At 40.3% G+C, this 72,089-nt stretch overlaps 3 protein-coding genes and 1 pseudogene across 4 annotated transcripts in view; 3 read left to right on the forward strand and 1 right to left on the reverse strand.

Moving 5' to 3' along the window:
* LOC137255887 (uncharacterized) overlaps window positions 1-3,051 on the reverse strand; it is a 3,107-nt gene extending 56 nt beyond the window's left edge. Inside the window, exons 1-4 of one of the 2 annotated variants that reach the window (XM_067793467.1) lie at window positions 3,030-3,051; window positions 1,853-1,935; window positions 1,158-1,305; window positions 1-50 (exon numbers count right to left, since the gene is read on the reverse strand). The exon at window positions 1-50 is cut by the window's left edge and continues 56 nt beyond it. In XM_067793467.1, the coding sequence (XP_067649568.1) occupies window positions 1-50; window positions 1,158-1,305; window positions 1,853-1,925 (271 nt within the window). In that variant the 5' untranslated portion in view covers window positions 1,926-1,935; window positions 3,030-3,051. Of the gene's footprint in view, window positions 51-1,157; window positions 1,306-1,852; window positions 1,939-3,029 lie in introns of both variants that reach the window. The other variant, XM_067793468.1, reaches the window with a different exon arrangement.
* Window positions 3,052-26,897: 23,846 nt separating this feature from the next.
* On the forward strand, window positions 26,898-28,369 carry LOC137256213 (uncharacterized; annotated as a pseudogene).
* Window positions 28,370-32,397: 4,028 nt separating this feature from the next.
* Window positions 32,398-38,731, forward strand: LOC137256511 (uncharacterized). The gene is made up of 2 exons (XM_067794352.1): window positions 32,398-32,555; window positions 37,735-38,731. The coding sequence occupies exons 1-2, from the start codon at window positions 32,398-32,400 to the stop codon at window positions 38,729-38,731; spliced, it is 1,155 nt and encodes a 384-aa protein (XP_067650453.1).
* On the forward strand, window positions 38,642-55,260 carry LOC137256317 (carbohydrate sulfotransferase 1-like). Its single transcript, XM_067794078.1, has 4 exons — window positions 38,642-38,931; window positions 51,719-51,847; window positions 52,550-52,742; window positions 53,335-55,260. Exons 1-4 carry the CDS (start codon window positions 38,919-38,921, stop codon window positions 54,206-54,208), a joined length of 1,209 nt encoding a protein of 402 aa, XP_067650179.1. The 5' UTR covers window positions 38,642-38,918; the 3' UTR covers window positions 54,209-55,260.
* Window positions 55,261-72,089: the final 16,829 nt, after the last annotated feature.

The raw sequence follows: 72,089 nt of genomic DNA on the forward strand, positions 1-72,089 counted from the left end.
CGGCGGTAGTGGGGTTGTCAAAGTGAATTTTTTGAATAAGGCTCTGGATTCTGCAACAAGACACAGTATGTGAAGTACATATTCATATTATGAGTGAGTTCAGGGTACAATTAGAACATGAGTGAGAAAAAATATGTCAGTGTGATATTCATGGTACAAAGCGTTATCAACAATCCCAACATGTGACATCACTTGCTGTTGTGGGGCGTTACGTACTATCACAACATGTGACATCACTTGCTGTTGTGGGGCGTTACGTACTATTACAGCATGTGACATCACTTGCTGTTGTGGGGCGTTACGTACTATTACAACATGTGACATCACTTGCTGTTGTGGGGCGTTACGTACTTATACAACATGTGACATCACTTGCTGTTGTGGGGCGTTACGTACTATTACAGCATGTGACATCACTTGCTGTTGTGGGGCGTTACGTACTATTACAGCATGTGACACCACTTGCTGTTGTGGGGCATTACGTACTATTACAACATGTGACATCACTTGCTGTTGTGGGGCATTACGTACTATTACAACATGTGACATCACTTGCTGTTGTGGGGCATTACGTACTATTACAACATGTGACATCACTTGCTGTTGTGGGGCATTACGTACTATTACAACATGTGACATCACTTGCTGTTGTGGGGCATTACGTACTATTACAACATGTGACATCACTTGCTGTTGTGGGGCGTTACGTACTATTACAACATGTGACATCACTTGCTGTTGTGGGGCGTTACGTACTATTACAGCATGTGACACCACTTGCTGTTGTGGGGCATTACGTACTATTACAACATGTGACATCACTTGCTGTTGTGGGGCGTTACGTACTATTACAACATGTGACATCACTTGCTGTTGTGGGGCGTTACGTACTATTACAACATGTGACATCACTTACTGTTGTGGGGCGCTCTGTACCGTTACAACATGTGACATCACATAAATGTTGCAGGGCGTTATTTACTTACAACATGTGATATTAGTTACATGTTGTAGGGCGTTATTTACCATTCCAACATGTGTCATCACTCTGATGCTGAATGTAGTTTCGGCACAACAGTTCAAAGTTTTACGACATGGAGAATCATGCTCCATTATGTTGAATCATTTATTCACAGTCTTCACAACCTCTGACTTACCCTTTGCAAGCAAAGTCGCAGCCGAGGTCAAGGATGTCGTTGGTGAAGAGGACGGTACATTCCTGTTCACACTGCTGCTCGGTAGCGCTACTGCCAAACTTATTCACTACAGCGTTAACCAGCTTGTGAATTTCCCCGTTGTCGAGAACTGAAACACATGAGTCAATCATGTAGCGTCACTGCCAAACTTATTCACTACAGCGTGAACCAGCTTGTGAATTTCCCCGTTGTCGAGAACTAAAACACATGAGTCAATCATGTAGCGTCACTGCCAAACTTATTCACTACAGCGTGAACCAGCTTGTGAATTTCCCCGTTGTCGAGAACTACAACAGGCGAGTCAGTCAGTCAGTCAGTCAGTGTTTTCAAATCAGCTTTATTCAGGTTAATCTTTCAAGTCAGGAACCATATTTTCCACGTGTAAATGAACTCGCATTGAAAATTCAGTGTCAGTTGCCCCGAACAACCATATGTACATTCCATCTGCACATTAAAAACAGCCTGCGTCACTTCCGGGAAAGTCTCTCTTTCGAAAGTAAAAGAAAGTGCTGTGTTCGTCGAAGTCCATATCAGGCTTAGTCTGGTATATTGTCAAGAGCTTGTTGGTTTTTTAACGCCAGTGTTTTTTTCTCGTACATACACATATTTCAGTGATAGATTTTGAGGTTATTTGTTTACGTGAGAATTTTACTTACTGTTACCCAACACAAATCTCTTCTCGCAGAAGGCCAGAGGCAGGAGACAGATGAGGAAGATGGCGACCTTCATGGTTTAGATCCTGCTTTAGACAAGAGGATAAAGAATGATAATCCACGACGAACGTCTTGTAAATCACCATAAGGTAATGTATTATGTGGAGAATGTATAGGCACATTTATAAACAATAAATTCTCCGAGTGTACTATAAAATGAAGATTGTTCTCTTGGTATTATAGTGGCACAAAATACGCCACAAACTCATGATTCAATACCATGAATCATTCAGGAATCTGAAGCTTGAAAGATTGTATTTTTCTGTTGTTTTCAACAATTCTCCATCCATTTGAATACGATATCCATTGTTTCCTGATATCATCGACAAGCCACAAGCCGTCTCCGAACTGTTATGCGCTTGTTTAACGCCGCACTCAGTCATAGTCCAGCGACGGTTTGCAAATAATCGAATCTGGACCAGACAATCAAGTACTGATCATCATGAACATCGATCTACATCGATCGATGACAACACACGCAGCAAACCTCACCGCCTGATCCCCTTAGTCACATTTCTCGACAATCATAGGTTACTGAAGATCAAAATTAATCCGATCTTCACGTATTTCCTTGCCATCCAAATATGAGCATGATCATATAAGTAGCTTATGGCGTTACATAAACTCATTCACACATAATTTCACAATCTAGTTGTTTGGTAGCTGATTGCTGAAAGGTCGCGCGGAAGGGCGAGATCTGTTCCTCGGCGGATGAAACGCCTGATGACATCCCAAGCTGGAATTGTTTCAAACGGAATTGTTACAATACCAGGCTGGGCGGTTAAATGTGAAAGTGGCACAACATTTGATCATTCAAGTGAGTGAATGAGTAAGTGAGTTTAGTTTTACACTCAGCAATATTCCAGGTATATGGCGGCGGGCTGTAAATAATCGAGTCTGGACCAGACAATCCAGTGATCAACAACATGAGCATCGATCTGCGCAATTGGGAGCAGATTACATGTGTCAACGAAGTCAGCGAGCCTGAGCGCCCGTTAGTCGCCTCTTACGACAAGCATAGTCGCATTTTAGGGCAAGCGTGGGTTGCTGAAGGCCTATTGTACCCCGAGACCTTCACGGGTCTTGATCATTCAAACACCACACCATATACTGCACTTACCGCTAACTTCAAGGAGACAGACGCTGACACTGCAAACGTTTAGTATTTAAATCATTTTAGAATTTACATCACGTGTTTTTAAACCAATCAACGCCTATACTTTTTTGTTCTAAATCTGTGTTATCTTAGAAAAAAAAGAATACCTTTTGCGATTGTAGGATAATATTGCCACTAACGTCACTGCGCATGTGGGAAATATCCCACATAATATTTGATAGACATTTCTTGGAAGTTGAAGCGGGAAAAATGCATGGCTAAGAATTCCTTTTTCATACTCTAACAGCGACGTTTAAGTATAGAGCCTTATATCGTTGTTAAACATCAACAAACATGATGCACATGACCATTAATTAAGCACCACCAAACATAATTGTCGATTGTAAGAAAAAGTGATCAAAACAAAGAAAAGAACCAGTCATATCTAAATACACATGCAGTTAGCATGAAATTCACGTGCTGACTCAAATGCATGCTTTTCATGCTAAAGTTCTCTTATGGTACAAGCGACTGAGGGGTATGAAAAGGTGAAATGAAGTATTCTCATTGCTTTCTTATCGGCGTATCAATAAATGAACAGTGCTGAAATTGAACGGTTTTGGACATGCCGAGGCGTAGGCTTTCTGAAAATACCAGATGGCAGAATATTGGAATGCATGAAGCTGGTTTGTCCTGTCACAGCATTGGGTCCAGATTGATTATCAATCACACTGTGCCCTGATTCGCCTAGTGAGGCTCAGGCCCATGCCAAAGATCTCACAGAACAATGGAGAGTGGGTGTTCGTCTCTCAACCTGCACCATCCGATGGAGGCACAGGTCCAATCAAAGTCAAAGGAGTTTATTTGTAACGAGGCCAAGGGCCCATATACAAGATATACCATATATATAGTTGATAAGAGGATACACTTGAAGACTAGAGTGTTTCTAAATACAAATATATTTTATATATGCATGGTAAATATGATACTGTACACGTTTGATTATGTTCTCCTGAGATGTCCATCACAAATTTATGGATAGAAGGGAATTTTCAAAAGTGTTCCAGTAAGAAAAGTTACTCTGATTTCATTGTACAGGTGGCATAAAATTGTGAAATGATAGTCGTCGTCTACAGCGGTGTTACAAATGGGACATAGAGGTAAACGTGGTTCGATTGATTGCCACCTACCTTCGTTATAACGTAATGACAAGACATCGCATCTGAATTTGATGTAAGTAGAGCGCACCTCTTTTTCTGATAGGATATGCAGGTATGTTTCTGATCTATCACATATCTAGAGCTGTTATTCAAAGTGGAAGTCCAGCTTTGAGAAAATTCATTTATCAGTGCAATTTTAAACAACAGTACAAATGAATATTCATCACCATCAGTTTGGATAATACAGATATACCCAAAACCATGAGAAAACAGAGTATATCTTACGAACGATACCCAACTCTCTTTTCCAATATCATCAAAATATCTGAACAAATTATACGCTTTCCTGTGCAGTCTAAAATAGCTCATTCTGAGCAATTTTAGCCAATAGCGTAAAAGCCGTATGGAAGCATTTATATATATTGGATAGCGACCACATTCGCCACATACAATTGCATTGGGTGTTTGTTTTCCTACCCTTAAAAATCGTTAGCAGGCTAGAAGGCGTACCCTTTCCAATAATTGGTATTGCTTTACTCCCCAAACTTCATAGCCATATAATGATACCGGCATTGCCTGAGAATCAAAGATTTTATAATATGTCTTCGGGTCAATTACTCCAATCTTGTTTAGTTTGACAATGGTTTCCAATGATTGCTCTCGTAACCTGAAGCACACAACTACAGACTGTCAAACAGTGACACTGAGAAGGCTAACAAGAAGACGTGGTACTGCGTGGTCAGATGACGAAACTAGAAGTCTATTGGGAATTTGGCAGGAACTTAGCATTAGAGAACTACTGGAAAATCCAAAAAGAAACAATGGCCTTATTTACAAATCAGTGGCTACAGAAATGGCTGACAAGGGACATTCAAGGTCTTCGGACCAGTGCAAAGTCCGCATTCATACGTTGAAAAGATCATACAGAGGATGCATGTCAAACCTAAGAAATAGTGGACAGGGTCGAAAAACCTGCAAATTTTATGAAGAGCTTGACTCGATTCTGGGACACCACCCAGCAACGTCACCGTTGAGAGTTATTGAATGTCTGAAAAGGAAAATCTCCGACAGCAACAGTGATGATGAATCTACCACCCAACATTCTTGTGACAATGATGAATTTGGGGATATTATACCAGTCGAAAATGAAGATGATGAAAGTTATCAAAAGAATGACGCAATTGACGAAGAAACACAACAGAAACAGGTAAAAACAGATGCCTCCAATCTGAAAAGAAAACAAGAAGGTGGACTAAATGACGGGAAAACAAAAGAAAAAGAACTTGAAAAGAAAAATGGTACTGTAACAAGAATACAGAAAGAGCTGAAAAGGACAAGCCAAGTGAAAAAAAGGCGGAAATCAAAAGTAGAAGTTGTATTGAAATCAGTAATGGAAGGATTTCGTGAATCAAATGAAAAAGCAAGGGATAAGGTCTTTGATCTTGAGAGGGAAAAGCTGGAGTTGGAAAAGCAAAGGCTAGATATGGAAAGAGCAACGATGGAATCTGAAGAAAGACAAATGCACGAAGAAAGGGACCATCGAATAAATATGATGAAGATGATACTGGGCGTTGTCAACAATCAACCGACGAGACAGGTTCAACCGATGTCATCACATCATTTTAATACAGGTCAAATGTCATATGGAGATGAAGGTCAGATGTGCAGACATGAAAGATTATATACCTCCTCAGGAAGCTCCCAGTCATCTCTATCCGGGTCATCATGGGCAAATGCAGATGACCGTTCATTCTTTAGTCTCTGACGATCTGTACATAAATGTATAGAGATTATAAAACCCGTTTCAGTTTTGGTTCCAGAGAGGACATTTCTTTATTAATTATACTGAATGTTTATTCGTTTGGCAGTGGAAGTTATACTTAAGTGTTTCTGACGATTTATGCGTAGAATGACATAAGAAAACGGTCTTTACTGAGTTAACCCCTGCAGATGTGGTGTACTTCAATGTATAGAGATACCAAAAAGCATTCATTTTGTTCCAGAGAGGACACTTCTTTTTCAATTTTACTGAATGTGTGTTCGTGTGACATTGGTAGTTATATTGTAATGTTTCTGAAGACTGATCAAGAAAACATGTACAGATCCTTGGAAAATAGAACTTTCTTTTTATTCCTACAGCTTATAGTTTGTCAAGTAAAGCTTCATGAACGTCTCTTCAGAGATATATTCCACACACATGAGGCGACTGATGTCTCACTACAATACATATAATTATGATAAAAATGTTACGATTCTTGTCCGAACTGTTGTTTATTGTTATAAGAAATAAAACTTTTGAATTTGATTTATTTTTTTTTATTTTTTTACAAATAGCACATACATGTTGTTCAGTCGATAGTAACACAAGAGATATCTTTAATGATGATGAAAATGGCATTTTAAAATCAAGTGATACACCATTCTGTAATTCAAATAATTCAAAGTTCTTTATTCAGATAAACATTCTGTGAATCTGCTTCCAGGGGTCCCCGTACTTATTGAATAGGCTCGCCTACATCTCTCTCTATATTATCATCACTGAGTGCATTAGTCAAAGTTCATTGCACAGAAAAGCCTCTGCAAGTCTGTTTCGAAGGCTGTTCACACATCTGATAGACTCTCCTACACCATCCTGTATGTCATCGTCTTCATCATCCATATCAGCTGCTTCATTCTGATGCCACTCATCTCTGTAGACTTCATTGACATTTTCACAAATGTTGTGGAGTACCACACAAGACCCGATCACTGAACAAACAAATCTATATTTATGTCAATTTTTTGCAAGCATCGCCAGCGCCCCTTTAGTCGGCCAAATGAATTTTCAATAGTCATCTTAGCCCTACTAAGGCGGTAGTTAAATATCTTCTGAGCAGGAGTCAGGTTGGCTCTGTTGGTGTATGGTTTTAATAGCGATGTTTTCAAGGGATAAGCTTCATCAGCTAACTGAACAACTGTCATGGAGAAATCGCCAACCTTCTTGGTCCATGGTGGGAGAATAGTTCCTGTGTCACCATGAATGTATCTGAATTGGCAAACACACGTGCGTCATGAACGCGACCTGGCCAACCAATGTTACTGTCTGTAAACATGTATTTGTGGTCGCACACACCCTGCAAAATCAAGGAATGAAAATCCTTTTCTGTTCAAGTAGTCTCCATGCGAATGTTCTGGGGCAGTTATAGGAATATGACTGCCGTCTACAGATCCCGCACACTTTGGAATTCCTCATCTTTCTTCATAGCCATGAATAATATTTTTCAGTGGTTCTCCTTCAGGGAATTTGACATACTCGGCAAAAAGATTCTTCATGATTGCTTCACACATTTGATGAAAGCAAAGACATACCGTTGATTTTCCTACACCAAAGAGTTTTCCAACTGCCCTGTGTTCAGCCGATGATGCCATCCAGTAGATTGTATCCGTAACTTTCTTGGGGACGTCTTCTGCTGTATTTGGCAAGGGAGACAGATCATCTTTCAGTCTATTACATATGAGATGAAACGTTTCCTTCCATATTCTGAAGTTTTCAAACCAATCTGTTTCATTAAATCCATGTGAAATGACGCTATCATACCACTGTGTAGATGTAGGTTTTCTTCTCATGCTCCCGTCAGTGGTACATCCAAGAATCAAACCGACACAAGGGTAAAATGGCAGCTCTCTTTTTCTGCGATGCATTTGCAGCCTTACCCTGTCCATTGTTATGGGAGAATGTTGTATAGTGATTTTTTTCTGTTTGCTTATAGGTCATCCTAACCTCGTATGAACGCGTAGCAAATATACTTTTACTCATGTGTGTAAATTTATGAGCAAATTTGCATATGTGCAAATCTTCGTCATATGAATGGGGCTAAGTACTTGAAAACCTGACACCTAAATATTTGTAACTATTTACAGTGGTAATTTGGCTTCTTTTATAACACCATTGTTCCTTATTCGAAAGAGTGCCCCTTTTTCTAAGCACAATAATTTGTGTTTTTTCAAGATTAACAGTTAACCCCCAGTTTCAAGAATATTTAATTGAGTATGAAGGCCGATAATTGATACGGATACAACGATGACATCATCTGCAAACAAAAGTAGAAATAGTTCATATAAATCAGGGAATAATTGCACGCCGTGTCTGCCACATCCGTTTACAGCGTTTGACAGTTCACCAATGAATAATGAAAATAATAAAGGACTGAGGATACATCCTTGGCGCACTCCATTTGGACAATTAAATATGTCGGTAGTGACTGAAGAATGGCATTTGACGCAAGCTTGTACAGACCTGTAGATTGCTTTGAGTGCTGACAGCATTTGCCCCCTAGCCCCTAGTTTATTTCTTTTCATATAGTCAAACTCCTTTCTGAAGTCAATGAAAGCGACATAAAGCTTTTTCGGGGTTTTTTTTCATAAAGCATTTTTAGACAATAGAATATAGAATGAATATGCTATCTGTGGTTGAACAACCAGATCGGAAGGCCACCTGTGTTTCTGGAACTTTGTCTTTTAGCTCATTTGAGACTTTCAGTCTATTATTGAGCACAGTAGTGTAGATTTTGCTCAAGACGCTGAACAACTATATGCCCCTGTAGTTGTCGGGGTTGTTTCGATCACCTTTTTTGTGTATTGGGACAACGATAGACTTTGTCCAGCTTATAGGAAATTCTCCTGAATCATATAGTTTATTGAAAAGAGATTCGAGAAAAGACATGAAGTATGAGGAAGTGGTTTTGATCATTTCAATCAGTATGTTGTCTGTACCAGGTGCCTTACCATTAGCTTTATGTTTGATAGCATCACAAATTTCAGTCGAAGTAATGTGCGAGTCTAGGATAAGTGAATCAACTTCGTCTAAGTCTGATTCTACCATAGAGCTGAAGTGGCCAATCAATGATACATCATATGTTGTAAACAGACAATTGAAGTGGTTAAAACATGCATCATTGCTAACATTCGGACGAGGTCGATGCAAAAGAGATATACTTCTAAGGATACGCCAGAATGCCTTAGGGTTATTGGTTGCTTGCCTTAATGCATCAGCTTTATTGCGTTCATACGAGAGTTTTGTGCGCCAAATAGACACCGTTATATAAATTCCTGTTTGCAATAATTACTTCGGTTTTCCTCAGATATATTTCTTTGGAATAGACGCAAGGCTTTGCGAGGGTAGCACTTGTTACTTGTACAATACCTATCAAGAAAAACATTAAAAGTACGCTGTGTGTTACTTTCTTCATACAAACCGCTGTATCAAGTACTGTTTTTCACAAACAAATCAAGAGCTTGGTCAACATCTTTCAACAAAAGAGTCAGCAGCTTGTTTTATATTGTCGGTGTACACATCTGACTTAGTATGGTTCCGTACAATTCTGTCGGAGCAGTTTATGTCTGTGTTATAATTATTTTTGATATTATTTACTAGCTGTTGGCTTTGCTCATGGACTTTGAGTTTTGCCGTTAATGGCATGTGATCTGAATCTACTCGGGACTCTACATGTAACGATTCAATCAGTTCAAACACATCAACATTGGCAATGCAATAATCAATTACCGATGAGCCCTGGCGAGATATATATGTAAACTCACCAGCTTTATCTCCTTGCACACGACCATTAGGACTATACAACTTGTACGTATGACACAACCCCTATTTCCTGTAGGAATTCTACCAAATCTACCGTTAGATTTATCACAAGATTGTCTCTTGTCAAGAGGTACTACCTCTTCGTCAGGGAACACATCTCCCAGAAAGTTCCGTTCTGGTTCAGGTGGTTCATTGCCTGTCCCAACCCTGGAGTTCAAGTCACCGGTGATAACTATACGACAGTTTTGCTTTCTCACACGATGTGCAGTATGTCGACCCCTCGGGTGGTATGTAGAGACCTATCAAAACAACATCTTTTTCACTTTGCAATATCTGTTTAGAAATACGGAAGGCAATTAGATTATCGATATCCAGCTTCAGTAAAGTGCACATGTTGTTATGTACGAAAGCAGATACACCTCCCGACAATCTCCCATGTCGGGCAGTTGTTAATGCTTTGCTATATAGTGTGTGTAGTCAGATGATTCAGGGACAACAATGATGCTGTCACTTAACGTCTCATATAGAAAAAATATTTGAAACCTAATCAAGTAGGAAATGAAATCTGTATTCTCAGATTTAGAGGCTATGCCTTTAATGTTCCAAGAAAGAATCTCTAAAAATAAGTCAGTGAGTACTCATCTGATATGTTATAAGCTGTTGGTGCAGCATGCTTAGGGCCTTGGCCACACCCCTATTCCTCAGGAGTCCCAGTAGGAGTCTGTGCTTCAGCCTCCCGACTGCTGCCATGTGTGGGTTCAGACTCTTGTCTTGTAGCCCGTGACCTTGGCCGTGCAGCCGTTTTCCTGCGGACCGGGGCACTGGTTCTGGTGCTTGTGGTTTCTTTTTCGTTCATCGGTCTTGTGATCAGTTTACCATTTAGAAGGCAATCAAACCATGACTTCGCTTTTCAGTGATAATTGATCTCTGATTTTGTGTAAGGTCATTTCATATTGTTGCTTGTCCTGACATTGGTTCTCAGTTGATTATTGAGGGGTGGAATTGATGAAAGAGGTTGCAATGCCGACGTGCTAGTGAAGGAGGTCTATAGGAAAGTGTCCAATTTGTGTAATGATACATACAAGACGTTGGAGGTCTTTCGTACCGTGCATTCCGAAAACCCCACAACAAGCCATTGTCATACAGAACAGAACAGTGCAGAACAGAACAGAAGAGAATTTTAAGGCCCATGATACAGTTGACAAATGCAATACAAATTACACGTGATCACAAGTGTTGTGTTTCATGTAGATCTTATTTTGAATAATTCATTGAGATAGATAGCGGTTAGATGCTCACATTACTGTGTCGTGACATGAAAATTGCCTGGATGGTTATTGGGTCTCTGAAGACTGTAGACTGGTACCCTGTGGACTGATTGTAGTTTCTGTAGATATAGTATTCTGGCTTGACTATACTTATCGCAAACAAAAACATTATAGCTCTCGTCTTCAAAGGGGTTGACCACCGTTGTATCTGTATTAGATCTTAGCTTGTATATGTTGAAGTTTGTTAGCGATGCTCTTAATTTGAAGTAAACCCATATTAGTTGTTTGTTGTTGATGTGCGTGAAGCATGATTCTCTTTCCATTGGAAATTTGAATGAAGTGTAGTAGGTATGGAAAATTGAACTGGTCACCGCGTGATGCCAGTTTTGGAGTGGTATATCTTTGAGGCGCTGTTTTAAAGATGATAAGAACATATTTACATCTCCGACATCCTGTGCCATCCATACATGTGAAAATCCTATGTTGAACAATGTTTCTCTAACATCAGAAGTTCAGTTTCTATTTCCTATATCATCAAGAGATTTAAGCATTCGAGAACACTGGTGTGCGTGGCGATCGGTTGTCATTCGTGAAACTTCTATTGATGCAAATATCAAATGTTTTCCAGTGTCACCAAGAATTGCTTTGTTTGAAGCAAATTTTCGAACTTTGAGAAGGTGTTTAATGTAGTTTGTCTGAACTTTTACAATTGAATCCGATACTTGCAATCCCACACTTCTTCTTATCGGTACAACTTTAGTGTCGAAAGCCATACATGCAGTGGAAAATGTTATTTCTCTATTTTTCTGTAGGAATCTATATATTGTGAGGCTTGCCTTGCTAGTTTGCTGTACGAGAGTGTCACATGCTTTTGTCCATACCAGTCGTGAAGAGAAGATAAGTCAAAGGAATACTCTGAAAAAAGTATGGAAACTGTACATTCAATGTACGATTGTCGAAATTGGGAGATATATGGGACTAAATCAGTGTTGATACAATAATAATGGATGTTTTGAGAATGCATCACCACATGGATTTCATTCAAAGCAAAGCTGTTCGTTCAGTTATCCCCTTCGTTAGGTGACTGGAGTATGACATGACAATTTCAGGTTTACCATTTTCAGTCTGTAGTGTGTGATTTTACCTTGAAAACCCTGACCATGCACAGATGCAAGGAAATTATCGGAAACAATGGTCTACAATGATTTTTCGACCAGCCTGGAAAACGTCAAGATTCATAATAACACCCCATGCGCGTGTAAGAGGTTCCCACGTGCACGTGCTTCCCAAGCATTGTGTTTCCGAGTGGTGATAACGTGAAATGATGCTGCATACATAAGAAGAATGTCATTGTAACATTCCTTAGTGGGTTTTCCTTCTACCAGACTTCTGTTCAGGTTTCAATACCTTTTTGAAGGGTATATTTGTAATGGGTGATGGTTTCAATAGGCAGTTCTTAAGTCCATTTTTCATGGTAGCTTTCCACAATTTCTGAAAAATATAATCTTGGATTCTGAGCAGTAGGATTCTAGTACGTCAAGCTGTCTCTTTAAGTGGATTGTGGTAAACGAAAACAACACAACGTCATCCGCAAAAAGGAGAAGCATCAAGTCTTCAATATCTTGGGTGACGAATATTCCACTTGTACGTGATCTATACATGACTGCTACAAGTTCATTATATATAACATAAATGATATTGTTAACACAATTACATTGTGGTTCTCAAACAAAGAGTCGTATCGCAATCCTGCAGACGGCTCTGTTTTCGTTTCGTGGATATATTAGTGGATGTATAGCTGGAATATTGGTAAAACTAAACTCACTCAACTTCACCCACTTCGCCTGGCGTAATGCCAGATATATGATCACTCTCATGCTTCAACACTCGTTGATTAAAAGAAAAATATCTTCTTCAAGTCTCGGATATTTGAAATTTTAATCGGCTTTCATTGTTAGATGTGATATCAAAAAACACTTGGGTGAGATTTCCTATATATGCCCAACATGCCACATGTACCTAACACGTCATATACCCCTAAAATGTTATATGTCTCGATCACGCCATATATCCCTATCGTGAATGTCTTAATATGTCACATGTGCTTTAAACACCATATGTCTATTGCATGCCACGTGTCACTGACATGCCATCCTCAAACGTCCCTAACATCTTACATGTTCTTGGTATGTCACGCGTCCTTATTAATCCATATATCCCATGACATATGATATGACCCCAAAACTTAATATGTCCTTAACGTGCCACGTATTCATAACAGACACACGTCATACTGGTTATACACACGTCATACTGGACATTCATATTATGTCCATTCGTTTTTACTGATCTTTTGTTGGAATGTGTGGATATATGCTCATTCGATAACGTTTTCTTAACGCGGCTATGAGCATTTAATCTTACCATATCTGAAGAAAATGGATCAAAATTCATGTGATACGTTGTAGATGTTAAATTCTTATTTGTCATTTGTTTACTGTTTAATGTGATTATGATTCTAGAGATTTCGCAACTTCTGTGTTCGTTTCTAAATGAAAATATGAATGATTATCTGGCCGCGAATAGATGCAATACTGATGATTGACTGGGTTCCACCATATGTTCGTTACGCCACGTTCCATAACTATAGTGACGCCATCGAGGTCATTGAGACACATGGTTTCTCCCAGTCTATCCCAGCACGACAAGAGGTTGGGTGACCGAATTTTACTTCACAGTCGATGACCTTTTTCAACTGGAGTGACACGTACGCCATGATCCCATTAAGGTACGTGTCCTCGGATTACTGTCTTATTAGGATACAGTTCAAATTAGCTACTCTTCAAGTTCTTGATATTTGGATTGTATACTTGAAGGTACTTTTACCCCGCTTTCCTCACTATTCGCCACACCGTGTTGGTTGGATGACTGGCAGGCTGGCTGGCTGGCTGGCTGACTGGCTGGTTGGTTGGTTGGTTGGTTGGTTGGTTGGTTGGTTGGCTGGCTGGCTGGCTGGCTGGCTGGCTGACTGACTGACTGACTGACTGACTGACTGACTGACTGACTGACTGACTGACTGACTGACTGGTTGGTTGGTTGGTTGGTTGGTTGGTTGGTTGTCCGGTTAGTTGGTTGAAACAATTCCAGTCAACAAACCTGGCCTTGTCCTTTTTATCAAGCCAATGAATTTATTCTATCATTGAATTTTGACAGCAACATGACTGGCAAGATTCAGGAAAACATGCTAATAATGCATGTCTCGCTTGAATTCCCTCGCTTGCATCCCAAGTACTCTGTCGTCAGGATCCCCATTGTTCTCGGTGCCCTTGGTTAGTTACCTCTGGATCTCCTGAGTTCACCACCGGGAGCACAGCCCTTCTGACACTCAAGGTAATGCAGAAGGCTGCAGTGTTGGTGAACTTTCATATTATAGGGAAACTTCTTGGTGGTTTCGACTAGGCACCGTTTCCTGGAAGAAGTCTAATTCGTTGTCTGGGCTGCGTGTGGAGTTGTCAAGGGCCCTGAGCTAATGATGAGCCTTACCAGCCTGAGTGTGCTAGGATCGCCCGAACCCTCTCTGCTGCGCATTTTTCATCTAAATCTGAAAAACATAAAATAATGTCCACCGATGGACTATTTTGAAACACATGTTTTGGCCCATGGATAGATGAACGACTGCATTAAAATGGAATCAGGAAAATTACTCGTCAGTACTGACAATGAAACGTTGATAAAGTTGTCATTATTAAACGTGTCAGAATCATAATTTGCTGTGCTCACACTAACTAATCACTTATGTTTGACGTTCACGAACTGCTCCCTCACATCCTGAAATAGCTTGTTTCCGCTGATAAGCCATGATCAGAGTTATTTTGGGAGGTTATATCTCACATGGTACACAATGTGCTATCTTGACCGAATTTCATGCTCGCGCTGTCCCACAAACAAATGCTGTCAGTAATTTTGGCGTATTGGACTGGAAGTGTTCCTCGGCAATCTCATGGTTACTGGTTAACGCGTTGGTTCGTCACGCCAAAGACCCGGATTCGATTCCCCACATAATTACAATGCCTCTTGTGTCCCCTACTTTGATATTGCTGAAATATTTCTAAAAGGGGCGTAAAACTCTCTCACACACACACACTCACTTGCTGTCCTTGCATCGGAACATTTTCATCGCGTATCAGTGCAGATAGTTCAGCAATTAACTGACTGAGTAAACCCGTGAAGATCCGGACTAGAACTGATCTTTAGTAAACCATGAGATTATGGGAATAAATATTACTTTGATTTTTCATTTGATCGACACACTTTCTATCGTGATGCCGGCGAAATGTCTTAATTCGTTCCCGCACTGAAAATGTTTCAGCAACTAAGTGACTGATTGAATACTACTACCACCACCACCGCTACCTCTACCACTACCACCGCCACCACCACTACTACCACTACTACTACTACTACCACCACCGTCACCATTGCCACCACCACTACTACTACTACGACTACCACCGCCACCGCCACTACTACTACCACTACCACTACTACTACCATCGCCACCGCTACCGCCACTATCATTTTCTTATAAAACAAGGAATTGGAATGTCATGCAACCATAGTTGTGGCGTGTGGCCGTGTGCATAAAGCACAGGTCACAATCAATGGACTGGGACAGTGCTCGCATGGGTAACCAGCAGCTGAACTCCTATGAGTTTCTAGGACTTCAGTCCTGCCCCACAACAAAGCACATGACACATGTCTCCCCTTAGGCAAGTGAGTTTGTTCCAAATTGCCTGTTTTTGCCCAGCAGAAAATGGGTACCCGGTGGAATAAGTCATGTGACTATTACCTGCCGAGACTGTTAGTTCTATGAGCATTCACACCGTGAGTGGAGTTTGGCGCAATGTAAATGCACATCGTATTATTAGTAGTAGGACTATCTGTTTTCACTTTAACATGGAAAAATCTGGATCGCTGGAAAGTAGGTCACTGTCTGAGTTGGTTCATGTGACGCATGTTTCTATTTGGACCTAGCTCACTCAATACTACTTCTACTACTATTGCTGCTGCTTCTGTTGCTGCTTCTACTATTACTACTACTGCTATTGGAAGTGTAGTTCGTTTGCTGCAAAATCGTATTGATGAAATGGCAAATGAATCTAAATGGCCTGAAAGTAGTAAGTCATTTGTCTATAAGAGCTGTGACAGTTCGCCTAGTGACATATAGTTCACCTGGATCTTGACCCTCGCACACTACCGACAAGATGGCCATTTTTCCGCCAGTACACTTCGAGTCACGCACCAGGTGTTGTCCGTGAATAAACAGTGTATATTACGAGTGTTGTGGAAGGCGGTAGTCCTGTTTTTGCCATGCTGTACTGATAAGAGATTAGGAACGGCTGAAAAACTCCATATGGCACAATGCCTCAAAAACTACTACTACTACTACTACTACTACTACTACTACTACTACTACTACTACTACTACCACTACTACTACTACTACTACTACTACTACTACTACCACCACCACCACTACTATTGTAAAGTCCGTTAGATTTCATTTCAGACCGATGAATATACTAACACATCTAATAATTGCAACGAAATAAAATTTTACACAATCACGTGTAATCGACTGACGAACTCTGATGATCTGTATCATAATTTTAGACACTCGAATAAAAATGTTGTTTAACTAACGGTAATTATTTTGTTGTTACTTTTCGCTATTTATATGGAAGGTTGGAGCAACTGCTGGTAGAACAGCCATGTGTGCGAAATAGAAGGTTCACGACACACGCGCTTGTTGATTACCAGGCATATTGTGGCACACTTACACACGCAGACTTACAAACATTCATTGTGGCACACTTACTCAAACACGCTCACTTACACACATTCATTGTGGCACACTTACACACGCACACGTACACACATTCACTGTGGCACACTTACACACGCACACTTACACACCTGCATTGTAGCACACTTACACACACACACTTACACGCATACTTACACACATTCATTGTGGCACACAATCGGGGAAGGGGTGTAATTATATTGAGAGTGACACTCCATACAATTATCATCACTACCTCTGGCCATAAATTGTGAACGGTCCCAAACCTATCATGTTGTTTTATGTTGCATTCATACAGAGAGTTAGAGTACTGTAAAATCATTGGCCTTCACTCGTACCCTCACTGCATATTTTAAGTTCATGCCTTCTATTTCATATTGGATTAATGGTTGCCAACGGTATGTATATCTTCACTCACTAAATAAAAGAAGTTGCTATCCATAAAGTTTGCCAATGTTGATTCACCCTATTTAACCTTGCAATTCTTGTGTAGGTGCATTTGTGATATATTTTCAGACCGCTTCAGTCGACTTTACGACGATGTTGCCTTCTCGTGGACCTCCTCATTCTCTTGTCATAATCAGTGAGTGAGTATCGTTTTACGCCGTTTATAGCAATATTTCATTAATATCACGGCAGGGGACTCTGGAAAACGGCTTCACACATTTTAGCCACAAGGGGAATCGAACCCTGATTGTCGCCGTGACGAGTGAATGCTTTAACCACCAGGCTACCCAACCGCCAATCTTCTCACCATGGATACAACTAAACTGACGGGCAAAAGAAACGTCCCCGATCATGTTTTATTATAAAATGAGAGAGACGCATGCCATTTAATGTTGAAATGTTTTGTATAATTTTTAACATGTTATGTAGACTGTCATTAAAACTGCAGCAATTGAAACAATCTACTTTAACTAGACTTTTTATGACGTTTTTCACAGGAGGTTAAAATGTCCTTTTGTCGATCACAACAGCAAATCAGTACCAACAGAGTGTCTCAGGGTGTCAAAATCCTCAGTAACGAGTGTGTCCACCTCTTGCGGCGATACATGCTTCCACACGACGTATGCAGAGTGCACGAGTCGTCTGATGACCACATTTGGAATACGACGCCATTCCTCCTGCAGAGCTTGTGCCAAAGCATTTCTTGTCAGTGGGGGGTGTTGACGTTGTTTAATCTGACGGCCGAGATGATCCCAAAGATGCTCTATTAGTCCAGGAGGAGAATCTCAAAAAGGGGCCTAGAAATGAGATTTCGTAGCCTCCCCAGTACTGATTTGGTTTGACACTATTTTTAGTAAGTATGATGTCTTGGTCTCATGAAAAGGCCTGTAATCCTCTCAGATTGTGGTATCAGTTTTTTTTCACAGGCCATTTTATGTGGTGGGGGTCAGTGAGCATTTTCATGACATTTAGTTTGCTGCCCGACAACACGTCACAGTTAATCATGGATAGTTTTACTACTATCAAACTGTTCACTTTCAGTTTGACTTTTCTGTATTGCTACAGGATGTAAAAATTAGTTAACATATTTTTGTTTCTGAAAAAAATGAAAATGGGCGCCATTTTGGCCGCCATCTTGAATTGTCGTGTGGTGCCTTTTCGGCACTTAAATTTGCATAAAAATTAACACTGAATGTTTCCATTTACATCCAAAGTTGATACTTTTGATGGTTTTTTGACACTTGTCACTTCTAGAGGGGTGGCTTTGGCACAAAAAAGTAATTTTGTACAGTCATGTCGTGGTAAGATAATGTTTTACAGCATATTCTTTCCAGCTTATTCTGTACCTTGGTGTGCCTCAGGCCTAATAACAGGTAGCATGACCGGACCAACAGAACTCCATCGTTTGTTCGTATGTGCGGTCATGTCGTGGTAATATAATGTTTTACAGCTTATTCTTTGAGGTAGGGGATTTTAGTGATTCTCCGACTTTTCATGGAAATGTGTGGTGGAGATGTATTTATTGAATGTTTACATTATTTTTGCACCTAGAACCAGTTGTTTTGTTTCCTGTTCTAGTGTGACAGCATTTCATAGTACCCAGAATTCAAAATGGCTGCCAAGATGGCCGCCATTGTAGTTTTACCACTTATATATAGCAGAGGACTAAGTTTGCACTGATATGTAAACAAACAATTCATTTGATGTCAAATGCTTTATACACTATAGAAAAAGAGCTAAATTTCAATGGTATGGTTCATGAAAGCTTCACTTGCCTGAAATAGTTGATGAAATAATATCACCCAAATTGTTAGAAAACTATGCTTCAAGGCCGATAACTGCTTCTAAGCTCTGGTTGTACAGGACCGGGGAAGCAGGGGTATAGCTGCGCCCCTATAATTTTTGACAGGTTATTTTTATGCATAAACGTATTGATATAACACACTTTTGTTGTTGATAGCGCCCCCTTAATTAAGAAAGGTCCTGTTGTAGCTATTCAAAGTGGTCTGTCAGATAAGTCTTGATAACTTTTGATACATCAAGAAGCTTATAATTAACTCACCTCTTCACTTTCTTTCACATCATGTGTTACATCATGTCAGAATTGGAGTCATCTACAAGTCAAAGCTGTTGTGGCAACAATCACCTGCCATACAAAAAGACATGTCTCTGAGCACAATACATCAGTTCATCTGCATTGACATAGATGTCTATGGTGGCATGCTGACCTTTTTCATTTACACGACGTCAGTTCAACCAGTCCACGGGGAGCAGAATCTCACGACATCAGAGAAGGGATAAGCTGACCATCACAAATGCTCCAACCATGGCCAGCTGGTGAAGGAATCTTCATGACTGGTTGTATTCACACGTGCACTTGGTAGTTAACTCGCTCAATAAGATGTTTTAGGCTGTTGGATGTTGGTGGGAGTTTTTCTCACTACTTCTACACGCATCTCTGGATTATTTGGTACATACATAGCATTGACAACCTGTCCTCAAGACGTAAAGACTGTTTCGTGAACATCAAAATTGTGACCCATTTGTTGTGTGGTGCTTCACAGCCTTTTGGGGAATCAATGTAGAAGAGGAGCTGTCACAAGTCTCTGTCTCGTCAGGGAGCATGTGATTCTAATTAAGTGTAGAGGAACGTGGTGACTGTTATCTGTCTCGATCCCTGTGTTCCAGTTCATCATCCCACAAATATTCTTTGCAGCGAGACCCGTGAAGGTCCCTGGGGAATAGGCCTTCAGCAACCCATGCTTGCCATAAAATGCGACTATGCTTGTCTTAAGAGGAGACTAACGGGATCGGGTGGTCAGGCTCAATGACTTGGTCGACACATGTCATCGGTTCCCAATTGCGCAGATCAATGCTCATGTTGATCACTCGATTGTTTGGTCCAGTCTCGATTATTTACACACCGACGCTATATGGCTGGAATATTGCTGAGTACGACGTAAAACTAAACTCACTCACTCTTTGCAGGTGGACTGCTACTGCTGACATTAAATACCCCGTGAGGTCTGTGAGGTCTGTGAGGTCGTCCTGGAACTCAAAATCTCGACCAATCATTTGCGAGAATGGAATCACTTCTGGTCTTAAAATTGCATCCAAACAAATGTATAAAAAAGGAAGATATCATCCATAAACAATCATACTTTCTCTCCCCATTACGACTAAAAGCTTTCAAAATCAAAATTTAGATGTTCACGTATATTTTCCACCAACATTATGATTCAGTGTGACAAGTATTATTGTTGTTGATGTATTTGCTATTGTGTTAATGAATTCTAATCATGGATATGGATTTTGTATATCTCTAGGTCCTTCTTGGTCTTCAGATAATAAAAAGACATATCTGAAATTAAAGGGTGTCGATAAAGACAACATACAATACAATTTGACACGTCTTCACACGTTTCATCCGTAGTAAGCGAACCTGAGTAACTACAACTTACACGTGTGTATAAAGAAATGAAAAAGGGAGAAAACCGATGTGTTCATTGCCCAGCAGCCGTCAACCGGAGATAGTTCCGGCTAAGGATAATCTTTCACGATATCTGTATCTGTACGAAATCCTGTCAGGGCCATTTTCGCAAAATTGTTCGAACAAAATAAGTCAAAATGACAAATCCACCGACTTTTCCTCGCTTTTGTGTTTTGAGTAATGTTATAAGTGTCTTTACATAGCTGTGTTAATTTCCCCTTCTTTTTCTGGATCGGTATGCAAAAGAATGTTACTTTGCTGCGAGAATACAAGAACATTAACCGCTATGGTCAGTTGTAGATCTAGGTCTGTATAATTCTAGGTGTTCATTAGTTGTCAGACTTTATAATTGCAGTAATTTTACTGAGGAATCTAATGAAGCTTGTTTGTATAGGTCAGGAAAAGACTGCATTACGTAAGCGTGTGACACAAACCATCCAATTCCAGAATATGCCCTGTAGAATTTTTCACATGATGAGATTTTCTAAATTCCTCAAAAACTACGTTTACAATGTCGCATCAACCGCCTGTCTGAAACAATGAAACAGAACATAGATTTTCGAAGCTCTCTTAGCGATGAGTCAATGCATGGCACTTACAGCTATCTCAACAATAAGAGCTTCGAAACTCTAGGCCCATGTCCTTGAACCATAGGTGAATCCGACAAAGCGATGATGTCCTTTCTAGGATTCCATACATTTTAGATGTTGCAAAACACAGGCAGTTGTTTAAGATCCGTTAACGCATATTACTCAGGATACTTGGATGCTTAGGGCTGAACTGCAGGTTTTCCTGAAAGGTATGTGTTCACACGTATACACTCGCATACATACATATATACACACATAAACGCGCGCACGCACTGTCTCACAAACGTTCATACATACTCACAGGGTAAGTTTGATAAGCAAGTTTTCACATAACAGGTCACCCACAGGATAGTTTCAGAAGTAAAAGGTTTGTATAAACCGTACCAACACCATAGCCAGCTGAACATATTTCGCGAACTACTCCGATATGCTGCTTCGCCATCCGAAGGATCATTCATAATATATGGCCGGCGTGGTGTAAGGTGGTATGGGGCGATGTGGGTGGGTACAAAGGTACAAAGTAAGTGACACCCCCTAACAGCCACGTTCAAGATCAACACCCCATACACATGCATACGCACGCACGCACGCACGCACGCACGCACGCACTGTTACGGTTAAGAATTTACCGTGACAAACTATTTACGAAATCCCCTTGTAAACCAGCAAAACAGAACAAAGACAAGTTGTTTTACATTCAAATTCTATATTGTAATGTAACGAGAGCGAGATATACAGAGTCACAAGTCAATATATCAATGCTGATTACAAATACATTTCAAGAGAGACAAAATCTAAGTCAGTGGGTCACAAAAATACAATATATCAAACTCACCAAAGTCTTGATGTGCGAGGGAACAGCTATGGCAAAATGCGATCGGTGCGACAGCAGACAATGTAGACAGGATTTCGAGCGTGTTGGCAGTATATCCAAGCGTGGCTGAGATGTAAATCCAGCAGATACGAATGAAAGTCAGTGTGAGTGTCCCCCTCCACACGGCAACCAGCCTATTTATACATAAACTAACTCACTTCCCGAAAGTTCGGGCACAAACTAACATCGTGAACACTGTAGAACGGTCTCGAAACCCCAGGCAGCATGCCATCATCGGGCCGACGTCGGCTGATGGTCGACACCGTCGGGCCAACGCTGTTCAACGATACTGATACATATAAATTCAGGAAAATAATCCCAATAGTGACAATTTTAGTGTTCATTTGAAATCCAGAGTCTGTAAGTCATAGGTAACGCACAGTTACCTGACGCTAAAAATTGAAAAAAAAAAAAAGAAATTTAATCTGACGCTAAACTAAAACCTTCTCTTTGAGCACGTGACAGTCACGTGACATATTCTGTCGTCTGCTTGTTTACACTGACAATTTCCGGTAGCATGGGGAAGAATGGTGAATTGTCAAAGGTCGTCTAAGATTTAATCGTAGCGAAGTTCCAACAGCACAAAAATACAGTGAAATATCTAGTGATCCTCGTCTACCCAGGAATACCATTTCGAGAACGTGGAAGCACAGAAAATCGGCGTAGAAATGGACATCGCCGATCGCTTACCGAGACACTCGCCGACTTTTAAAGTTAATGAAAAGCAGTCGCATTTCTCCATTATCAGAAATGATCTCAGCATTTAACCAGAATAGGGTAAGAATTGTCTCCAAGCGTACAATTCAAAGGAAATTATTCGAATATGATTATCACAGAGGTATCGTTCGAAAGAACATCAGGATTAGTGAAGTGAATGTGAAAAACCGTCTCACTTGGGCCAGAGGAAAGTTTCGATGGCGAGTTAATGAAGAGCGTCATATTCAGTGATGAATGTAAAATAGTTATTGGAGAAAATAACCGTGTGTATGTGTGGAGAAGACCAGGTGAAGGACACTGACTGTTGTGGAAGGTAACATAAATACTCAGAAATACACTGATAGTCTTGACTCTCACTCACAGTTATGGCCCGTTATTGACCGCCATTTCCCGAATGGAAATCACATATTTCAAGTTGACACAATACTTCTGTGCACAGACCCCTATCGTACCAGAATGTAAACAAAGAAATGACAGCAATGTCATATTGTGGCAAGCACAGTCTCCAGATGCCAATATCATAGAAAATTATTGGATACTACTGAAACATCGATTGGGACAACGTATTGTTTACGTCCCGTGAGACTTGGAGCAAGAAATCGACATGTGTGGGAAAATATATCTGTGAACTATATCAGAAACCTACATTTGTCTATTCCTCGTCGTCTGAGGAAAATATTTGCTGCGAAGGGATACATCACTAAATATAGAGGTAAGTACTAAAGTAATTTACTTTTATGCGAGTTTGAATTTGACGCAACTGTGCCTTTCGCCAGTGACGTCAGCCATGTTTGTTCCTAAATATATGGCACACCGCTGTATGATGGGTTCATACTTTGGTGTGCAACAATGTGTATATTTCTAATGCTGACATCTGATGTAATGAAGCCTTTGAATGGTAGTCTAAAAGATAAGTCTTTAGTCGCCGGTTCGATTCCGGTAAAGGCAAAAACATCAGGATTCCTTACTGCATGGATGTTTATTTAGTGAGTTCATATTCCTATTAATATAAATGTTGTGTATTCTCTAACAATACAATATAAGTAATAAGTATATTATCATGAAATGCTGTGTCAGTATGCAGAGAATTAGGTCAGTGATCTGAACGCGTGATGGTAGAAATAAGTAATTCATTTTCACAATTGTTGTAAATGACCATAGATGTTTTGTGTATTTTTATAAAAATGTTCATAAGATTACTAAAATTTCATGCAGCTGAAAATGATGAAGAAGGGAAAATGTAAGAAAAGAGCAAAATTGAGTATTCAGCATTCAGTGCAAGCATCAAAAAATACTTTTTTCATGAACTAGATGTTGAATAACACTGAATTCCAAGATGTTATTGTTAATTGAATGTTACAATAGTAGTGATAATGAATAACTATGTGTGTTTATTTCACAGAAGCTGTCCGATAAAAATCACCTCTTCACCTACCACAACTGTCTCCATAAACTGTGAAGAAAAGGGATGATGGGATAACCTTGTGGTTCATGTGTTTGCTCCTTAGGCTGAAGACATTGGTTCGATTGCCTTCATGGTTACTGTGTGAAGCTCACTTATGGTGTGCCGTGTTATTGCCGGAGTATTACTAAAGGTGTCCGAAAAATGAACAAAGTCGATGTGAAGAACATCATGTTCATATTTTGTAAAGTAAAATTTTGAAACCTGAATTTGATATGTTGGTTTTTCACTTTTGCAATGCTGAGGGAAGACATGTTATGATCAAGCAAAATTGCTTGACAGTTGATACAAATTACCTACATTACATATGCCATATTTAGTTGTTTTATATGGAAAACATCTATCTTTTCGATATACATACATTGATAGGACTGCAGCAACATGTTATAACAAGGAAAGCTTGCTCACAATATTGTCCATAAAGCCTCCACTTGTATTAAACAACAATGCAAACAATTATGCATCTATAACAGTCTTTTGCACATTCCATCCAACTATTTAGAAAGAAACTGTTTCTTTGAAGTTGAAAACTGAAAGCAAACGTCTGCAGTAAAACATCATACATATAAACAACACCCATCCTTTAGCCTTGAACCGTTGAACACTTTGTGTTCTGATCACAGCTTCATGTAGGGCTCCAGATAAATATACATATATATTTATATATAAAGTGCAGTGTTCACGAATAGTGTCTGACCCTCTGACAAATGTGGCAGAAGTTCCCAACTTGCTGGCCCCAGTGTCTGACTGAATATATCACAATAACTTTGTCTGAAGTTGTTATTTGTGGCATGTGACACTTGTTCAGTGTCTATAAATTTATGTTTATAATGTTTGTCATTATATAATGTTAATAATTTGAATGCCAATTTTGAGAAATGTTAAATCTTAAATGTTTAACTTTATTCTGTGGGTCCTGTGAATTTTCAGTGGGTCAGACAGACATCTGAAACTTACAGGACCGAAAGTCCTGTTACTTTGAAACACCAATCGTAAACACTGAAAGTGTTGAATGGAATTTAATGGAATATCTAAGTATCTATAATATTGTCTTTTGTATCTGCTACCTTTTCCAAATGTCTTCCTACATAGCATAATTTTTGTCTGTACATATGCCAATATGTCCCTTATCCTGAGCCCGGTTTCAGTGATGAACAGGCTAAATACAACTTTGGACTTTCATTTCAATGTGCTAAATACAAGCAAATATTCATTTTCATCATCACTGTGAAACGTCTTTATTAGATGTTTTCAGTTGGCAATGAACATAAGTCATTTGTGATACGTTTTGAGTGAGAGTTACGAGTATGTACATGTATTTTGGGTGTTTGTGAAACCATGATCTATGTTCACTGAAATCAACATCTGTTTCCTGGAATTTTAACACAGTGTTAACACAATCGGTCATTTGTGTCTTAACCATAACATTAATGCCAGCAACACCCAATATGATACATTATAATGTAAAGTTGTAGCTGGCATCCTTTAAAAGGGGTAAAATTAGCATGAATATACAACAGAGTAGCCTGTGACAATTTTATGTGCCTGTGATGGATTTGACAATGTAGTTTTTAACAATTATTCTTGTCATCCACCCGTGTCGTGACTGCCTCATTCAGAGCTGGAAGAAATCCTTGAATACCAACCACTGGTAAAGTGATGCCTGCAGACATCAAGACCACTTATAAGTGGTTCACCACCACGAAGAAGTGCAGTGAGCAAAAATATAATTAATACAGTAGGTAATGGGTTGGAAAAAAGAATGCCGACGTTGAGCCGATGCAGGGCCGATAAAGAATGTCGACGTTGGGGCGATGCAGGGCCGATGTTGGGCCAATGAAGTATGACGACGTTGGACCAACGTCGATCCGATGAGCAAAACTTCATCGGCTCGATGCAGTTGGCCGATGTCGGGCCGATGATGTACACGACATCGGTCCGATGTCGGTCCGATGCTGGCTTGCAATCTGGGACAGTATCCCGGAAGTGAAACATCGAAAACTAGGAGCAGGTAAATTCCGGAATGCCAGAATGCTAAAAGTGTTGACCAGATATTAAAACGAAATGTGACTCATAATATTTACTATTCAAAACACTAAACATTGTGACCCAATAATAATTAATACTGAATTAATAACAAACTATACAGGAAATACACACTCGTAACCATACATACATACATACATACATACATACATACATACATACATACATACATACATACATACATACATACATACATACATACATACATACATACATACATACATACATACATACATACATACATACATACATACATACATACATACATACATACATACATACATACATACATACATACATACATACATACATACATACATACATACATACATACATACATACATACATGTCATTGTTCGAACGTACACCACTGACTCAGTATTTCCAGTATTTACAGATGTCTTTTTCCGGCTTGGGTGACGGCCTTGATCCTAACGTGACGGACCTGTTGGTTAAAGCACGCCCGTATGGGTCGACAGGAGGACAGATATTCTTCTCTTTCATTTACATGCTATGGATCTTTCTCGCAAATATCTTCATCCTCTTCCTCATCGTCAAGGACAAAACTCTTCGTCATCAGCCGCACAACATCTACGTGGGCATTCTCTGCCTCGCTGACATTACAGTCGGACTGTATTATCTCCCTATGAATATGGACTTCATGGCTAGAGGGCGCTGGCGTCATGGCTGTTTATCGCTTGGTGTCTTTGCGTACTACCCTATACATCAAACCTGTTTTTGTGCGTTCATTGTGTTTCTGTTCATCTTTGCCCGTCTGATGAGCTTGTGCTGCTGCTGCAGGCAAAGCCCCATGTCGTTGAAGAAACGGTTCATCTTCCACGGACTTTCTATATTGATCGCTATGTTGTACATGTTTCTGTGGCCTGTTTCAATACCTATGCAGGAACGTACCTTTACCGACAGAGTCGGGTACATACCAGACCTTTTAGGATACAGTCCAGTTGTTGCCAAGTTTGAAATTGAGTGCCCTGTACTGAACGGAGTTATATTTATTGGTCGTCTATTGGTAATCATCAGGATTCTGGGCGCCAATGTTTTTCTCCTTCGTGTTTCTCGCTATATTCCTGATCATGATCACAAGAGCTACAGCCCCCGAGCAGACACACCAGGATACGTCCAAGGTTCCCGTGAAGGTTCTCATCGTAGCCGCCTTAGTTTCCTTCATCATGCCCAGCGGATACCTCACATACCTGTCGTCTGCTCTCCCAGCACCGTGTGTGTTTCTACCCATACAGGGGCCCGACTTCACCTGTGACGGAGCCCTTGCGGGTCTGTCTGTCTTCCTTCAGTGGGTGGTCATCTCCAAATGCGGAGTTCTCCCCCTTGTGTGGTTCCTTGGTGAAGATTACCGAAATGCAGCAAGACCAATCGTTGGGAGGTTAGCTCCTGTCCTGAAGTTCTGCAGGAGTTTGAGGCATGGTGGAGGGAATGACGACTGAAGACCCAGGCAGCAACAATTTTGACCATATTGACTAAATGCCGTGGAGGACATTGATAAAATACTTTCCTGCATTTCCACTAAACATTAATAACTAATCAAATCAATAATTCATTAAGGAAGTTCATTCGTTATTCTTCTGGTATCTCAGACTGGGAGTATCGTAGATTTTGCAATCTTCCGAGGAAAAACGCGTACGTGTTCCTGTTTTAGATATTCATGTCCTTCATACAGGTGTTTCTTCATTCAGTCAGGTAACCTTTGCATAACGTTTGCAGTTTTTGTAAAGGCAAGATTTCCTTACATACATTTCAATGTACAGACCTTTTATAATGAGCTTGTTTACCAAATTTCTGCATATTTTATCCATAGTAGTCAAATAAATAAAGCACTTTGTCATTATTTAAAGTTCATTTGTGTGTGTAAGTCTTTATCAGTTAAAGGTGGAAACAGTGTTTACTTGTGGTCAGCAAATGCTCACTCTCCTGTAGTCTTAACTTTCATGTGTAATGTCAAAGTTCACAGCTCACAGAATGACCTCTCCAAAGCTCTTGTATTTTGATGCACATGCTTGCTAGTGTTTTTGGACCCCTATGCTGCCTTCTCAGCTAGCTGACTGTAAGCTGAACTATGTACAGACACGCATGTGAATACTTGACCCTTTCATTGCTAGGATGTCCTTTTTCTTAAACAAAGTGAAACTGTATATATGCCAAAATGTGCAAAAGAAATGTTAATATATTTACACTATTATTTGTAAATTTACTGTTGATAATTTTGCTATTTCAGTGTATTCATATATCGTTTGAATGAAATACAGAATATTCATAGAGAGTATAAAATTTGTGTATTTTCTGAATTTCATAGAAAGCTATTGTTTATGTTAGTTTTATGGACCTGGTTGTATCAACGCCTAATTATATAATCATCAACTAAACATTAATTATTGATTAAATTCTTAATGTTTAGTTAATGAAGTGTTTAAATATGGTTGTATAAACCCTTATTTAAACATCCATTAAAGGTCACAATCAACCCAAAACTCAAACATTATTGAAACACAGTTATCACTTATTGATGACTTCTAATATACACTGCTGCTTGTAAAAAAAACAAATAAACAAAATTATAAGCGTACAATCGCGATTCAAAAGTGGTATTCTGTGCAGTATTTTGTACTTGAGCTTACTTCCCTCGAACCGTAGCCTTCGAGAGACCGAACCCAGTCGTAGCGGGTGGGCGTGCACTCAAGCGTAACGACGGCTTCCGATTGGCTTGTTCATTTGCTGATACGCTGAGAGCTCATTGTGTCTGCAGAAAGATGATGATGGGCATTTTAGAAGTATGGCGAGTCATAAGAAAGTAAGAATCTTTTTTATGATGCGTCGCTTCAGTATGGATTCATATACCGTTGTCAAACAAAATCATATGCACTGAAAAAAGTAGTTATCCATGAAAAAATGTATATAGAGATGTTGGGTTTTGTAAATACATGTTCTCTGAATTTGCGTTCGATCCAATCAGAAATCATCTCAGTAGAGATGGTGATCCACTGCGTTGCTGGAAACGTTTATTCGTCCAAGTACGAAGCAGGATTTGAAGCTGACAAGAGTCTGCACCAGTTCCCGTCAGTTCCAGTCATCCACGGAAAATGGATGTGGTTTGTTTGCATCCCACAGACATAAAATCATGTCATGTGCACACCTGCCTAATTACATGATGTGGCACAGGCAGGACTCGGGTGCACGAGTCATGAATCAATTTATTTTGTTTATGGCGTAGAACGCGATAGGTGATAAGTTCAAACTGCACGTGGCCAATGAATGAAGCTGTGTATCACGGCATATTGTCTTTAGCACACAGGCCGGCACACACATAGGTCTCAATAAACCGGACATTGAGCTTTCTCTGTGACAGAGACTGCTTACCACAATCAACAAGTTTTTTTAATGTAACGAGTAGATCATTTACTTGTTTGTGTACACAACCAAGAGTAAACTACTGCTCAAGACCTCAGACTCTGGGCATGCACACTGTTTCAAGCTCCGCGAACCTATTTCACTGCGCATGCGTTATGGGCGCAGCGCAGCACAGCTGTTGAAACCACTTTTTCCCTCAGCGCTGGGGGAAATTTAGTGAATCGTTGGACTTTGATTTCGAGGGCTTTTTTCATCGCGTTTTTTTTCAACTTTATAGGTTGAATTGTCAATTTTGATCATTTGTTTCTCTATATGCATACCGAAAGGTATCAGAATCTGCAAAGTTGTGTTTTACGGTGCATGTGACCTAAGTATGGCTCTAATGAAGGTCTCGTCATTAAACCATCATTCTAGGCGCCGACAATACTTTATCAGACGGTAACGTGCACTTTTTGCATTACGTCACAATGTAACCGACGTCACGATGGATGTCAGTTGCCATCACCTCGTACAGCCTCCCACAGTAAACTGCTTCGTCGCATCCCGTTTCTTGGTTTGCAGTTGCCCCACACAGCCAACATCACTGTGGAAACATCACGTTTATGTTTTCCGACGGATGAAATGTCTCATAGTTCGACTCAAAATCTTACAGAGACATGGTAATGTTGGGAATGTTTACATTCCCACAATGCAATCGTGGAATGTCGCATGACCAGTCAGCTTCAGCTGAATGTACTGATCTAAACGTTCGTTGGTAGTAGAAATGAGGCGGTCATATTGCCTTGTATGGTTTAAGAGAATCCCGGATGTAATTAAAATGATCTAGAGAAGATATTTAACCCGAACATAAACCGTCATCAAACTGTTCATCATTTGTTTTTCTAGTAACCTTTGTCTTAACGTAGGGGGCTGACACGCCAAAAGAACAGCGCGTCAGTTAGCCCTGTGCGAGGATTCTTAATTTAGGTCACAGCCACCGTCGTTTGTTTTCTGCCATAGATTAATCGAAATTACTAAGCTTAGAAGTCATTGAACACGGCATCTTAGAAACGAAATACATTTACATACATACACTATACATGGTGGTAGAACGAACTGTATTTCTTAATTAACGTAGGGGAATCCCCTAATTTTTATCCATGATGAATTGCGGGTAAATACTAATCTATCGTCTGCATGATGCCTGTCGTCAGAAATCGTAGTCAAAAATTTGAAAGTTGTGAAATGCAACTTCTAACAGACCTAGTTGAAGATCATATCGGTGTGTTGAACAGCAGACCGACTAACTCCATTCCTAAAGACCAAAAGAAGCAGATATTGGACATAAAAACCGGCCGGGGTCAATAGCCTACTAGTGTGCAATAGAACGTCCAAACAAATCAAGACAAAATGGGCCAATACGAGGGGATATCAAAACGTTTTGAGCCTTGCATATGTATACTTGACAAATAGTAATGGGCAGGGCACCTAACGTATACTAGTGTCCTAGCTACATATTCCCGGTAGGATCACAAAGCTGGATGCATTTCTTCAATGGCAGTGCCTTGTAGAAGAGACATACCCCCTAGTGAATGTGAAAAATGGACAAGGTTGAATATAGAGCAGTAATAAAGTTTCTTATCCGGGAGGGCAAGACGGCCAAGCATTCACTGCTGTTTACAAGGAGTCTTCCCCTTCTGCTGCAACCATCAAATGTTGGGTGAAAGAGTTTCAACGAGGAAGAGAGAGCTTAGATGATAACCCCCGTCCAGGACGACCCTCAACCAGTACCACCCAAGCAAACATTGACACTGTGCATCACCTAGTGAACCCTGCACGAGTTATAGGATTCAACCGGGCTTTCATATGGGTCCATTCACAGCATACTCCATGACAATCTCCACATGTCCAAGGTGTGTGCAAGATGGGTCCCATGGATGCGCATGGATGTCCTTGAAACGTTTGTTAACGTTTACACTTCCTATCCAAATTCCTATCCCCTACTTTTTTATCTATCTATATATCTATCTATCGATCTATCTATCTATCTATCTATCTATCTATCTATCTATCCATCATCCATCCATCCATCCATCCATCCATACATACATACATACATACATACATACATATATATATATATATATATATATATATATATATATATATATATTAAGGCTATTACCGTGTTCCTGAAATACGTTCGTGACGAAGTCACAGAAAAACGTTTAGAATTGAGCAATCCCAAGTGTCCGAAGCATTCGATAAAAGATACCTTTCTCACTGTTGAAGATAATTTACATAGAGGTCTGTATTCAAGTATTTGAATGAGCGACTTTAGTTTTAGGTAAGTTTTAGCTACATTCCAGCGATATCAGCCCGGGAGCTCCATAAGTGGGCTTCACACATTTTACACATTGAGAATCGAAGACGAGTCTTCAGAGTGACAATCGGATGCATTAACTATGTATTAGGATACTAAACCCCAACCAGCCAACACGCACATCTCCGGAGGACTTGGATCCAGCTTATGTCTACGAATGACTACCACGACACGCCACGACACGCAGCTTATGTCTACGAATGACTACCACGCCACGCCACGCCACGCCACGCCACGCCACGCCACGCCACGCCACGCCACGCCACGCCACGCCACGCCTAAATCACTCGAAGAAAAAGACACTAGACGTCTGATGTAACATATGTCATATCTGGGACTACACTTTCTTCGTAAAATACAAATTCTAGTAATTTTTCGGCCCCATCCGGGATTCGAACCTGACCCTCAGAGTCAGGCACCTAATCGACAGTACACAAACTCAGCTGCCAAGACTCTGAGGGTGCGGGTTCGAATCCCGGATGGAACCTAACAATAAATGTACTATAACTTATACTTTACTAAGAGAGTTTAATCCCAAATATGACATATGTTACATATGGCAACTTTGTAAATGGCATCCTGTAATCACAGACTTCTGATATTCGAGTAACACTGTTCAACAAAGGATTCTTATATGTATGAGCTGCACAGGATGTCGGAGATGTAAATAATTTATCAAGATCACAACAGCGCCTTAAAGGTATATCACTCCAAAAATGGCTTTATAAAATGCACAGTTCAAGTTTTCTTGCCCACTATGCTTCATTCAAGTTTCCAGTGGAAAGAAAATCAGAGAAACAAGAGCTTATAAGAGTTTGTTTCAAATTAAGAGCATCGCTAACAAACTTCAACATATACAAGCTAAGATCCAAAGATCCACGAAACAGTCATGTACAACATCTGACTGCTCTAGCTCCTGCTAGCATCTAACTCAGTCAAATAGTAACAATAAGACAAGATGAAACTCCAATGTTTATTATCTGTGTCAGCTGTACCATAGGCCGTATGTCACAAATACAGTGGAAGCTGTCAATATCGTCATCTGTCCCATCCGGCAGGTTGTCATCACCGGCATGAAATCACAGTTCCATCCGAGACGTGTATATTTATCATCAGCTCAACAATCCGGCACATTGTCTAAACTGGATTATTTATTCAGTCCCAATGAGTGACGGTTTAGACAGCTTCCACTGTACTACTGATTAAACTAAGTCGCTGTTCTTTATATCTGAACCTTTAAATACATATAGCCTCGAATGACAACGTGAGCTACAGTACTATTTTGTTTTGGGTTTTATTACGTCTCTGTGACACTGATCTATGAAACAAAACGTTGCTGTTTCCTGGAAACCAACACCTGCAGTATCTAATGACCTCACTTTCCAGTTTTTATATCAAATGCGTACCTTGTTCGCTAGAATAATATGGAGGCGCTAAAGCTGTGTTCGAGCAACCTTGAAATGGGTGCAGAAACTGTCGGTGTTCTCTCGTGTGGCCATAAACTCATTTTCGACTTGGGAAGCAATGTCTAAATGTCAATTTTGCAGAGAAAACATACCAATAAATTTCAATTCAAACAAGAAGGTAAATCAAACAAAGCGAAATTAAGATTGCGAATTCTCATAATTATGCCTTGCCGACGGAACATTTAAATCTCAGAAATTTCTTCAACTTAGGTTAAAGGTTGTCATGGATTATCGTAGATTGAAATCGTTATTCTTTGCTTGTGTTACAAGGGGGTACACACATTAAATGAAACACCGGAAACAAGCAGGGATGTTCTAAGTCAAGGCTCACAGCCAGCGTTGTAAACTCCCGACGGTCAGTTTTATAACGTTGCTCGCCCGATGATCTTCTACGGGTATAATAACTAAAGCCTTGACTGAAAAAGATTTGAAAACATTAATCAGTTTCCCTCCCCTTGTTTGCTTCATTCTTTTCGTAATCCAGAAAATTCTAAACTGGCAACTTTCCAACCGGTCTGGCAACTTTCGAGAGTTACCAGACCAGACGTCTGGTTGAAATTTGGTACGTGTCCTTGTTTCACTGTTCTAACTGGGGCGCGTACCCCCATGTAAAAACATACCAAGAATAGCAAACAGGCTATAAGTACTGCTGTACGTTAATAATTATTGTTTCTACCAGAGATCGGGTATATGGTCGCTCTCTCTACCCACTACGCACCAAAAACCATACGCTTGAATTGGCAAGGGGTGAATACATGCGAGAAAACTATTTTAGTCATCGAAGAATATTTTGTCGGCGTCCATGAAAAGCGTATCGGCGGATGCAAGACACAAACACACGATAAGGCAAGTCAACTGTTCGTCTTCACTAACACGAGATCATATGATACAATTCAACGTTATCCCTATAGAAGGAGGTTGATCCTTGTAATACTCCCATGAACAGTAATAAGAACATTTACCTGTATACCACTAAATGTTAACACCCCACCCCAACCTAAACCCCTTAAACCCAACGCTATACTTCAGCCTATCGTTAGAACAAAACACCATTGCTTTACGTGTTAAACTAGACATCACACATCACGAAATGTACTCCGCATGGCTTGGATTCAATCACGTAAAACCGGATTCCACAACTGATACTATTGGTGTGATGTACATCGAGACCATCACTACACGACGTATAAATCGGCTTTACAAGGAAGGTAATTGTTACGAGCGTCAGCTGTAATCGTTGTGACGTCGAGCCTTCTCCACATATCACGCGACCGATGTCACGTAGCTGGACGGTTTTGTGAGTGCCATTAGACCAAATGAAATCACTCACTTATCCTTGACGAATGAAATAGTGAAAGCTCTATTCAGTTAATGGTGAGAGTACAACTATCTGTCGAGACAGACTTAAGGATAGGCGATTGAAAGCATGCTTTATCAGAATTCTGGGGCTGTGGGGTAGCTATATGGTTAAAGCCTTCGCTCATCACACCGAGGGCCCGAGTTCGATTCCCCACAAAAGTGTACTGTGTGGAGCCTATGTTTGGTAATGCTTTATCATCAGAATTCTGGGCGGTGGGGTATCTATATAGTTAAAGTGAGTGAGTTTGGTTTTACACCGCACTCAGCAATATTCCAGCTATATGGCGGCGGTCTGTAAATAATCGAGTCTGGACCAGACAATTCGGTGATCAACAACATGAGCATCGATCTGCGCAATTGGGAACCGATGACATGTGTCAACCAAATCAGCGAGTCTGACCACCCGATCCCGTTAGTCTCCTCTTACGCCAAGCATAGTCGCCTTTTATGGCAATCATGGGTTGCTGAAGGCCTATTGTACCCCGGATCTTCACGGGTTTATGTGGTTAAAGCGTTCGCTTGTAATGCCGAAGGCCTGAGTTCGATTCCCCACACAAGTGTATTGCGTGAAGCCTGATTTTGGTGTTCCACGCCTTGATATTGCTGGGATATTGCTAAGAGCACCGTAAACCCACACTCACTTACTCGCTCACTCACTCAGGATGCAAGTCATCCTGTCAATAAAACATCTAGTCGCTCTATTTGTGATGCTGTAAACTTACACAACGCTGGGGAGTGCACGGAGAATAAAACGTTGTATTACACATCATTCATCAGATAAACCTCCTATCTCAGTTTCACATCAGTACAATCAATAAAGTACCCGGATGTTACTGACAACTGACAGACACGACGGGATTGCAACAGATCCTTCCTCTAACAGCTGGAAGTGTCATTCTGTGTCCATCGATTTCCGTGCATGTCCGTTATTCAGGCGATACAGATGTTCTTGTATGTAATCCTGACTGGAAACACGTGTTCCGCTGGAAATGCAGAGGTTGCACATGGTACTCGTAAATAGAGGTTGCACATGGTACTCGTAAATAGAGGATGCACATGCATGCATATAAACAGTGGTTGGAAAGGGTGCTTGTAAATGGAGATTGCACACAGTGGCTGTACATACATGTACTGGGTTGGTTGATGGTGACTGTAAATAGTGACTGTTCATAATGCGCATACGGTCTCTACCCAGTAGTTTTATACGGTACCCAGACTTACTGACAGTGTTAGTGGCAATAGGTCCCACTTCTCGCAGTGGAAAGTGCCGCTCGATGCTTACCGATTTCCGCACGACGACCATGCATCTGTACATAACGTTAGGGCAATGCTTAACAGCAAATGTAACGCAACTCTGGCTTTTTGTTACGTTTTAAATTGAAGACAGAAACATGAACGCTTCCTTGTATGAAATTTCATTTTTGAGAAAATTGTGCATCTTTTGCTGTTCAGTATGTATAGTTGTAAGTTGTAGTTTGTAGGTTGACTGTTTTACAAGTTGGATTTTGATGCCGGCGTCTGTTCTTAAGGGTCACATGCAACGTAAAACACAACTTTTCAGATTATGATACCTTTCGGTATGCACTTACCGAAACAAGTCATCAAAAATGCCAATTCAACCTATAAAGTTGACAAAAACGAGGAAAATAAGGCCGCGAAATCGGCATTCAAGCGATTCACCAATTTTCCCCCAACGGGGGGTGAGTGGTTTCATAACGCATGCGCAGTGAATAGGTTTACGGAGCCTGCTCGGAGTATGAGGTCGTAAGTCGTAAGTAGTGATCTAATCTTGGTTGTGTACACAAACAAGTTACCTGAAAAAAAACCATGTTGATTGTGATTAGCAGACTCTGTCACAGAGAAAACTCAATGTCTGGGTTTTTTTTACCCCTATGTGTCTGCCAGTGACAATATGCAATGCACAGCTCCAGCCATTGACCACATGCAATTTGAAATTAACGCCTGCCTGGCTTATACGCCATAAACAAAGAGCCAGCTAAGCGTATCGCCAAATGAACCAGTGGCCAATGAAAGGGCTTCCTTATACTTACATGTACGCCCATCGGATCTGACTGGCTTCGGTAGCGCGGTTGCTTCGTTTCGAGAGAGGTAAACCCACGTACGAACTATTGCACTTTTAATTTGCGACTAAACGCTTATAATTTTGTTTATTTGTTTTTTTTTTAATCAGCAATGCGGTGACAACTGTGCCTAATAATTTTTCATATTTTTTTATTGCATGTGACCTTTCAAGGTGGATATACATATAGGTGTATATGGTGTCACCTGGAACTTGTCAAACAATACCGCGTACAACTTCCTTATTCAGACAGGCTCACTGTTCGGGGACAGTAGGGGCTCTCCCATACCTTGCCATCAATGGTGTCTTAACCAACATGGGCACATTGTTTGTAGTATGCAGAGACACGCAGCACGCCCCGCAAATAAACGTGTGTGGTTGTATTTGTATATGTTGACGTGTTTATGTAACTATGCAGGAAGCTATGTTATGATTCAGTTAGTTTGAAGTGTCTATTGCATGGCCAACAAGGAGACATGGACGTTACAACCTTCCGCGTTGTCTGTCACCATATTCTTCTTGGTCTAACACCTACCTCACTGTGAATCCCACCCCACCCACTATTCCCCACCCCCACTCCATCAAAAAGTGTTCGCTTCCATAACGGCACCCACTGTCTCCCCCACAACGCCTCAATCGACTCCTCCACAACTCCTCCACCATCGCCTCCACAACCCCTAGACTGTCTCCTCCTAAACCCCTCCACCATTTCCTTCACAACCCTTCAACTATCTCCACCACAACCCTTCCACCACCTCCTTCTCAAAAACCTTCCACCACCTCCTCCTCAACAACCTTCCACTACCTCCTCCTCCCCAACCCGTCCACATTCTCCTCCCCAACCCGTCCACATTCTCCCCCACAACAACTCCATCTCCGCCTCAACCACTCCACCATCTTCTAAACCGCTCTACCATCTCCTCCACAACATCTCACTGTCTCCTCCACAACCCCTCCACCATCTTCTCCCAGAACGTTCCACCATCTACTCCACAACCTCTTACTCACTTATCCACAACCCTCCGCCATCTCCTCCACCACTTTCTCCTCCCCAACCCTTACACTATCTCCTCCACCATCCTCCACAATCTCCTCCACCACCCTCCATCTCCTCCACCACCTTCCACCATCGCCTCCACCACCTTCCACCATCGCCTCCATCACCTTCCACCATCTCCTCCACCACCCACTATCTCATCCACAATATCTCACTGTCTCCTGCTCAACCCCTTCACCATCAGCACTGTAATCCCACTGTTTCCTCCCCAACCCTCCGTTTTATCCTCCACAACCCCTCAACTATCGTCTCCCCATCCCTTCCACCATCTCCTCCACAACCCCTCCTCCGCTTCCTCCACTATTCACTGCACCGTCCCCTCGACACTCTCTATATCCCTTCTAAAGTATCCTCTACCATATTCCTCATCATCTTCACTGACTCCACCCACCATCTCCTCCACATTTCATATTCTGTGTCATCCATCGTCACATCTTCCATCCCCCATCTCCTCCATCACATATCTCCTCCAACGTCTCCTCCACTGTATCTGCCATCCCTTACTCCACCGTCCCACCCATCCCATTAGCCACACGTGTCTCCCTCTACCCTGTCCTGTGTATATATTTCCGGGCCAGCGCTCGGTGTATAGCTGACAGTTGATAACCTCATAAACTTGCCGCAGAGTCTGACAGTCGGACGGGCACAGTCGCGACCAAGAGAAACATGGCAGCCCTCACATATCAAGTCAAGGTCTTTCATATACTTCCACGATCATGACACTAAAAGGTAGGTTTTTTGTGTCCCAGCTGTTGCCTGTATTTACTAAACAGTTTACTAAAACGTTGTTAACACTGGAGTCATTTGACACAGATGCAGTCTGTTCTGGGTCTCAAACAGCGCTACTTGTCCGCATACTATAACAATTCACTATAGTTAATAAATAGAGTTTTTAGTATCCAGTTTAGTATCCGATTTCATTTTATATATGATTTTTATCAGGTCTTTGAAGAAATGGTTTTACATTGTCTCCGTACTCTAACTCGTGTGCGATTAATTCCATAGATATAGTTCTTCATTATTCTGCGGGTTCCATCGCAGCTTTCAGTAGATACAGAATGGTATCCCTGATACAAACTTCAGTTGCTGATTCACTCATCGTCATCCATCAACCTAATTTAACCACACAACACTAGGACAGGTCTGACAGACATGAAATCGTTTTCTTCACGTTTACTAAAGTTCAGGTTCTTTATAAGCATATAGAAGTTGGTTTTCAAGCATAAGACAAACTGTTACGAATGTCAATTTGTATATATTCAGATTTTCGATACGGTGTGGCTAAACAACAGCCTTTAATTGTAGCTGACTCACTCTGGTCTTTTCGAAAGGGAAGGAAAAACCCAGAAACGTTGTGTAAACAATAAAAAAGCAAAATATTTGGTATGTATGTATGTATGTATGTATGTATGTATGTATGTATGTATGTATGTATGTATGTATGGATGGATGGATGGATGGATGGATGGATGTGTGTGTGTATCATACACATACATACATACATGCACATACATACATACATACATACATACATACATACATGCACATACATACATACATACATACATACATACATACATACATACATACATACATACATACATACATACATACGTACATACATACATACATACAACCACATCGTATCGAGAATCTGAATATATACAAATTGACATTCATAATAGTTTGTGTTAAAACCCACTTCTATGTGCTTCTAACATGAATACCACCAACTCCATGTTTAGAATGATCGTGCGAAACCTGTAAATCATTGTAATACAAAAAAGGCGCTTAGTAAAGTGTTACATGAACTAACAACATTGTTCAATCAATATGAACATTTTCAGGTCAGAATTGGCTATGAAAATTGAGATTGGGTTCATTTATAGTTTATTATTTATTCGTGTTTTTTAACGTTTTTTATGCTAACTGTTTTATTAATGTGTTGAAAAATGGTTTCTCTTTTGTTCTAAATGACCGACATGGCTGATGACTGGCTTACTGTTTGGAAACACTAGAATGAAAACTGGTATCAGAAGTATTGACGGGTGGTTGTTGCGGAAGTTGTAGCAGTAGTGGTGGTTGTAGACGTAGTAGAAGAAGAAGAGGTCGGTTTTAGCTGTAGTCGTTGTATACGTAGCAGTCGTCTTTGTCGTTGTTGCCAGTACCATACCCTGCTTATGGGAAGCTGTAAATCAGCATCGTGACGAACAGTGAGTGAGTTTGGTTTTACGCCGCTTGTAGCAATATTCCATCGTTACCACGACGTTGTACACCAGAAATGGGCTTCACACATTGTACCCATGTGGGGAATCGAACCAGAGGAAGCCAATCCGGGATGAATGGATATGGACACACCGTTTCTCTGTTATATAACTCTGTGTTTTTTGGGAGGGCAGTGCATGGACGACCGTCTCTGTACGACCTGTCACCTGTCTTGGCTGACACGGTCCCCCGGCCCAGTGACGGATGACAAACGGGCCTTCTGTTGTCTTCCATTCTAATTGATGTACACAGGGCGTTTTGTGGATCTATATATTCATCATTATGTCAGGCTCAAGTAGGCGTACAATCTGCACAACACATGTAGAACGGCCATTGTCCTGTGTGTGAAGGTTGATAAATGCTTGTGGACATTTATGCGAGTTAAATTTTAACAAATGTTGAAATCGTTGTTAAACATGTGGAATTTTTTAATTGAAACGGTATACTATACACAGATGTTTAAAGAATTTGTTCCAGTTTAAAACACGTTATCGCATTGTACCGAGAGAAATGCGGGGATTTTTATCAGTCCAGAGTAAGGTTGTATTCTTTGCGAGTAAGATTCTATTCCTATTCGTACGGAATACAACCTATGAGGGACTGATAAAACCCCGTATTATCCTCTACACGATGTGATAACTCATCTGTCTAGCCGGGTCTTTGTACTAAATCAAAACAGAATGAAGTGCATTTTGTATATAGTGTTTAAACATTACAACTTTGAAACATATTTACTGAAATAAGAGAACTGTTGCCACGTATCTCACATGTACCCATCATGTGTTGTCATGACGACATAAGAATAATGCATCAAGTACAGTGAACTTGGAATGTCATTAGAATATACCGTGTCCCATGTATATAATCTTTCAAAGACATCTAGAAGCGATATACATACAGAGGCGCACTTTAGATACGTTCTGTGGAATTAGGAACTGTGTACATTTCAGAATATTCTTACTCCTTTCAAAAGGTGTATGAGTTAAATATCCATCTGATGAAGACGTAAAAATTACTCTTATGAGTATTCTACATAAACCAAAGCCTGACATCTATAAATCTTTCTCCTTTCATCACCCTCTGTCTTGCTCGTTCCTAGAGAGGCTAGCCATCTTTACACTCCTGAAACATATTCTTATATAGTTAGTCATCGCTGATGCAATCATTAATTATAACCACCGTATTCACCTTTACTATCTGTTGGTTTTTATTTATGCAGATGATAGGAATTATTATATTTTTAATGACGATTATGTTACGGCTGGTAATGTTACGCGTGACTCTGTGACGACCTTGGTACGTGTTGACACTGCCTCCGGCTTTTCCATGGCGACAGGAATTCGTCGTGTACTTCATGTAGACGGTCGACAGGGTCAGCGAAGCATAATCATCTGTTTTATGGTTTGGGTACAACCAATTCTCGGGCCCTTTATCAGTGACAGATTTCGTGACAGCTTGGATCAAATGATTACACAGGACCAAATGCCGGATAGTACACCGTTAAAATAGACGCAGGAATTTTATGTTATGACCGGATGTGCATACGTTTTTCTGATATGTACGTTTGTTTCATATGAAACCGCGCCTTCGAAACATATGTTCATGGTATAGCGCCGCATGCAGACGCACCTTTTTCATGTCTGCCACGATCGGATTCGCAGACATTTCCATGCATGAATGCAAACGTTAGTACATCATTATGGTATTTTCATATGGTATTTTCAATAAACTCTTCTCAGCTGAAATAGGCGCTGAAATTTCGGAATACTTTGTAATTAAGTAGCGCCTCGCGAGACTTACTGGTCTTATGAAAACAGCAAGGGTCATGCTCCCACCGGTAAAACAGATTCGTCCGCTTTTTAGCGTGAAACCCAACTGATAGTCAAACATGAGTCCTTGGACAAATGTGAGTAGGAGAAAAAACGCGTGATAAATAAGCGTTTCATTAAATGTTGTTACGCACTATAGGGTTTATATATTATTTCTTCCTCCCGGTTTATTGGAGTTTTTTGTCACAGTCGTGTTAGCGCTCAAAACAGGTGAGTTCTTGAATGCGTTAATTGACCAATAACTACACACCAAGGCATGTAGAAGTGATACACATAAAGGTAGCTGATAGCTGTATTAGTACTTGTGAAAACAATAACAGCGGTCAGAAGTGAGACACATAAAGGTAGCTGATAGCTGTATTAGTACTTGTGAAAACAATAACAGCGGTCAGAAGTGATACACATAAAGGTAGCATATAGCTGTATTAGTACTTGTGAAAACAACAGCAGCGGTGATTATAGCTGTATTTGTAAGGTGTGTGGCATGAACGATGAAACAACAATGGAGACATTTAACAGATGAAATGACAATGACAAATGAAAGCCAGGATTCTGTCCAGGTCTAATTGGTGATAAAAGCACGAGTACAATGAAGCCACCTGCAACACTGATGACTAATTTAACGAATGCCAAGAATATTTCCTGGTCACGGGAGACTGACGGTTGGGCTTTTAACAAATGGTCTGTTGAAATATTTCTGTTCGCAAATTGCTGAAAGCTACATAAATAATATGCACGAAAGCACAGCGTTGTTATCCTGTCACGTTATTCTGATTCTTCCTGCGTTTCTCTACCACATAGTTACATGTTTTGTGCTAATTCTCGAATGTTGAGCAAAGACGCAGTTTATCTGGAGGTGTGAGTGAGTGAGAGAATTACTCCACATTTAGCAATATTCCAGCAAAACATCACGGCGGGGGACACCAGAAAATGGCTTCACTTACTGTACCCATGTGGGGAATCGAACCCGTGCCTTCGGCGTGACGAGGAAGCACTTTAACCAGTAGACTATGGAGGGGCTTGGACACATATTCATATGGATCATTTCCTTAGAAAGTTAGATTTGCTTTTAATAATAATTATGAAGTTGTTTAAGACATGGCATATATGCATGTTATGGACAGTACCTACACGTTAAGCATCTTAGTCATATAAACAGCGTATATGGTTATTTCATATTTAAATGACAATACTATCCGTAAGTCTTGCTTATATTTAAAACCGAAATCAGTTCAAAGCAGGAGTAGTGCGCTAGTGAAGACTGGGCAATGGTTACCCCGGCTATTCAGAAAACGGAATGTCTGTGGAATGACGGAACCTCTGGCCACATGTTATTAACTACCTCATGACGTCACTGAGTTGACGCTTCACGCTAGCGAGTGATTGCTTGTAATATTATACAGTGTATTTCCGAGCCAGCCCATTGCTGGTGTCCTGTGCTGTGATATTGCTGGAATATTGCTAAACTGCGGCGTAAAACTAAACTCACTCACTATTACCAACCTATTCAAATACATGCTAATTCCTATCAACGTGGTAACAGAAATTTAGAAAGGTGGCTAGGAAATATAGGATAAATTTAAATGTGATCAAGTACGATTTCAGGGATATTTATATCTGTCTCAAAAACGAAAATAATTTACAATTATTTCAGACATTAATGTTTACAAAAACAGCAGTAATAATTACAAAAAAAACAGCAGTGATATTTGCACACGGTTGTCACATTTGTTCATAGTCTGTCAAATCATCTTCTATATCATGAACCCATACTTGTCGTAAGAGGTGACTTGATTGACAGATCGATGTTCATGTTGATTTCTGAATTGACTGGTCCAGACTCGATGATACCAAACCGCCGCCATGTAGCCCGAATATTGCTGACTGCGGCGTAAAACTAAACTCAGTCATTTTTGTCATGACCCGTAAAACAAGCACAAACTTGGCTCCCAAATAACCAGTTCAAACGCTGGATTAGGACGATACGTTTATTTCCACTCACTGAATTTGTCAAATACTGTTCCTTCACGTGGTGTTGGGAACTGGCTCATCTGGACAAGTGGCGTTAGGATTATGCATCAGGGTTCCAGCAGATTCACTGATTATCAGGCAGAATTTTAGCTACCATTACGCCTGTAATGCAAATCGATTGTGCACATATGTATAAGCCTGTCCTAATTAGGATCGTTGTAACCATGGCAACGTTCAAATGATTGTTCGAGTTTCTTCATCATTAAATCTAAAATCCCATTAATCGTCTATGAAACAGGATTGCAGTATATGGTACGTATACACTCCCGTGGAATATCTCCGTTCAGTGCTAACAGGCACTAAGCCCGATTCGATTCGAAAATGCAACAGGAATCCATTCGTGCACGTGACTACCACGTGACACAACCTGACATTCATGGCCATGAATAACATCAGATCCGTTTAATCTTGTCTTTCAAAGTACACATCTAAGTCCTGTTGAGTATAAAACAACCGTTTCTTCTCCTGTCCGTCATATCATCAGTATGTGAGGTTAGTTTTACGCCTCAGTCAGCTATTCCAGACCAGACGATCCTGTGATTAACAGCATGAACATCGAACTGGGCTATTGGGATACGCTAATATGGGTCAACCAAGTCAGTGAGCATGACTACCCGATCCCATTAGTCGCCTCTTACGACAAGTATGAGTTGCCGATGATACGTCTAACCCGGTTCTTCACGGATTTCATGTTATGACAACTACTTGCAATTGTATATGTACAGAGACTTCATGATTCCTACCCCATCCTGGTTTAATATTCCAGCAGGTAGCGGAAACTGCCGATTGAATGGTTAACAGTATTCAACTCGACGGGTCGATAATCGTAAAATGCAATTATCTGTATGATTCTAAAATTACCGATATTTCTCACTGTGGAAGTCTTGAACGTATAATCTCAAACTTTTTATAAATATTTCATTTTTTAAAAGATAAACTTGAATTTACCGCTTTAGAGTAGTTGTTGCTAATGCACTGCGTTTTTTAAAAGAACCCCCCCAAAAAAAACCAAAAAAAAAACAAACAAAAAAACCAAAAAAACCAAAAACATCATTAACATTCAATTATGATTCAATGGATACCCCCAAAGATGTAAAGTTGTAGCGCGTCAAAATGGCAGTGGCCGTGGTTACGAACACATTCAGCTTGAATACATTCAGATTGGACGTTACGCTCACAACTTTAATACATTCAGATTTGGCGTTACGGTCACAACTTGAATACATTCAGATTTGACGTGACCGTCACAGCTTGTATACGTTCAGATTTGACGTTTAGGTGCCAAGTTCCCAAATGTCGTAACATAGCATGTCATACCATACTTGGATCGTTTCAAAGGAAAACAGTTCTCATTCTCAGGACATTGGAGTCAGATCTCACAGACATATAAGAGATAACAGTTAATCCGAGTCTGACAGTGAAGGTTCGTCATCTCATTCGAGAGGGATATAAATGAACTGAAGGTGTTTTTTATGGCTAACAATGGGGTCTTCTGTTACCATTTCGCCCTGGAGGTCTCGACTGACCGATACTTTTGAAGTTATTGCTGACGTTGTGTAAGACCTTTGTTCCTGGTATATGATTGACAGTTGAAATTGACATCGCGCGTGTAGCCTCGGGTATTACTTCGGCAGACTTGGAGACCGTCAAAAGTCACGCTTAGGGTAAAAGCAGGTTTGAATCGAAGACCGTTTAGTATTCGGGAAACGTATGATTTGTTAGTTTAAATGGAGTTCAACATGTCTGTGCAAATATCTCACACTTGTACCCGTATCAATTACACCATGTCCACACCAACAGCGATCTCCCCTGGAAAACAGTATTGGCTAATCGAACTTGTAATACAAACATAACAATAAGTATTGATCGATAATTATTTTCAGCATGCATTCGTGACAGCTGCCTGAAGAAGCATGTCCATTTAACATGAATATTATGTGCTATGTTCTCAGGCAAACAGTACAAATGGGAAGCGTATTGATACGTAATGGCGGGCCGACATTGAACGACGCATGAACCTTCTTGACTCTCCGAGTGGCATTACATCGGCCAACCAGTTTATTGTTGCATTAGAGTATACAACTCAGAGTGCATGTACATATAGTCATTTGTATATGCATGTTTATATTTAATCCAACGTGAGTTACCGCGTTTAATGAAACTTGTGTGATGGGCGTGTATTGTAGTAGAAATACTGGCTGGTAGCTATTTATGTCTCACTCATGTACACACGGTATAGTAACTTTGTACAAACATATCTTGATTACTTATCCACCTCATGTAGTTGAAGTATCATGATATCCTTTACTAATTCTCAGAGGTGACATAGTAAAATGTTATATGCATAAAATATATTTTCTGAGAGTAGGAAATATAAAACATGCATTGGCAAGTACAAAACACTCAAAGAATCAAAACGAACGTTTTTCGATATCACATTTACCTGAAAAAAATGTGAGACTTTACTATACATTCAGTTGCGCTGATATCGTCATATAAAATCAAAGCCTAAAACACCTCTTTTCCTACACTTTTAGAGTCAATACCGTTTTCAGGGGGTATTCTAAAGTTAGTACTGTCACAGAGTAACACTGTTTTCACAATAATAATTTTCTCGATTCTAGTTCTTTTACGACGTCGACTTCACCTATGTAACGTGCTGCGTTTTAGCTTGTTTGGGTAATTTTGACCACTTCACATGTCACTTGTAACCTTAATTGGTCATCCTCATGACCGTGTCTCCCATGACATCAACGAGTCATCGTTTGTTTATCTGTAGGTTGTCCTCTAAAAGTTTGTACTATTCACATGTATTCCGACTGCACCTGTGTATTGCTGGTCTCTGGATTGTCTGGCCCAGACTCGAATACTTACAGACCGCCGTCATATAGTTGGAATATTTCTGAGTGCGGCGTAAATTTAAACTCACTCACTGATTACACCTGTATTTAAGGCCTTGAGCAGGACTAATTGATTACTGCATTTGACTCACTACATTAAGATTATAACCACTGCTCGACGTATGAACCAACCAACTGAAGAAATATTGAGAAAAAAATCACCATATTTATTACTCTGACTTATTTTCCTTTTTTTGCGGTTGTTGTTGATGTTTTTTGGGTTTTTTATTTATTTATTTATTTATTTATTTATTTATTGGAGGGAGGAAGAAGGGAGGGGATCTTTCTTTCTTTCTTTTTTGCTTTTTTTTTTTGTGTGTGTGGGGGGGGGGGAGGGGGCGTTTCTTTGTGATCAACACACGGACACGACGGACACGACGTTATGTGTCTATCACAGTCCTTGACATCTGTTGAACCAGGAGATTTCGCAAGTAATATATACTCTAGATGAATGACGCTTACCTCGTATTGTTTGCACAGCTCATGCTAATGTCCCTGGTCAGTCTGCACGTCCATCTTCGAACTACATCGATCATTCCGTGCCAATCAAATCCCCCTTGGTCATTATTGCCGTCGGGTTTGTTATGATTTGAATGGATGTAAATGATGCATTGGGTACGTATATTTGATACCCGCATGAAGTGATGCATCAGCTATTGATGTTGTCGGTATTATTTGCCAGGCTGGGACACGGTGATGGACCACCGTTCTGCGTTGTTTTATTTGGGTTGTTGGTCACTGAATGCTTAATCACCTGGAATATAATGGCGAGATAGCATTGTCTAACCCATCAGTTATGCATCGTTACCCAGCCGTATGTTGATTAAAAACATATTGTTGAGGCCATCTGTAATACTACAAGCCGTGGTGGTGATAGCAGAGGGTGGTCGGTAGCAGCAGCAGCGGTAGTAGTTGTAGTAGCTCGTGACAAACCAAAATTATTTCACGAGGGTCATAAACTTGACATGAAATGGGAACGAGTTTTGTATCCTATTTATCTCACGTTCTAAAAAGTGAAAATATCGTTAAAATAAAGCAATAGTTCGCTTTCCTACATAAAAGCATGTTACGCGGATTAATATATCATATTGGTTATTGGAATGTGAAGCGGTTCACTCCAGGAAAACGTACGCTGCGTAGAGGCAATGTATTTCCTATACGGCGCCAAATCACAAGAAAATAAACAAATTAAGACAGAATCAAGTCATAATGAAAAGTTAGTTCTTTTCCGTTGAGGATTTGTTTCCGAAAGCAATAATGTAATTTATCAAAACACTTGTGAAGAGTAAATACTTGACTACGTGACCTAAATCTTGCCTGAACGTCAGTCGGCCATCACTGTCGGGCTAGTCGTCATGTTCATGATGTTGAGAAGTGTTCCCTAAGAAGAAGATTCGAGGGAGCATTTAATTAGGAGCAAGATGAATGTGAATAACAGGGACCTGTATGTCTCAAATAGTTGAGCTTAATGTTCTTCATCGGAGGATGTAAATGATTCGGCGACGCTTTGCGCAGGATGCCAGTGACGCCTTTTCATCTCGGCTTGAAATTCCCACTCGTCGAGATTCGATGTTTATGTTGAAGACTCCACCGAAAATTGGGTTTCAAAACACAGCCTACAACCTCGAACGAAGACGATTTCAAGTCTATTGAGTGCAGATTCTGGGAAGTGCTTTTGACCCCTACATAAGAAACCACGGGAGGCATGGCAATGACAATGTGTTTGTGTGGGAGGACGCAAATGGATGCGGCTGACAGTGGCAGTGATAGAGATGTACAAGAGCGCCGCTCGTCTTTTGATGTTGTGTGTTACTGTGCAGTCCTGACAACATACACGCAGAAGGTATTCAACCTCTTGATAACATTCACAACTCTTCCAACCAATAGTTCCGCAATTCTGACTAAGTCAACAACTTTTACGGGCGACGCCATATTTGTTTACACTCCTGAGAGGCCTACTAGACGTATTGTTTACGTATTTTTATAGATTGTTTTATTTTCGTTTTTATTACAGAAACGAGTTATCATAGAATTGAAGATAATGCTAGTAACCACACTAAATGAAATAAATTTTATCTAATTCCATAGACGTGTTTTCGTTTTACATGCTCTCAGGTGTGAACACGTGAATGAAAATCATGACTGGAATGACTGATGAAAGCAGTACCAGTAATGTCGAAGTTCACGTATTAGCCAATCAAATCACTCGAAGGTGTTATGACACATATGTGTCATAACACTTTGTTATGAAACACCTTACGAAGTACGACATGGGTAATAATAGTATTTTCGTTACGTGATCTAACGGTGACGTTTATAGTTGTTAGAAAACCCACGAGTCTCCGCCAGCATGCCATCTGCAGCACGAAGACGTCAGGTTTAGCGAATGGTTTATTTGGGACAACATTTGATAATGACAGATTAGCCTTGTATCGGTTACCTTGACATGGGGCAGATAATGACTCACTACCTATGTCAACTTAATTTATAAACTTTACATTATAAACTGTTTACTGAGTGAGTGAGTGAGTGAACGAACAATTGCCATCATTAGCCACCCTTAAACTCTTCTCAAGAATTTCTGTTGACATACATGTATTCGCCGGTAATAACCGACAATCCTGTATCCACGGAGGTCACACGTGTTAACATAAATTCTTGCACATACTTCCCCGAGGGCCAAAATAACGCCCTGACACGGACATAATTTGTGGTGTAAACGTGTATACAATATTCACACCATAGGCTGAATAGAACGGGGAGGAAGGGGAAGAGGTCACTCGTAATAGCACAACGTAACAACTGCATTTTTTTATATAAACCTTGATACAACACAGTTCATTTCTTATAAATGTAAACTTTTTAGAATCTATATGTTGTACATATGTAAAGACGGCACTCTTTATCTATACTAGTCTTTACCAGAATACGTGTCTTTGTATTTCAAACCATCGTCCTCGCCACAGCGAATAAATACGATATTTGTCCTACCGAAGTCCCGAATGATTTGGCAAGTCTAGATTGTTCTGAGACCATGTGGGTTTAGTTTTGAATTTTCTATGCGTTTACTAGACCAGCATTGTGTCCATTGTTTGCCCGTTCCACGAAACGCTCTCACGGAATATTGACCTCTTGGATATAGGTACGCCTCATGTTTTCCATTACCTCGCTATTATTTCCTCACCAAATACATATCTTTTTATCGATAAATGAGTGTAGATACATTTTATTGACATTATTCACTCGTTAATTCCAGGATCCTCCACATTTTTAAATAAAATATAGATGCATAATAACTGTTAAAGTCTTGAGTGAGGGAGGGAGTGAGTACGGTAATGCAGTATTCCAGGAATGTCACGGCTGAAGACACCAAAACTGGCTTCACGCATTGTACCCATGTGAGGAATTGAACACAGGACTTGAGCGTAACTTTAACCGCCGCCCCTTATTTTGATCAATGGACGATCTGTAGTAATTAACAACACTATCAACGTATACTGACAGACACATTATACCCTTCGTGGTCACCCTTCGTTATAAACAGCGAAAAGTGGCAACAAAGTAATAGTCGTTTGTTAAACAACGTTTTTATGCGGGTGTCCAAAATGATGAGACAATTTATCGGAATTGGTCTGTCGATTTCACGCGACTGTGCAAAATTTGGTTCGGTTGAAAATATTAGATTTTGTGTTAGTGTTCAATTCATCGGTCTGAAATGAAATCCAACGAACTGTACCTGCGGAGGCCGTTATTAGTGAATGAGTGTGTCTTAACGTCCCTTTTAGCAATATCCCAGCAATATCACGACGGGGGACACTAGAAATGGGCACCACACATTTTATCCATGTGAAGAATCGAACCCGGGTCTTCGGTGTGACGAGCCAACGCTACCTCTTAACCGCCCGCGGGCCGGCTTTAAAGACATGTCCTCTGTGTGTACTGGGCTGTACAGGAACACTCAAAGTATTTTGTCAGACCAGGGCACTAGGGTAACCTTACAGCAATGTTAAAGATTGTGAGTTAAAGAAAGGAGCCCATGAAAATACTTACAGACTGGTTACGTGTCATATTACATCTGAATATGATAGCTGTGGAAGGACGTGGAAAACAAAACATAAAAACATAAAAACATTAACTTTTTGCGCATCCTTAAGATATCAAAGTCCAGGACCAGGGACCGAAGTGACCTTTGAAATACTACAGTGCAGTGACTCCACTCACAAAGCACAAAAATCATCGTATGTCACATAGGTAACCTTAGTGCAATGTTAAGAATGCGAGTTAAGGTTAACACTGTTAAGTACTGCTTCATGAAAGCAGCGCGTTAGAACCACTTCATCAGAAATGAAGAAAAATGGAAATTCAGTATTGTCTGCGTAAACAGCCTTATGTGTAATCGTTCTGTGTCTCTTATGATAATTGTAATATCTTTATCATAAGTTTTAAAGATAATAATCATAAATTAAATATATTGTGGTTATATATTTTCAGCATTGACAAAATGGCGGTCGTTAAACAGGCGACAGTTTCTGTGCTGGATATCTGTGATGGGTGTGTCGACGATGTTGTGCCTGTGGATCTGCCTCGTCAAGAACACTCAGCAACACCACCACCTGGATTGTAAGTGGCAGGTTCGGTTCTAATACCCCAGTGAAAATCCGGGTTCGACTCCAGAAATCCATGTCTGCTGTAGGATGCAGCCGATTGGATCGGATGGTCAGGCTTACTGGCTTGTTTCACACATATCACGGTGTGTCAGATGTCCATGATGTCAATCACAGGATAATCTGATCCTGATTAGATTACCTACAGAGCCCCTGTCATACTGTCGGAATATTGCTGAACGCGAGGTTAAACTGGCAATCAAAGAAACAAAAATGCGCACATATGTGCGCACGGACACAAACACATATTCATACTACAAAGTTAAATGTTTAGGGCCGCATCACCTTAGGTTGGAGTAGAAACTGAAGTCAAAGGAGCGAACAATATCCCTCACTCACCCACACTAACTATATGCATGTATGACTGTAGTAAACGCATAAATGTTCGATCAAAGGCTACAGCATAAATGAATGAGTTAAGAGGTTAAAATGTAACCAAACCATTCAAAAAGAACTGGGTCCCGTTTCACAATGCGATTGTAGCGCTATACTGTCGTACGTCCATGTTATAAGGTATCGGAGTTACGATCATTTTAGCACTGCGATTAATTTGTGAAATGAGGTCCTGGCCTATTGTCTTTTTGTGGCAGGTGTCTTGAACGTAAGTAAGAGCATAGCAGTATAGGTGCAACAATGGTAATCGTGAATTGTTTTACAGCTGTCAGGAACGACGGGCCGATGACCATGCCCCGGAAAGTCTTAATTCTGTCGTACATGCGCAGTGGATCAACATTGACTGCTGACATTGTCCAGCAACATCCCGATGTGTTCTATGTGTTTGAACCATTGTTCTCGGTTGAAACAATCAGGGGAAGATACCTGGCACCTGTATATCTCGATAAACCGTCAAGGTGAGTTGATACGTACCACTTGTATATCTTGATAAAATCGTTACGGTGAGTTGATACCTCTTGATAAACCACTGGGGAAAGTTATAACCATTGTAGTTGGAAATGTTGGCATAACTTGATAAACTGCTCTAGGGCAATTATTTCTTTTTAGAAAAATAAAATTGTACTTAGTTTGACAATCTTAGGTATTACATTCCAAGCGTATTAAATAAACATGCCTTCGTTGTGTAAGCCGTTTAATCACCCTCACTACGGTAGATATCTAAAATAACCACCTTGTATATAAACCATCACGATGACGTGATATCTAGCACCTGTATATCTTGATAAACTGTCATGGTGAGTTGATACCTGCATACTTTGATAAACGATCACGGTGAGTTGATGCCTAGCACGTGTATATCTTGATATCTGTCACGGTGAGTTGATAACTAGAACCTGTTTATCTTGATAAGCTCTCACGACAAGATGGTATGTAGTACCTTTATACTGATACATCCTCGCGGCGAGTGCATATCAAGCTCCAATACAATTCGATAGACAGTCACGATGAATGAACACCTAGTATCTGGCCTGTGTTTGCATCTTTCAGTCTGTTATCACTGAGGACAGAGTACTCAAACAAAATGGACATTCTGAAGGCGTTCCTCTCGTGTTCCCTCTCGTCCGTGGATCTCCTGACACTACATCAACACCATATGGACAAGAGTAAAACCACCGCCCAATACAACAACTGTATCCACAACACAACCATACGCGATTTCGAATCAAAATGCCTCAACAAACTGATTGAAAAGTGTCAAGGATCCCAAATATCTTTAATCAAAACCATCCGCATGAAGATGGAGGCAACGGAGGAACTTCTCCACCTGAACAAGGACCTGAAGGTAATCCTCCTGGTCAGAGACCCAAGAGCAACTCTCATGTCCAGGATTCGACTGTCTCAATTCAGCTGGAGGAGGGTGAATGTTGTAGAGCATCACGTCAGAGCATCCTTCTCTCACTGCTCGATGGTGCTGAGAGATGTTCGGGACGCTGTTAGACTGTCAAATCTTTACCCTGGAAGAGTTGGCATACTGCTATACGAGAAGCTGATCGAGAATCCAACATCAATGACTGAGTTGATATATAACTTTTTAGATTTACAATTAACACCAAAGATAGCCAGTTATGTACACAACATTACAGGTGCGGGTTTGCCTGACAGCTGCCCGTTGTGTACAACACGGAAAAACTCCACAGAAACAGCGAATAGATGGAGGCTGGATCTCAGTATTGACAGTGTTATGCAAATAGATCAGAATTGTCTCCCTTTGTATGATCAGTTGGGTTACCTCCCTTTCAAATCTGCTGCAGACCTTGTTAACACAAATTTGCCATCATGGTTGGAAAAACCCATTTCTGGTTTCTTAACGGACCGCGTGTATTACACGGAAACGAGAAGACCGTTCTCGACGTCCCACTGAGCCAAGGGACTTAGGATGTAAGTGTGTAGGGCCTGTAAGTCTCGCGAGGTGCTACTTCCGGTACTAAGCTGGTTCCCGTTTCCCATGGAGCTCGAAAACTTGCGATATGGGAAACGGGGCCCAGTTTACTTCCATTAATAGATTTCCGGTGACAAGCGTACAATGAAGAACTAGTTCTGGATCCAAACTACGCTACTGCGAAATATCACTTTACCAAGCTGGACCAAATGTACAACCATGCTTGTCTGTCACAGTTGTTGACGATCGTGATAGCTGGCTAATTTGAGGATGGTTAGATCGGAAATTTCTTATCCATGGAAGGATGATAGGCTCCTTACTGTCAACTGACAACCATGCAACCATTAGGAAGATACGAATCGTTGTTTGTCACCGGTAGTACTAAGGTCTCGTGAAGTGCCGTGACCTACTTGCGTGTCCTATTCCAGCTAGTATTCAACCACCATTATTCGAGGTATTAAATGACATCTTCATCATCTTCATCATCTCCACAATCGTCATCATCTCCACCATCTTTATCATTTCCACCATCTTCATCATCTGCACCATCTCATCTTATCACTTAGCACAAACTTTCTGTCACATTTATGTTTGTCCGTTTTCTGTACGGCCCTGTAAATCACTATCAAAGAGATTATATAATGGTCATCACCAAAGAACAGTAAGTGTCAGTCATTCGACGAAACCCCAAAGCAGAGGTTGAAACCCCATCAACCGTTCCCTCAAATCTTTGAGGACACGAGATGTTACGAATAGAGCAAGTACATCCTACAGATGTCACCCCACATACAGACGTTGAACTCTTTGGAGATCTGGGTTAGAAATTGATGTTCAGCAACCTGTGTTTGAGTAAAGAGGCGCCTAAAGGGATCGGGTACTCAGGCTCCCGAGATGACTTGGTTGACGCATGTCATCGATGTTCATGCTGTTGATCACTGGATTGCCTGGTCCAGATTATTTACAGACCGCCACCATTTAGCTGGAATATTTCTGAGTGCGGACGCAACGAACCAATAAACCATGTTTGAACACAACCACGTGTTTGTTGGAAGTCGTGGTACCGATTGTGTGCTGACGAGGACAATTCCCACCCGGACTAGTCTGGAGATAAACTAGTCAGTTTATCCCAAGATTCTGGGCACTTCAACGACCAGAGATCTCCTGCTGAAAGGTCCGTCAGGAGACGCTGGTGGACAACTGATCGGCGTTACCAGCAACAGTTGGTGGACCGCTTCTCATTTCTATCGATGATTGTGTATTGACTGTAAATAGTTCAAAGTGAGTTGGATTTTACGCCGCTTTTAGCAATATTACAGCAACATCACGGCCGGGTACACCAAATATTGGCTTCACTCATTGTGCTCATGTGGGGTATCGAACCCAGGTCTTCGCAGTGACGAAAGAACCACTAGGCTACCCAAATAGTTGAAAGATATACCAATTCCTTAGAGATGTTTTAAAATACATTGTGTGTAAACGGTTGGTGTAGGTATTTGTATTCACATTTAGTAGCTGACCCATGGTGATCAGGGCTTGAACTGGGCTTGTCGTACGAGGCGACTAACAGTTCTAGTCGCAGTTCGATGCGCGAGATGAAGTCAATTATTTGCGACATATCTGGACTATGGCTGGATTAACAACAATCAAAGAAGTATATGTTAGCGCTCCCAAACGCCAGTACTCTTGAAGTTTCCACGAATGATTTTCATCATGGTTTAGTACACCCACCACGCATGCCACGACAGCTTGTTCTACCATACTTACCACAAGAGTAAGTGAGTGAGAGCTTTATAACACCGTAATCTGCGAAAGGCAAATGAAATGAGTGGATCAGGCAAACCAGGGTTTAGTGCATTAGTCACAACCCGTGTATATCATTCTGAGTAAGAGGGTTGTTTAGTGACACTTCGGGCCATTATTTACCAATATCTACCAATGGGTTGTACCTTCTATAATTTCCTTGGGTCGGAAGTGTAAACTGGTAGATTATTCTTTGGTTTTGTTCTGTTTTCCTGTGGAAACAAGGATGATATTTCAGAAATGCTGGCTGGTCTGCGTTCTCTGCTGCGCCAACCCTGAGCTCATGTGTTAGAAAAAAGGCGTATTTTTTCATTGTCCAATAAAGAGGTACTGTTTTGTCTTGGAATTAATTCGAAATTAAAGTAATCTGTGGTCACTTAATACTTCACTTATTGTACATATTGACAGCAGAATATGTCCATCTGATTATCATGCTGACAGTTCCAAGCATTTTGAAGTTCATCACCTTATACTTACCCACCGTCTGTATATTTTGGGTTTAGTTAATAGAATGATCTGTCTTTCCGTGCACTTTAGAACCGTCAAAAACAATTTATTCGATCTGCACGTTTTGTGAATTGTAGAGTAACTGTAATATACTGAACAGCAAAACAAACGCCAGTTTCTAGAAAAATATAATCTCATAAAAACAAGCGTTCATGTGTACGTTGTGTTTCTTTTGCTGTTCAGTATATAGACATTGTACACATTGCCTCAATCAATCATATTTTACGAACACAATCTGGACAACGTAAATACAATGGGATAATTCTTTCCAGTGCTGAAACAAAAATATGTTACAAACATCGTATAATACAATGGACAAAAGCTATTTGAATGAGAATGAAAATTTATGAATGACACAAGAACAAACTCCAAGTCAAGTATTTTCCGACAGTGTAACAATGTGAAATTACATACAGATCGTTGTTATTCTCAACTGGACGCGTAGTGATGAGTAAATGCAAGAAAACCCACGGCGCGGCCACGAAACTGAAGTCATTGAAGCGGAATGTGTACTTACTATCACAGAACGCCTAGTAAATCATAATAATTATATGAATCGCGAATGTAAATGTCGGCAATAAATGCACAACGTTTGAGCTGTGAAGAAGTATTTTCTTTGAAGTTGTGTCTGATAGGTTCAACCGGTAAAACAAAGTGCAATACATACGATACGTGCGTGTTAGGGGCTTAATATGGTGCGTCAACTATTGCAAAAAACATATCATCAATGTTCAACTCTCAATCAGAGACAGATGTAAGTAGTTTAAGTGTCACATGTTAAGAATACAATATAACACCATGATTATAGTATAAGTAAAAGATCTGAACAACCAGCCATTTCTTGGCTTATCAGACACTATCATAAAACCACAGATATAACTGATGTCTAAAAATACATGCCTCTAGGATCCCGTGCATTTAAAGGTTAAGGCAAAGGTAAGGACGCAGGTCATCATAAAATTTACATTCATAGGTAACATGAACTTCAGTTTCAACACATGTGCACAAAGTGAGTTGGGGAGGGGGGGGGGGGGGGGGGGGGAGGGAGGTTCAGGTGTCCCGACCTATTTCTACATGTAGGGAGAGGCTTCTACATCTCTGTCTTGTAGTGTATATACTTTGACAATAGGATAGATCGAATACAAGGGTGTCTTACCTGGAAGTTCATATTAGATTAACCAACCTTTGATGTATGGGTGTGACGGTGCATGCTGTTATAAGGGATTAACTTTGTGGGTTATATTAAATTCTGAAGTACCGAAACCAAATAGGATCTATTTACATAAAATATATAGAACATATGCGTGGTGAACTAACCCCGTGTATACGTCAATGATTGAAATCAACTGAAGGTTGGTCATCATACCATGGACCATGGGTTCTTACATTACTCTTGCTTCCTGCACGGGTCATAGCTGGATTTACACCATCCCTTCAGCTGTTGTCGATTATTGAGAAATTTAACCGAACATTAAAACAACACATACTCTAAAGGCAGTTTTATAACTGTCCTAAGTGTTTCTTAATTCATTATATTCTTATGGGAAAGCGTGTTGGTTAGTTTCAGATCTTTAAAACTCGTTAATGGTAAGGACCACCTGTGGTCTCGTCAATGGCTTAAACATATTTTTATTCATGAAAGTGAGAGGGTTGTTTAACACCGCTCCGTCTATCATATAGTACAACATAATGTGGAGGATTTGACGTCATAGATATTGACTATTGCATAAATATAATACTTTAAATACATATAAATATATATAGATAACATCAAATACAATTATTCTCTAAGTAGTCATAGGTTAGAGAGCTACGGTTGTGTGTGTCTAATAGTACACAGTAGAAATCAGTCTCATCAACTGCCAAGGAGACGAAAGCAGTCGGAAAGGTGATATGTTTTCAAGTTCTGGTGTTGAGCTTATGCATGACGAATAATGAATTTTGCGAAACAATTAGCATGGTTCACTGCCATACCTGCCCGAAACAAAAGGTGCCTGCATTCCGGGAAGACGCCGAGGTGAAGGTGCAGTCTCAGGTGTCATGGCTACAGTGCTGTTTCACCCACCTGAAACGGTCTAACATATATCTCGAGACGAATCAGTTGTTTCACTGCATGTTCCAACATGTCATTTAGAGTTTCCATTAAGCACACAAAAACGTTTACCTTACAGTGTAAATGGCAAGTCTTAAGTCTCCTCGTGACTATCAAAGTTTAGAGCGTTCCCATACTTTTTGTTTGCAGTATATACTACGCGCAAAGCAGATCGAGACAATTACAGAACCATGAAAAGATGCATTTGTAAATATATCCAGTTCAATATAAGAATCTGATGTATTAAGACGAGCGTGGCCATGTTATTTGGAGTAACGCAACTGTCGCGACGTACCATGGTTGATGTGGTGCCTTTCTGTTGTTCCCAGCCCCTTCTGCAATAAACTAATTCTTTGTCGACATCACAATACAGATGCAAATGCTAACAGCTACATAATGTATTTGTCTGGGTTGGCCCTCGTACATAGCAAGCAAGGGCGTCTGTAAGTTATAAACAAATGCATGTTTGGTTTTCTTCACGTGAGCTGAGAAACACTGACACTGTTAAAACAAATATTTTCGCAAGATCTTGATATCCTTTACTGACAATTCTAAGTACTTGATTTGATAGCGATTCTTAGACACGAGGCTGAAAGTCACACTGGACTGGCAAATCAGCTTGAGAGTTGCAAACGTGAGCTTGCGGACTTGGACTGTTGAATGAGAAACAATAAAAAATGAAACAAAAATATCCAGAACGTGAAATTACTACAGTTACGACTACAGTTATAAAGTGCTGAGATGTAACATATATAATATTTGGAATTGCACTTTCGTGGAAAAGTACAAGTTTTAGTACTGTTTGGCGGTTGCGTCACAAACGGGATTCGAACCCACACCTTCAGAGTTTACTAAGAACGTGTAATCCCCAAAATAACATATGTTACTGCAGTTACGTCCCTTGAATGTTTACCGAATCCAGAGATTTTACAGGCGTTTCGAGAAATGTTACGTGCCCTGTGTATAATCCACTATTCTGGAATGTGTTGACGAAAGAAATTCATCATCCATTCGTTGTCATCATTCATACCTGCCTCAACACATAAATGCTTCTCAAAGAACTTAACTCTGGAGATATATGAAATACTGTCATAAAGCTCATCCAATCACTCACTCACAAATGCCCAACACAGTGACACAGTTGGCAGGTAACCACACTCATATAAACTATCTGCCTGTCTATATAGCACAGCTGAATTCAATTACGCCCTGCAGGCACTGGACAAGAGAGAAATGTCCATGGATTAACAGCGTGCTTTTCACAATATGTGTGGTCTGTATGCTTGATCTGGAATAGTTGTTTCCCTTGTTCGTCATTTCAGTGTATTGATACTTTGAAGAAGTACTGGTTCTCTGTCTTATTTGACTCAGTCTGACATTCTAGACGCTAGAACACACTGCACCAAGAAGGATAATATTTTTAGCATTTAGTTCAAGGACGCTGGAACACATGCTGTTATGGCAAAAGATTACTTCATAAGTTATGTGATCACACAGACTTTCACATTAATTCTTAATCAGTCCGAACCCATACCTCCTTCCACGGTTAATGAGTTCTGTAATAGAATACGCACATGTTATAGACAACACGCTCAGGGGAGGATCTTCCAAGTATAGAGAGGAATGCACGATTGATCACCATAAGATTAATAAATAATATTGTTGAAATATGGATGTTAATGTAAGTGTTCCAGTCTGTCTGACTATAAAATATGTATTTGCTATGAAAGAGCAAAAAGGTGTTAAAATTATAGGTCTCCAGAACATTAATTGAAATCAGAAAAACCTTCAGTCTTAACTTGATGTCCCCGGGACAGCACTCCATATTTATGTTTATTCCATTTGGGAGTCTCTTGTAAGTGAGTGTCGTGCTATGTCGCTTTACGCAATATTCCATCAATGTAATAGACATCAGAAGTGGGCGTCATACATTGTCTTCATGTATGTATGTATGTATGTATGTATATAAGCATATATGTATATTAACTATCGCTCACCATGCTGTATCAGTACAGATTCTGACCAATATTTCTAAGTACCAAGGATTTGTATAAATTGAACACATTCAACTTCGGAAGGTTCACGTTTTCATAGGAACCCTTTCATTAATATACCAAATGCTCACCTCGCTCACTCATTCACTCACTCACTCGCAAAGTGATGATACAAGGTGTTTCCACGGTAAATGTATGCAGTCTTGTCAATTGTTCACCTGCAAACAATCTGGAGGGAGGGAGGGAGTTAGATTTAAAGTCACGTAGGCAATATTTCAGCCACATCGTGACTAAAAAATCTGCTATTCGTGATGATTGCGTATAATATACAAAACGCTGTCAACGAATGAGTTAAAACTAGATATATCTTTAAGAGTAAACAATGAATATAAAATTGGCTACATATCGCCAAAAACTGAAGGTAGATTACCATACTACGGTCCATGAGGACTTAGCAAACTATCTGGAACTGTAAGCTGCACGGTTAATAATGCATGAAATTCAAAATCAATATATACTGAGGGAAATAATAAGGTATCACATTAAAAGACAAGCGATCGATTTATTTGTCCAAGGTTTCTGCACATGCTTTGCATCAAGATTCCAGATTCCAGATTCCAGATTCTTTATTAAGTATAGATGGCCATGAGGCCAACAGTACAACATGTGTAAACAGTGAGGCAGAAACATACATATATACATACATGCTTTGCATCACATGGCTTGTGAAGAAACCAGAAAGAAAATGAGGGAACACTTGTGCTTTCATGTGATCCCTTATTTTAGCCCTCAGTACTATTGTTTGAAAATTGATCCTCCACATGGGAACAATGTGTGAAGCCCGATTTTGTGATATTGCTGGAATATTACGAAACTAGCCGTAAAACTAAATTCACTCACTTCTAATGTTATTGAGCTTCGTTTTCATCATTTCAGAGTTTCGTGTATTTTCTGGGTAGAGACCTATTTCGTTATTCATTATTGTTCTACAGAAATGAAAAATACTATACGCCGCAAGCGCAGTCAGAGGTTATGAACACATTAACCCTTTCTACTTCAAAAAGGTTACCTTCCATTTGTATCTGTAATGGACAACTGAAAGGTCAATCCTCTCCCTTCTTGACATATATTAATAGCACTGGTCTTTGCAGGGAACATAATGGATGAAAAATAGAAAGAAACGTCTAAAAGCACCATTGACTACTTTCCATTTTCATGCACTTGAGACATATTTTAGATGCTTGCAGGATCCATGTATATTTACAGGGAATAGCGGCAATTCACCATGTCTATTTTGAGCTATTGATGAGCAGAAACGATAACATATACTCACACAGAAACAACAGAGATATTTTATAATGACCAGTAAAGATATATCCGAATCTTCATCTCGCACGTTCTGAAGACAATTAGTAATGTTAAATCTATAATTTACCTTGATCTACACACAAGACAGAGAAAGGCATTGACTGGCAGCACACCTTTGTGTGACCGGCAAAATCAAAACACATCTAAATATAGATTATTCATACTGCTCGCAAAACTCAAGTATATATTGACTGTATGCTAAAAGCTCCCTTTCTTGCCTGAAAAATAATCATTTCTTTCCTTTTATTACAGTATGTGGTTATCGATTACAATTTCAATGTATGCACATGAACAAAGTATCGCAATAACACATATTTTTCAAAGTAGCAATATGTTACCATAAATCAAAGCAGTCCCGTCAAACCTCTTAATATCTGAATAAACTAACCCTCAATGCTTAATGGAATGACACATCGAATCACAAAAGGAAAGAAAACGCTGGAGTTTATTCAAAGTGAGTGAGTGAGTGAGTGATGTTTAGCAACATCCCAGCAATATCACGGCGGGGGACACCAGAGTGTATTCAAAGAAGTAAGCAGGAAAACAACTTACTTTATGAATCCGTATCAATAACTGAGCACAACGCCATTATCTGATGTAATCTCCGATACCTACCACACTATTTTTCTCCTTCCTTCGGTAGCAGATGTTGAATATGAAATGACATTGTGTTCCATTCTTGATAAAGGGTTTGTTCCAATGCATCATGATTTGGCTACCCATTACATTCCAAACATGCCTTCTAGGATTGGGATGTGAACTTATGGCGGGGCAAGATAGAGATTCTACTGCCAGGGGACGCAAGGCATCATCGACTGGACGTGCACGTCGAGGGTTAGCATTGTCGTCCATGAAGACTGACATTGTGTTCCGAGGATGGTTATCGAAATGTGGTACAACAACTCTCCCTAGGATGTCATGTTGAACCGTCGTCTGTCAAGATTTCACCTGGCAGTCATATGGTCAAGTTTACAGTCTTGTGAGAACCACCTCCACACCATCAGTGAACTCCAGTATATAGTTGCTCTTAGATAGTGCGTTGTGCATATTCAGGGTTTCTGTTGCATCAAAGACGAGCTAGGTCAACAAAAGAAATCGACTCTCGTCCGACAACTGGATCTTTCCCGTGACGTTGGGTTCCTGTGACGTATATTTTGAAACCAAGTCAGTTCTGCTGTTTTATGCTCAACGGACTTCTGATGAGTCGTCCGACAGTGTGTCCGTTCAGTTACTGACGATTTCGGACCGTTCCGTAGAATGAACGACGATATAGACATAACTGGAGAAAGTCTTGGGATTCGGAAAAGGGTTGTAGCCTCCCTGCGAGCTACCTTACCGATCAATAGTTTATTGATGTATTATGGACTACTCGACTGATAGTCGATGGATGACCACCATAATATCTTGCAATAGCACTCACTGACATGCCAGCCTTCCCCAATAACTTGCCATTTGTTTGATATTTTTCAATAAATCCCAGACGAAGACATCTCCTCCCAAACCCGCATCTATCTCAGGATCGACGCACCCCACATGTGCGAAACATTACCCAAGTGCTGCTAAAAGCATGTGTAAAGACATAACGACAAAAGAGAGTAAACAATGAATATAAAAATGGGCTATATATCGCCAAAAACTGAAGGTAGAGTACCATACTAGGCTCCATGCGGACTTTGCAAACTATCTGGAACTGTAAGCTGAACGGTTGATAATGCATGAAATTCAAAATCAATATATACCGAGAGAAAAAAAACAAGGGACCACATGAAAAGACAAGTGATCCTTTATTTTTTCCCAAGGTTTCGCCTCATGCTTTGTTCCCAAACGAACATCGTCAACACTGTAGAATGCCCTAGAATAAGTCTCCCAGAAGTAGACACATCGAAAACTAGGAGCAGATAAATTCCGGAAAACCAGAATTCTAAAAGTGCTGACCAGCTATTAAAAGGAAATGTGACCCATCATATTTAATATTCAAAACACTAAATGTTGTCACCCAATAATAATTATTACTAAATTAATAACAAAATATACGGAAAATGCACACTATTGTTCCACATAGCTTGTGAAAAGAACAGGAACAAAATAAGGGAACACATGTGCTATCACGTGATCTCTAAATTTCCGATCCCCCAACAGTTATACTGTTTGAAAATTGATTCACCACGTGGGTACAATGTGTGAAGCCCGACTTTGGTGTTGCAGAGCCGTGATTTTGCCGGAATACGAAACTCAGCGTAAAACTAAATTCACTCACTTCTAAACCTTTTCGTCATAGCAACACTTATTGAGCTTCGTTTTCATCATTTCAGTGTTTCAAATAGTTTCTGGTTTGTGAGCTATGTCGTTATTCATTATTGTTCTACAGAAATGAAACATACTATATGCTGCAAGCCTTCCATTTGTATCTGTAATGGAGAATTTAGGGGTCCATCCTCTCATATATTAATAGCATGGGTCTTTGCAGGTAACGTAATAACTGAAAACTGGAAAAAAAAACTTTCGAATGCTCCATTAAATATTTTCCATGTTCATGCACATGAGACATATTTTACATGCTCGCAGGATCATGTATATTTACAGGGATCAGCAGCAATTTAACATTTTTATTTTGTGCAAAATGATGAGGAGAAACGATAATATATACTTACACAGAAACAGAAGAGTTGTACACCCGAATCTCCATGTAGCACGTTCCAAGGGCAATAAGCAGGGTTGGATCTATAGTTTACCTTGATCTACACACAAGACAGAGAAAGGCATTGACTGGCAGCACACATTTGAGTGACCGGCAAGATCAAAACAAATCTAAATATAGATTATTCAACCTGGTCGGTAAAAGACCTCAATTATGTATTGACTATATGCTAAGAGCTCCCGTTCTTGTCTGAACAATTCATCATTTCATAATAATAATAATAATCATTTTTTTCCTTTTATAACAGTATTAGGTGATCGATTACAGTTCCAATGTATACACGTGGAACAAAGTATCGCAACAACTCATATTTTTCAAGGTAGCAATATGTTACCATAAGCCATCAAAGCCATTTTTTCAGACCTCTTATTATCTGAATACACTAACCCTCCATGCATAATGGAATGACAAATCTAGTCACAAAAAGAAAGAAAACGCTGGAGTTTATTCAAAGTGAGTGCGTGAGTAATTGGGGTTTTACACCGCTTTCAGCAACATACAAGGCTTAGCATTGTCATCCATGAAGACTGACTTTGTCGTGAGAGGATAGATATCGAAATGTGGTACAACAACTTTCTCTAGGATGTCATTTTGAACCGTCGCTTGTTGAGATTTTACCTTGCTGGCCGTCACGAGGTAAAGTTTACAGTCTTGTGCGAAGCACCTCCACACCGTCAATGAACCCCTACCAATCTATACTGGCTCTTAGATTGTTCGTTGTACATATGCTGGGTTTCTGTAGTATCAAAGTCGAGCTCGGTCAACAAAAGAAATCGAATCTCGTCCGACAAATGGACCTCTCTAATCACGTTGGGTTCCAGTGACGTCGAGCATGAAACCAAGTCAATGTGCTTAATAGACTTCTGATGGGTCGTCTGGCTGTGTACCCGGCCAGTTACTGACGATTTCGGACCGCTCTGTAGCATGAGCGACCATATATAACCGGAGAAAGTTTTAAGATTCTGGGAAGAACTGTACCCTCCCTACGAGTTATCGACCTGAGGGTCAGTAGTTTATTGATGTATTAGTCGATGGATGATCACCAACATCTCCAGCAAAACTCCTCACTGACATGCTAGTCTCCCACATACCAAAGTAAGTTGAAATGTTGTTGGAAATAAATGTTGTTCCGTCAGTTATTAAGGTTTTGCCCGGCAACCAAAAGCTATTATATATATAATATTATATATTCCACGAGTAAGTATTTGGAGGCCTTTGATATTTTTCAGTAAATCCCAACGCCAGACCTCCACGTCCAAACCCGCATCTATCTCAGGGTCGGCGCAACCCACAGACGCAAAACTTTGCCCAGGTGCTGCTAAAAGCATGGGAAAAGACAAAACTGAAAAAACATCGGAGTACATGTATATCCTTGAGGATAACGGATTGAACTTTTGCTTAACGCACTATTCCCATGTGTAGAATCGAACCCTAGTCTCCAGCGTGACGAGCGAACGTCTTAACCACGAGGCTACCCCGGCTCCTCAAGTATTTAAAGCCACTGTCAAGTTGTGTTTTAATCATACTCCTGCTGCTGAACCATTACAATGACAGTTTTTACAGCAATATATAAATGGCGTTTTAAAAACTGGTATTATGAGTACATAACATGTTTTTATGGATTAGTAATAATTATAGTTATTTTTGTACACACACACACACACACACACACACACACACACATATATATATATATATATATATATATATATATATATATATATCAATTCTAGTATTGGCAAACCTCGAAGACGGTGAAATATAGAGAGAGCATAGTAATTCTCACTGCAACGGCCTGCATATTAGTAATAAGTGAAACAGGGCTTTGAATAACGTTTTGTCTGACTAGAATGGATGATCCGCCAGTGGCCTTATCACCCGGAGGTGAAAAACAATGATAAAAAGACGAAGGTCAAATGTATCTGTTTGTTTTAAATATGTCTCTTGGAGACATGACGCTGTATGTGTAAAATCTGGGACTAATAGCTCTAATTCATGTAAATTAGTCCTCAATCCTCTGCAGTTCCATTGTACAATATTATTGGAATAAACTATCTTTTGGGGGGATTTACTGGGGATCTACCCCGCACTCTTTTGGAGGGCGACAAGCTATGTGCCCTAGAATGGACGTTCTCAGAAACGTCTATGTCTTCAAGAGACCCATATTTATTAAACAATTGAATTTTATTTTGTGATCCTTTATGAGCTCTGCCACTTTGTTGTTTTGAAGCATCAGGCTTTGGCTTAGGTTTACTTTTAACAGTTTGTTGACTATCAGCTGTCGATTGAGACCTTGAGTGTGACTGAGATGATGATGATTTGTGATCAGAAGAAGACTTGTACTAGGAAGTGATTCCTCAGTCTGAGATGACATATCAGGGTACAAAAGCTGTGGAGAATCGCAATTTACCCAAGTCAAGGTAGTTTGGCAGCCTGTGGATGATTTTGTTATTTTAGAGGTAGACTCCGATGACGTATGTGCTACTGTAGCATAACTTTCTGAAAGATCAGACCTCTTTTCCATTTTTTTTGCCTCAGAAACTTTATTCTGTTTATCTCCATTTGCTCCTTCCAAATAAGACACTGTTTAGAAAATGAGGAACTGCCTGAGCAGTTGGTGCATTTTATAATCACTGTCACAATCTTCTGTTGTATGTGTTTTCTCACCGCAGTGAGCACACACAACAGACAATGTGCAAGTATTTACACCGTGTCCATATTTCCATATTTCCATACACCTATGCGGATTGGGGATGTAGATATCAACTTGTTTGTTATAATAGCCTGCCTTCACTGATTTAGGAGCATTTGGAGATACGTATTTGTTTGGATGGTTTCTTTGTTTCTCCGAGTTGAAAAGCGCTTGACACGACACCTTTACTTGTATTCAAGGTTTTGTATGCAGGAACCGTGACCGGAATGCCCACGAAAGATGTAATGTTCATCAGATTTGTTGCTTGCTGCTTTTTCCCGCACTCGACTAGCAGGGCACCCAAACGTACGCGTCTTATGTTCTTCACGTCCCCAGCAATACCTTGAATACCTTTGGATACAGCAAAGGGGTTCAACTTTAACGGTGTCTTGTCAGAAATCTCAATCACAATGAAACGGGGCCAATACTCAATCGATGCAGACGGTCTATGGTCAGTATCAACAGGGTCAATATCAAGTGGACATTTTGTTTGTTTTTTGTTTGTTTGTTTGTTTTTTATTATTTTTTTTAATTTTATTTTATTTTTTTTTTTTTGTTTCATAAGCCATGGTTAGTGTAATATGGTTCATCATCCGAGCTCCTCACCCACCACGGAGTATCACAAGGACAATGCTAAAGCAAGCGGGCCTCCAGCTTGCAGCACCAAAGATACCCGGATATTATACCCCAGCAGAAGAATTATAAATACTCAATCTACGAAATTGGCCCATGAGCCACCGCCTTCTGGGCCTAAGACTCTAGGCAAAAGTTCAGAACTTCAAAAATGCATTTTAAAATAAAAAAAGCTCAATGAACAAATAGGCCAAGACCGAAAGAAAAAGTCCAAATAAAATTTGTGCAATGGCATATATATATACACCATGCACAGGGCTTGGCATGACCAGCCGATTGGTTGAACCGGGCCCATTCAACCACCCATCTAGGCGAAGTCAGGGCCAAAGTGGTGTATTGAGCAACAGCAACACGGTTGCAAGCCCCCATTACCCTCAACCACCAGGGCCCGCTTGCACAGAGCATTCTTAGTTACAATCAATCTTAGGCCCCTACAATCAACTTTACAATCACCGTACATTTGCTTTAATCCACTTGCACAAACACGATCTTAAGACAGCATGGATTTAAGATCGCAATCTTAACTAAGATCGAACTCTTCAACGTTGGAGGTAGAAATTTCTTAAACTCGACTACTGTCTACAGTTGTCTTCAAGTGCGCATTGCATGCAGCGCAAATAAAACGTGGAACTGGTTACGACACGCAAATGGCATCCCTTCCTTAATCGCACCTTGCAGATTTTTCATCAAAACATTTTTTATGAACTAAACATGTGATACTGCAACCACAGAAATATCATGTTTTATGCAAGTATTGAAATACAAACAGATACGTTAACAAATTGGGTCTTGAGTTATCGACCTAATAATCATGAAATTAAAAGATAGCACATAAATAAAATTTCCTTATGATATAACACTTAAATGTACCATGATTTGTCAGTGGTTGTCAGTTGAACATAGTTTGGCATCTCATAGGCGTTATTTGGAGTAAAATCCCAAATATATCCCACAAGCATTAGATCTGTAAAGATATGAAAGTGTGACATGACTGTGGGAGTGTTGTGGAAAATTCTTGAAAGGGAAATATGAAAACGTTATTATTTCGTGTGTGTTGTATGTGTTGTTGAATGCTCATCCACAGTATATTTTATTATATTATATACAAAATCATTAACCGAAAAGAAACATGTGGAGATCTGTTCTGTCACAGCAGAACATGCATTGCATTTGAGCATGGAAGATTTTACGGCAACAGCATAATATGCAAAGGGAAACCACTCCCATCTTGCGTAAAAACTAAGATTAGCTGCCCTTGAGTTATTGAAAAGGTCATGGCCACTGCTAATCGCATGCAGACACCTTTCGTTACTATTCTTTCTTTTTTTATCAAAAAGGTATGGTGTTCATACTTTTTCCAACACTGAATCGGGTGAGAATTGTGCTCTATGATATCGACTCGATAATGATGTTGTTCACTACCTCAAATGACGATATTTCTGGCGTTAAATCGATGTTGCATTCTCCGTGTTGTTGACGTGTCGAGGCGAATGATAGTTTTATGCAATATAAAAGCAATCCCCAAACGCAAAGCTAATTATTTGCGTGAAACTAACAACAACTTAAACGCCATTTTGCTACTGACTACAATGATCTTAGCTCCTTATAATTGGTTCTGACCAATTGTAAGTTTTGATTGTAACTTACAATGATCTTAGCCTACACTCGCTTTGTGCAAGTAGATGGCGATTGTAGCTGAAGCTTAAGATCGCGATCTTAAGGATTTACAATAATTGTAGCTCTAAGATCGTTTTGTGCAAGTCGGCCCAGGATCCCTTCTTCGGCCGACACAGGGCCGCAACCCACGGCAAACGGGTAGGTGGACCAAATATCCCACCGGGTTTAGAACGGGGGTGTCGGCGAGCTTTTAGCGTTACCCAGCACCCACCACAAGGAGGTGGCTCGCCACGGGTGCCTGATGATGATGGAATTAGCTCGGAACGTCATGTAAAGAATAAAAAGAAGTTGTTATTCATAAAACGTGTCATGTGTTCATGTTCGTCCAACTTCTAAATGCCGTTTTAAAAATTGGGACGATGAAGAGGAAAGCCAACTTGGTTATTGCAATAGTTGCGACGTTTCGGTGTAGATCCCAACACCGTTATCAAGCAAATGTCAGGATCTACACCGATACGTCGCATCTATTACAATGAAGAAAAGTGTTCCTCTTCAGCCTAAATACCTTGCTAAACATCGTCTCAAATACAGTGGAAGCTGTCTAAACTGACACTCAGTGGAACGGAAGAATTAATCCGGTTTAGACAGTGTGACGGATTGTAGAGCTGATGATAAATGTATAAGCCACTGATGGGACTGACATTTTATGCCAATGTTGACAACTTTCTGGATAGGACAGATGCTGGTTTGGTACCACTGTACGTCTTTATGTATTAGGCCTAACTCAGGGCAATGATTTCATTACGCGTTTTTGCCAAAAAAAGAGGCGAGGGTGGCGGGGGCACATAGTTATCCATTGATACGTTAACAGAATTTGTTTCCGCTATTATCCTTACACCCATGGGAGTTAGTTTCTCTGACACAATGACACAGGTAATTTTCTAGATTTGACGTTTCACATCTTATAGCCTGACAGCCTGGACATCGATCTCATCAGAACGCCTAACACTTTCCAAGACCCCTCCTATTGATTGGTACATTACTTACAATCAACCGTCGTATTTGTGTTGACTTCAGCTCTACAGTTCGCACGGTACAACATAACGAGGAGTGTTAATACTGTCTATGCTATCTGTGTTCAATAAGTAAATCAAAGACAATATGGAAGGGACGCCTTGACCACGATGACAAGGAATAATTGTGGCACAAACATGTTCTCATTTCCGTCATGAATCAAAGGAACGATGGCCGATTTCAGAAGGAAAGCAGTATGGGAAATTAGAAATAAATATGATGTATTTAAATCTAACACAATGTGTGGACATAGTAAAAGTCGAAAGCGAATGACAGTTGTGTTCTCCAGAATTAAAAGTCAACGTGTATGTTTTCTTTGTATGCATTGTAGCACTGTTGGGTAGATGAAGGCTTTATATAAAGCTGTGAAGCTGTGAAATTCTCATAAGTTTATCTTTACACATTATCTGTTGCTCACAGAATTGCAGCATGGCATTGTGTCGGGGCTTCTTCACTTGATTGGAATTAATACTGTATTGTTTAAGTGAGTGGGTAAGTGAGTGGGTGGGTGTTTGGGTGGGTGGGTGGGTGGGTCATGAAAGTGGAGCTCAGCTTGCACTAACCAAGTGAAAGAGATCTTATACCCATCTTTCATATCAAAGATTCTTGTTTGCCCAGGTGCAGCAAAGGTACTGTTTATGTAAAGATGTAAAGCTGTGAAATTCTCATAAGATTATCTGTACACATTGTTGCTCACAGAACTGCAGCATGGAGTGAGTGAGTGAGTGAGTGAGTGAGTGGGTGGGTGGGTGTTTGGGTGGGTGGGTGAGTGAGTGAGTGAGTGACATCGGTCCTGTCATCAGTAACATCAGCTGTCAATTATTTTGTCCCTGTCCCGGTATTATCATCAGCAAATATACTCGTAGATCCTGTCAGATCATCTGTACCAAATCTGCGTTCTGTAACATCTACTGTTAGCTGTCTTGCTTCAACATGTACACGGGTTAGAAATGGTCCTTGGTAATCCATGCTTATGGTAGGACGATCGTAACGGGATCGGATGGTCAGATTCGTTGAATTCGTTGACACATGTCATCTTATCCCTACTGTGTAATCACTGATCACTGGATTGTCTGGTCCAGACTCGATTATTTACACATCACCGCTATTAAGCTTGAATTTTGCTGAGTGTGACGTAAAACTAAACTCACTGACTATCTTGTTTCGGGCCCGTGTTCAGTCACATGTACTGTCAACTAGCTTGCTATTGAATGACACACTCCAATATTAGAGCTATATGATGAGGACCTGTAAATGATCGAGTCTGGGCCGGATAATCTAGTGATTGACATCATGAACTGTGACAAGGTTTGCTGTCATCAGTCTTGTCATACAGTCGCGAGATCTTTTTGTTACTCTCAGTCTGTATCCACAGATCTTAATCTGAA

Source organism: Haliotis asinina, chromosome 11 (genome assembly GCF_037392515.1).
Source record: "Haliotis asinina isolate JCU_RB_2024 chromosome 11, JCU_Hal_asi_v2, whole genome shotgun sequence".
Taxonomy (NCBI): domain Eukaryota; kingdom Metazoa; phylum Mollusca; class Gastropoda; order Lepetellida; family Haliotidae; genus Haliotis; species Haliotis asinina.

Excerpts from the sequence above, each read along its gene's own strand:
- LOC137256511 (XM_067794352.1), top strand. The coding sequence starts at position 32,398 with ATGACTACCACGACACGCCACGACACGCAGCTTATGTCTACGAATGAC. Across the intron at positions 32,556-37,734 it reads AAAGACACTAGACGTCTGAT|TGTTCGCTTCCATAACGGCA; the intron begins GTAACATATGTC and ends TCCATCAAAAAG.
- LOC137256317 (XM_067794078.1), top strand. Across the intron at positions 51,848-52,549 it reads GCAACACCACCACCTGGATT|CTGTCAGGAACGACGGGCCG; the intron begins GTAAGTGGCAGG and ends ATTGTTTTACAG. Across the intron at positions 52,743-53,334 it reads TATCTCGATAAACCGTCAAG|TCTGTTATCACTGAGGACAG; the intron begins GTGAGTTGATAC and ends TGCATCTTTCAG.